The sequence below is a fragment of the Rana temporaria genome, chromosome 5 (genome assembly GCF_905171775.1).
Source record: "Rana temporaria chromosome 5, aRanTem1.1, whole genome shotgun sequence".
NCBI classification, from domain to species: Eukaryota; Metazoa; Chordata; class Amphibia; order Anura; family Ranidae; genus Rana; species Rana temporaria.
Window position 1 is genome coordinate 301899658 of NC_053493.1, and position 64464 is coordinate 301964121.

A 64464-nucleotide genomic window follows, 5' to 3' on the forward strand; every position below is an offset into this window, starting at 1 on the left:
TTAACAAGGGATGAATATAAAGCCCTTGCCGGGCAAGAAACCAAGAATTTCATAAACAGGGTAGAGAGTGAAAGATATGTCTGGGGAAATAAACCTAGTAAAAACTTGGCCAGAATGGTAAGAAAAAAGAAAACCAGAAATTTTATCGAAAAAATCAGGAATGGGGATGGGGACTTAGTATATGCGACAAATAAAATAGCAGAATCTTTTAGAAGCTATTATGAAAAACTATACAATGTCCAACAGAAGATTAGGGACCCTGCCGAAAAAAAGGATAAGATCAGGAAAGTATTACGGCAAACTAATTTACCGAAGATAGAAGAGTATGAGATAGAAAGAATGGAGGAAAGTATAACTGAACAGGAGATAAGTGAGGTCCTAAAAAATACTCCCAATGGGAAAAGCCCGGGACCAGATGGCTTCACGTCGGCCTATATACAAAGGTTTAGTACTATCTTAGTCCCTAGACTATGTCAATATTTCAATGGGTTGGGGCGAGACTATGAGATGAGCAGAGAGGCATTAACAGCTACGATCACTGTCATTAAAAAAGAGGGAAAGGACAATACGAATTGTTCAGGGTTCCGACCTATCTCACTCCTGAATGCAGATACCAAACTGTATGCAAAAATTTTGGCCGAACGAATGAAGGGGGCGATGACTGCCATTGTCCACCCAGACCAGGTTGGTTTCATACCTGGGAGGGAGGGAAAGGACAATGGGGTCAGGGCACTTCTTCTTATGGAGCAGATCAAAGAAAGAGGGACCCCCGGTCTATTCCTGTCAGTAGACGCTGAGAAAGCGTTTGACAGGGTAGACTGGGGGTTCCTGATACAAACACTCGAATGTATAGGAATTGGCCCAAGGTTGATTAAATGGATCAAAACGCTCTATTTCCACCCTTGCGCTAGGATCAAGATCAACGGATCTTTATCCGCACCCTTCGAGATGAGAAATGGAACCAGGCAGGGCTGTCCCCTGTCCCCTCTTCTTTTTGTTTTATCATTGGAACCCCTGCTGGCAATGGTCCGACAAAATCCAGAAATATATGGAATAGAGGTTGGAGAAGATGAGCACAAATTATCCGCCTTCGCAGACGACATTTTATTTTATATAAGTAGCCCAAGAGTCACTCTCCCGAATTTAATAACTACTTTAAAACAATATGGTGAGGTGTCAAACTTCAAAGTAAATACAGAAAAGACGGAGATCTTAAATATCAATATTCTTAAAGATGAAGAACAATATCTACGGAAGAAATATAATTTTAAATGGCAAAAAGAAATAAAATACTTGGGAATAAAACTGGCAAATTCCATCAAGAAAATATATAGAATAAATTTTATCCCCCTGCTCAACGAAATAAAAAGGGAAATTAAAAACATATTCAATAGACCTATTTCGTGGTTCGGGAGGATAAATGTAGTAAAAATGGTTCTCATCCCAAAAATCCTATATAAGTTTCAAATGGTCCCAATATACCTACCACCGTCATTCATTAAAATAATTAACTCCCTCATAATGAACTATATTTGGAATAATAAAAAACATAGGGTGTCTGCTCAAATTCTAAAACGGGCCAAGAAAAAGGGAGGCTTAGCTGTACCCGACATCAGATTGTATTATAATGCTTCGGTTCTCTCACGGGTTATAGAATGGGCTAAAGAATCCCAGGACAAAAGATGGATAAATATTGAATGCACATTAGCAAGGGCACAGTTAGGGAGATTAATTTGGAATCCACCACAACACAGATCCTTACACACTTCAACACACACAATTACTCATAATGCATGGAGGATCTGGGATAGACTTCACAAACAATTAAAAACAGAATTCAACTCACCCTTTATTGATTTAAAAGAAAACGAATATTTTATTCCAGGGACAAAAGAAGTAGGGGGAAATTGGATCACAAATAGAACACAGTTAAAAGATATAACACTAGATGGTAAAATTAGGACACTTCACGATATTAAACATAGGATTGGAATCAGGGCGCTCGACGAGTGGAGATACTTGCAGTTAGTGTCATTCGTCAAGCGCCTACCACACCCTTTGAGGTCACAAGAGGATTACACCTTATTGGAACAATTGTGTAGCACCGAAAGCTCAAAAGGAAATATATCTAAAATCTATAATTACTTGCAGAAAATGGAAGAGTCGGACACGCTAAAATACATCCAAAATTGGGAAACGGACTTAGGGGTCCCAAGGGGGAAAACGACCATAGGAAGAATCCTGAAAATGACGCACACCTCGGCAGTAGATGTAAGAACTGCCGAGATGAACTTCAAATGTTTGACGAGGTGGTACGCCACCCCAGATAAAATGGCAAAATTCAGAGGGGGAGAGTCAGAGAAATGCTGGAGAGGTTGTGAGTCAAGGGGAACAATGGCACACCTATGGTGGGACTGCCTGAAAATTAAAGCTTATTGGAAAAAAATCTTGGCCCTGATAAAGGTAATAACAAAAAAAGAATTGGAAGATAACCCATGGGTAGTGCTCTTTCATGGGGGGGAGACTCCAGAGAAGGAATACAAGGATTCACTGATCCCTCATTTATTGAACGCAGCGAAAAGATTGATTCCCCTTAAATGGAGAGACGCGAAAAGTCCGCAAATGTGGGAGTGGATCGAGTCCGTAGAGGACACTTATAGGAGAGAGAAATTAAATTACGGAAGCTATAAACACAAAGTAGGGGAAAAGGATATATGGGTACCCTGGATGGAATTTAAAAAATCCTGGAGGTTCGCAGAAAACCTGAGAGAGGAATAGGAACGCATTTTTTCAATTAAGGGAAGGAATTCTTACAGTGGAGTCGTGGGATGGTCAAGGGAGGGGGTGGGTAGGGGGGGGAGGGGGCATTTAGTTGGGGAAGGAGGAGATGGGGTGCTGGGTTTTTCTTTGTCACGCAGATAAAACCTTTTAAATAGTTCCGTACTTACTATAAAAGAGTGAGTTCTAAACGGTGAAAAAAAAAAAAAAAAAAAAAAAAAAAAGAGATGAAAATATAAAAATAAACAAATAAATAAAAATAACAAGTATAAAAAATTGCAAGAGAAATGCACCACAAATGATGCTAAACCTGATGTAGAGACGGAATTATGAATAAAATCATGAGCAAGTCTCTTGCTGTGGTGAAGTCTGAAGTGGCAAAAAAAAAAAAAAAAAAAAAAGAAAAAAAAAAAAAAAAAAAAAAAAAAGGGCATGTCGTGACGTTTCTATCAAAGGTCATGCCGTTAAAGGCGGCTCCTGTGCGCATGCAACGTCACGTGACTCCGGCCAGTCACAGTGCAGGAGTTTGCAGCCCCGGAAGGAAGAGGGGTGAAGAATGACCGCTCGCTACTAGCACGGAAGACGGGGACATCGCGGGCTTCTCCTGCATGTAAGTGTCACATAATGCGATGCATAGTAGCCCATTATGCTTTACCTTTACAGGGAAACAAACAGGAAGTAACACCCATCAGGGTTTACTTCCTCTTTAAAGGGGTCCCTTCCTCCACAAAAAGTCACAGCTTGAAAGTGTAAGGCCTCGTACACACGACCGTTTTCCTCGACAGAATCCATCAAGAAACATGATGGCAGAGCTTTTTTGCCGAGGAAAACGGTCGTGTGTATGTTTTTCATCGAGGAAACTGTCGAGGAACTCGACAAGAAAAAAAGAGAACAAGTTCTCTTTTTCCTCGACGGGAGTCTAAATTTCCTCGTCGGCTGGTTTTCAACGAGAAACACGTTTGTGTGTATGCTTAGAAACCCGCGCATGCTCAGAATAAAGTATGAGACAGGAGCGCACCTTCGGTAAAAGTAGCGTTTGTAATGGAGATAGCACATTTGTCACGCTGTAACAGTCTGAAAAGTGCAAATTGTCTCTTACCAAACTTTTACTTAACACGGACTAACATGAGATTAGCAAAAGCAGCCCCAAGGGTTGTGCCAGTGGAATCGAACTTCCCCTGCCGTTGTATGTGTTGTACGTCACCGCGTTTGAGAACGAGGAGATTTGGTCTCCACAAGCCTGACAAGGAACTCGTTGAGGAAAACGATGTTTCATTTACAACGAGTTCCTCGGTCGTGTGTACGAGGCCTAAAACAAGAATCTGTGGGGAAAAAGGTAATATTTAGGCTCCATGCACACTAGCATTTTTTTAAGTTCCTAGAGCTTTTATTAGCATTTTTTCTGTTCCTAGAAACTAAATAGTGTTATACTTTGTGTCCATGCGCACTACTTTAGGCTATTAGCTTTTTTGCAGCTTCAGCATCTAGGAGCAGAAAAAAATAGTTTTTGTTAGTTTGGGTTAGTTGAGTTTTTTGGAGCATTTTTCCAGCAGAAAAAAACAATGAACTTGCCTAAACACTGTTAACCGCTGGTAAGCACCGGTTTCCAGCGTGTTTTTTTTTTCTTATCCAATGGCCGGAATGCTTAATAACCAGTGTGTACATGGTTGTTATGGATGCCGGTTAGCTTGTCAGCCACCATGTCCACCACTGACTAACCCCCAGCCAGAACAGCTTGGATGATGTGGGTAAGCTTACTGAGGAGAAACAGCAAGTGAAAAGAATTCAGACAAAGAACAAAAACATTTAAAAGGGAAATCGAAGGAAAAGGTTAGTGAACCAACAATGCACTAGCTTAAAGAAACCTATTTAGAAAATAAAAAACAAACCTTTACAACCCCTTTAACAACGGATGACCAAACCTCCCAACATTTTAAATTGGGAACGAGGGACAACTATCAGCAAAAGTATATAGGCATAGGACACACACCTTGCCATGCCCCCTTACAGTAGAATTATACAAAATAAAAGATTAACTAAACCTACAAGTTCTTTTTAACCACTACTTTTCCTTTATACTGGCTTTTGAAATTTAAAATGCAGCAATTTAGAAATTGGATGAAAGGTTTAGCACTGGGAAACACTTTTTGATAGATCATACCAAAATGAGGTACAAATAAGGAAAAAAGAGGGACAGAGGGACTATGTTCCAAATCAGGGACAGTCTCTTGAAATCAGGGCCAGTTGGGAGCTATAGATGACTAATCAGCTGTCAGCGGGGTTATGGACAGATTATGGACAAGCGGGACAAATGGTTAGCAAGAGGCAATAAAGAGGTTACCAACATTAAACTCCAACAACCATCCCTGAGGCCTCGTACACACGACCGAGGAACTCGTCGGAAAAGACACATCATTTTCCTCGACAGGTTCCTTGTTAGGCTTGTCGAGGAACTCGACAAGCTTTCTTTGCGTACACAAGGTCAAGACCAAATCTCCTCATTCTCAAAAGCGGTGACGTTCACCACGTACGATGGCACTATAAAGGGGAAGTTCGATTCCATTGGCGCCACCCTTGGGGCTGCTTTTGCTAATCTCATGTTACTGCGTGTTAAGTAAAAGTTTGGTAAGAGACGATTTGCACTTTTCAGACTGTTACAGCGTGACAAATGTGCTATCTCCATTAAGAACGCTACTTTTACCGAAGGTGCGCTCCCGTCTCATACTTTATTCTGAGCATGCGCGGGTTTCTTAGCATACACACGATCGTGTTTCTCATCGAAAACCAGCCCGACGAGGAACACGATGAGGAAATTGAGACTCCCGTCGAGGAAAAAGAGAACTTGTTCTCTTTTTTCCTCGTCGAGTGTCTCGACAGTTTTCTCGATGAAAAGCATACACACAACCATTTTCCTCTGCAAAAAAGCTCTGCCACCAAGTTTCTTGATGGATTCTGTCGAGGAAAATGGTCGTGTGTACGAGGCCTAAGCCCCTGTTCACACCAAAGCGAATTAGAATAGGTTGGTTACACAAACTTTAACACCCTTTATATGTTCTTGGACAGACAACATCTGCTTTGACACATTTCATGACACCATGTAACTAAATCAGGGTGAATAAGTTACCCATGTTGCTCTAAATGCTGGGAAATGTTCCTGACACATGTTAGAACTAAGGAAGCTACTTATATGAGTGATGAAATACCTTCAACATTACAGAGCAAGTCCAGTTGAATGTGGATAACCACTACTAGCAAGCACAGAGAGAGACAATGATAGATCCCATGAGATATTGAGCCCCATGTTCCCGTGTATCCTCCAATTACTACAGCTGAAATTGAAAAAGCAAACGTGCAACAGAGGACTGTAAGTTTACATAACCAGCATTACATGTACCATTTGGTAAAACATGATTAAATAAATAATTAATGATATGATATCAAGTATGTGTTTACAGTCAGTAAACACGTATGAAAATTCATATCAACCTTACCGCTGATTTTCATGTTGCAGACTTAATTAGAAATATAATCATTTAAATGTAATACCGGTAATCTAAAAGCAGAATAAAATGTACCTGATTTGAATTGCATACTCATTTCCAGACTTTACTGCCATGCTGGCCAAGGACAGTTAGGCCTTCTTTGTCATGCCACACACACCATAACATTTTACAAAACTTTACTTTTCTCAGACAGGAAAAAATTTGTATAGGATACGGAAATGTCCACTCAAGTATTACCCTCTTCACCGAACCATAGTTGAATGCGTCAAAACAGTGGAAGGCTGGCCTCTTCTTTTATGACCTGCAAAGCTTCAGCTACTGCTGATCTACTGCCCAACAGGTACAGTAAAGTTCCAGACTGACTTCAGTGGCGAGAGAGGAAGGAGTTTGTTTTGCTTCCAGCATCAGTGAATGGGGAAGTATATGGTAAGGCACTTTGTTTTTGTGCCACTGCCATCAATGATTTGGTAGTGTTTGATACTAATTAAGGGAGGGGGGTGTTAAAGGGGTGTTCCAGCTTTTTTTTAAGTTTATTAAAAGTCAGCAGCTACAAAAAGTGTAGCTGCTGGCTTTTAATAAACAGACGCTTACCTGCTCCACGGCTCCAGCGACGCGCCGGCCGGGGCTCCGCTCCTCGCCCCCCCTAGTTATTCCTAGTGTGGGCACCCGGCAGTGACAGCTTTCGGCTTCAGGGCCGGGCACCCACTGCGCATGCGCGAGCGGCACTGCGCATGCGCGAGCGGCGCGGCTCCGTCCGATTGGACAAGCGCTCGTCTACAGGGAGGGGCTGCAATAAGGCGATTAAGCTAATCGCCTTACGATCCCCTCGGCGGAAGGAGGAAGTAGGACAGGAAGTCCCCTTCTCCTGAAGCCCCCACTCCCCCCCCAAAAAATTACATGCCAAATGTGGCATGTGAGGGGGCGAGGAGTGGGTTAAGCGGAAGTTCCATTTTTAGGTAGAACTCCGCTTTAATATTGCATTACTACAAAATAGATTACAGCGTACACATACAAAAATGAAATTTAAATCCTGCAAAGCTATTTAAAAACACCGGAACATATTCAACAAATATGGGGATTTGGTCACACTATATGGTCATATAGTGCTAGTCCCACTAACTGCGTCAAAGTACCCCATTATCAGTGGGTCCTACACCAGTAATAGAATGAAAGATCCTGCTTCTCAACCATGGGAGACAAACTCCTCTTTGTGGGAGCACTGAAAGGACACCTCCTATAACACAGCAGCACTGACATTAAGGGAGGAGTTAAAGAGTAACTTCACTTTTGTTGAGAAACAAACATTGAAGTGGAGTTCCACCCATGCTTATACGTTTCCTCCCCCCTCCGGTGTCACATTTGGCACCTTTCAGGGGGGAACAGGGAACAGGGACCTGTTTTTGACAGATCCCGTTCGGCACTTCCAGGAGACCGGCCGCGGCCCGTGGCCTGATCTGAGGCCTACATACGCCTGGGCGGAGTGCCTTTGAGAAGGAGAGACATAACCTCTGACGGAGTGATCGGACGGGCTTCCAGTATTCCTGCAACCTGTTTGAGAACCAGAGGCTGCCGTCTAGCAGGACTGTGACTGGAGATAGTGGATGGAGTACCACAGAGGGGTAAGGCATGATCGGTTGGGTGAGACGGGCACCCGCCCAAGCGTACTGGCTGTCTTGCAGGAGGGCGGATTGTTGACATTCATCAATTGTGGTTCGACTGTTCAGGATGTTTTTACCAGATACTGTATTTTTTTCCTCTCTTCCCTTTGGATTAAAAATTTCGTTTTTTTCCTTCTTTGCGCGCCAACGCATACGTGCACGAACTGTTAAGATAAACTATATTAAGGTTTGACCTGGCCCGCCAAACCACATTGGTTAGCTATATTACTAAAAGTCTACCTATTTAGTGTTGCATATTGTTGATGTTCATTTTTATACTTGTTGATCGAGTAATTGGTCCTATTACATTGTACAGTACTGTAGAGAGACAGAGAGCTGGGTGAGGCTTGGCAAGGGGGTGCTTCAATGTGCATGTCTTGTGTCACATTTGGCACCTTTCAGGGGGGAACAGGGAACAGGGACCTGTTTTTGACAGATCCCGTTCGGCACTTCCAGGAGACCGGCCGCGGCCCGTGGCCTGATCTCCCAGGAGTTCGGCCCCCCTCCTCCTTCCCCCACCACCGGGCCATTTAGAAAGCACATCCCACTTTGCGCATGCGCAGTAGGGAACCAGCAGTGAAGCCGAAAGGCTTCATTGCCTGGTTCCCTTACCAGGAATGGCAGGAGCAGCAGCCGCAAGTTGATTCGAAGATCGGCTGGGGTTCCAACATCGCGGGCTCCCTGGACAGGCATATGCCCTAATATTAAAAGTCAGCAGCTGCAGTATTTGTGTTTCACCCAGACAGAACTCCTCTTTCACCTATGGGTGATCTATGTTCATTACAAGGATTTTGACAAACTTTGTTGCAGATTCCTACCTGCAAAACCCATGACCCATGTGCATAAGTGCGTCTAATAGGAGTGGTTTCTTAATGATCAACCAGCTGTTGCACCTGTATGGCTCTAATTGGGAAAATTGCAGGGTCTGCATTCCTTTAGATGTGATTTCCTATTAGGAGTATCTCACCAAAAATGAAATTTTTGTTGCAGGAGATGCCTGAAATCCGACTTCTATCTTAGTGCAGTACTCTGGGAAAATCAGTTAGCCAATCACACAAGCAGGAAATTACATATCTGTGAGTAGAGGAGAAGAGCAGAGAGAGACAAAGTTCTAGCCACTTGCAGAACTGTATGCATCCGCACAGAGCTGGAGGAAAGCCCAGCCCATCTCCCAGTAAAAACAGAGGAAGACAAGACTGAGCTGCAGTGAAATTTGGAAAATACAGAGCCTGCCGGGTGCAACTATGGATTGTGGGAAATGTAGTCCCCAGGGAGATAGAGCCTGTATTCCAGATTAGCTCTAGGACTACATATCCCAGCATTAACAGACTGTTCCAGGGCTTTGGACAGTCACAGAGAAGACATAGTGAAACACACACAGAGTAGCAGGCTGCCTTTGGGCCTTTTTGCCACAGTGTTAGGGACACAGAGGGGCTGTGTAGTGGACATCTCCTAATTTGTGGGAAATCTGCTGTCAAGCCTGGTGTTGCTGCCTGATGTACAGGATGTCACTAGCTTTTTCTACATGGTTATTGTTGTAATATATGCATTGGGGGTTATTTACTAAAGGCAAATCCACTTTACACTACAAGTGCAAACTACAAGTGCAAAGTACACTTGAAATTGCACTGAAAGTACACTTGGAAGTGCAGTCGCTGTAAATCTGAGGGGTAGTTCTGAAATGAGGGGAAGCTCTGCTGATTTTGTTATCCAATCATGTGCAAGCTAAAATGCTGTTTTTTATTTTCCTTCCATGTCCCCCTAGAATCTACTGTGACTGCACTTCCATGTGCACTTTCAGTGCAATTTCAAGTGCACTTTGCCCTTTTAGTTTTCACTTGTAGTGCAAAGTGGATTTGCCTTTAGTGAATAACCCCTATTGCTGAAGTAAATATCTCCTCTTCAGCCAGAGTGAGTCAGAGAGGTTGGTGCTTCTTACAGAGTCCTGGGTTTATGGAACAGGAGACCAGAGAAGACAGCAGCTCCTTTGGAGGTAAGTGCTACACTTGTAGACAAGAGGTGACAGCAAGGATGCTGCAGGAGATCACCAATGCAAAAAAAAATGTAAAAACAAGAATTTTATTTAAAAAATCAATAGTTTATGACATACATTCGATTATCGTTTACGTTACATTTTTCATTCAAAAATGTGAACCCTTCCTCCACTACCTTCTCATTGCACTTTATACAATTAGAAATAAGGAACTATTATATTATATTATATTACTATAATGTAACGAGAATTGTAAGAATATTGGAATCATAAGGCTGTTACATTTTTTATAAGGTTGTTTTTATAAATGAGCAGAAAATTTGTGTAGCGGGGTATCACCCTTTTTGATGTGATATAAAAGACTACCATTGCTGATCGTGAATGATTTCAGTTCCCCCCTGTGGCCGAGATGAGTTAGAGCCACCTGTTGTTTACATTTTGTTCTGGTACAGCAGAGAATGTTGGGGAATTGAGTACAGGGAGAGAAGAGACTCCATTTTCCCTGGCCTGTAATAGACTACATCCCACAGAGAGCAGCTGTACAACCCCAGGATGCTTTGCCTTCCGCGCAGCCTGCTAGGGGGAGGTAATTTAAGGCAGAGGACGTGTTTGGCACGCTTTCTCTGGACCACCTGTTCAACCCAGGAGGACACTGTCAGAAGTGTCTCCACGGGGAGTAGGCCGCAGCTGAGGCCTACATACGCCTGGGCGGAGCGCCTTTGAGAAGGAGAGACAGAACCTCTGACGGAGTGATCGGACGGGCTTCCAGTATCCCTGCAACCTGTTTGAGAACCAGAGGCTGCCGTCTAGCAGGACTGTGACTGGAGATAGTGGATGGAGTACCACAGAGGGGTAAGGCCTGATCGGTTGGGTGAGACGGGCACTCGCCCAAGCGTACTGACTGTCTTGCAGGAGGGCGGATTGTTGATATTCATCAATTGTGGTTCGACTGTTCAGGAAGTTTTTACCAGATACTGTATTTTTTTCCTCTCTTCCCTTTAGATTAAAAATTATGTTTTTTTCCTTGTTTGCGCGCCAACGCATACGTGCACGAACTGTTAAGATAAACTATATTAAGGTTTGACCTGGCCCGCCAAACAACATTGGTTAGCTATATTACTAAACGTCTACCTATTTAGTGATGCATATTGTTGATGTTCATTTTTATACTTGTTGATCGAGTAATTGGTCCTATTACATTGTACAGTACTGTAGAGAGACAGAGAGCTGGGTGAGGCTTGGCAAGGGGGTGCTTCAATGTGGATGTCTTGTTAAGGGAATTCCCTTGCTGTGTGCTTGCACAGGTCTGTATGATTTTATAGTTTAGCTTACACCTATGTGTTACTATTGTTGCTGATTCTGCAGGGCTCTGCAGATAGTTTGTCACTATTTTACCTTTGTTCCTTTGTTTTTATCTCACAAGTAAAGTACCACTTTGGTTACTCTGAGGTCTGTGCACAGTCTGTCTTTCATACTGAAGGATCCATTCCATTTAAGGTAACCTCTAATTTGCATAATCTGTTGCAGTGTAACGGGACATTGTGCTCCCCGACGAGTTACTGGGGCCCACAACTGCCATATTACCAGGTGTGTCAAGGGAGGGTTTTTGAGCCACTTTCAGGGGTTGATCACAGAGCGTAGACCCAAAACAAACCAGCAGCTCCTCCGGAGGCAGTGCTACATTAATAAAGAATATGAAAATTAAAAAAAGAAATAAGGAACTACAGTAGTTATGCAATATGGGCACCTCTACCCAGGGCAGCCATCACAAGTTTTGGGGCCCCTTACACAGCTTTAGGCAGGGCCCCCCGCGAGATAAGCGGGACGGGGAGGGTGCCGACAAACAAAACAAAGTCAAGTCTTCTGTTCTCTCTCTTGCCACGAGTTGCTAAAGTCAGACAAATACGGGGGGGGGGGGTGTCGGTTCCCTGCTACGAGTTGCTAAAGATGGGGGGGTCAGACAAAAAAAAAACGGGGGGGGAGACGACTTGGCCCCTTACAGGTCTACCCCCCTGATGGTGGCCCTGCCTCTACCGGCTCAATGTAGATATGTAACATCTTTCTTGTGTGTCCTCTTGTAAAGACAATGCACACTTTGGGCCAGATTCAGAAACAAGATACAACGGCGTATCTCCGAATACGCCGTCGTATCTCAGAGAATCAGTTACGCATAGATTTCCCTAAGATCCGTCTGGTGTAAGTGTTTATGGCATGCACACCCTGTATTTTACTACAAGCGAAATTCAGATTTTACCTGTGCCTGCAGAGTTTCTTCATGCATGTGGCTGTTATGTGGAAGTCTTTACAGATATGCTTGCATGATGGGGGAGATCTTTATATTGATGTGTTATGTGGCTCGATTAGGGGGAACTTTAACCCCAATCAAAATCAAATAAATACGCATTTTCAAGCTTCCAACAAAGTCTATGGGCCCAAAAACACGCAATTCTTCCCCAAAGACGCTCATGTACTTTATCAAGCTGCATGTGACAGGCGACACAGAACTCAGGTGTGAATGGGCCCATTTGGAAATCACACAGCAACAGATGTGAACGGGGGCTTTCAGAATTGCAGGCCAGATACAAACATCAAAGAAATAAAGATGGCAAAAACACTTTTCGAATTCACTTTAAAGCGGTAGTTCACCCGAAAAACAATTTTTAACATTAGATTGAGGCTCATTTTGTGAAGCAGAATCGGGTGTTTTTTTTAAAATCGAAGCAGTACTTACCGTTTTAGAGATAGATCTTCTCCGCCGCTTCCGGGTATGGTCTTCGGGACTGGGCGTTCCTATTTGATTGACAGGCTTCCGACGGTCGCATACATCGCGTCACGAGTAGCCGAAAGAAGCCGAACGTCGGTGCGGCTCTATACGGCGCCTACGCACCGACGTTCGGCTACTTTCGGAAAATCGTGACGCGCTGTATGCGATCGTCGGAAGCCTGTCGGAAGTCTGTCAATCAAATAGGAACGCCCAGTCCCGCAGCCCATTTCCCTGGAAGCGGCGGAGAAGATCTATCTCTAAAACGGTAAGTACTGCTTCGATTTAAAAAAAAACACCAGATTCTGCTTCCCAAAATGAGCCTCAATCTAATGTTAAAAATTTAGTTTTTGGGTGAACCTCCACTTTAAATACAGAAGAATAACTCTGGCAGTCAGAGCAGTTTTGGATCAGAGAAGCTATACTAGCATGCTATAGAGTCTAGGTGCTCTGCAAGAAACATTTTTTATTGTATTATTGTTATTATAATACTTGACAATTTCATTTCCTTTCTTCCTGCAGTGCCAACAAAGCATTACAATCTCTGGCCTCCGTGACACCGAACGAAACAGGCCAATCGGTCTACAGGGGATCCCTTCCGCCTATTAGAAACACAAGCAAATGCCAGGGAGACACACAGCCCCACCAATATGTGTCCTCAGCTTGACAGGACCTGGTCAATGTCCCACTGCTGAGGGTCGTGGTAATTTACGTCCACTCTGTGTACTTTAACTTATCTGTGCTCTAGCTGGCTGGTCTCTTTCAGTCAGTCTGTCTCCTTGCAGGCTGTGAGACTTTCCTGACTGAGGGACTAAGTGGGAACTGGCTGCTTTCCTCCTGCCAAGTTCCCTAGCCTCACCAATAACAACAAACACAGCAACCCCATTCCAAGGCCCAGCAGACACTGCACTACGATTTAGCTGCATGCCTCAGCTCTCCTAAATTTATTTCCAGCAGCTCCTTGCCTCATTTGGGCTCTTCTGAGCAGAGTAGAAGGCTAATTGTTAATTGCTCTTGGTGGATGTCTTTGATGTCACTTATGCAGTGTTACGCTACTAAGGCCTGGCAGAGCAGTCAGAGTTTGGTTTGTGGATTTTTATCCCACAATTCCTCAGGGATACATTAGTTCACCACTCTGCAAGTACACATCGATTTGTGTAACAACATAACTGCAACATGTTGTAATCTGCTTTCTTTCTCTCTGCTCCATGTCATCATTTATTAGTCTCTCTCCAAGCAAGCTTACAAGTGATTAAATGCACAAACAATACATTTTTTTTACAATTTCATTTGTGGCAAAACTACATGGAGACTGTGATTACAGGATGACATTCAAGACATTTCTTGATGAGGACACATGTATAAGACTGTAGTAAGGCAATAGCAGAAAAACTGAAATATAATGTAATAGAATTCATTTTCTCAAAGTGCCACAGTTTATTACCTAACTCTATTCATGTCAATGAACACAGGGATGACCTGTCCATTAAGGGCGCACGGGTGCCACCCACCCCCCATACATTGCGCCTCCACTATCCATGCATCCGGACACTTTCAGGGCACCAGCGCATGGATTCCAATGCTGTCCAGAGGCTCTAATAGGCTTCAATATAGAGTGGGCTCGGGTCGCAGAGAGTGCGTTCTGAGCCCATCCAGGTGTGTTACAATTACACTGTTGTAACACTGATCCTCCTCTGTGACAATCAGGAAGTGGGGTTTGACAGCTGTCAACCGATTGGCTGAAAGGACAGGCAATCCTATTAGATGCCTAGGAGGAGGAGTTGAAGCCACCAAGGAGGAGAGGACACTAGTAGCCGAGCCACTTTACCACGCTGCTTGACATCCACCACGATGGGGTAAGTGGCAAACAGCAAGGCGGGGTAGGTGCCGCTCTGGGGGGGATGGGCTCTTGTTCCCCCCCCCCCCCCCAAAAAAAAAACACCACCACTGAACACTACCATATGATCAGAAAAATTGTGTGGCCCCAAAATCTAGGATCCTCTCTAAATATCCCCCTACTTTAACCACTTGAGATCCGCGCTATAGACGAAATACGTCCGCAGCGCGGCTCTCAAGTGCCAAGTGGCCGTTTAAACACGGCCTTTTATGTGCATTACCCGGTGGCGCGCGGCGGGTAAAAACTGTCCCGGCGCATCGCCGAAGACCCGATGCGTGTACCTGGCGGCCGCGATGTCCGCCGGGTACACGCGATCGTCGGTGACACGGCGGTGACAGCAGGGACGTGGAGCTCTGTGTGTAAACACAGAGCTCCACGTCCTGTCAGGGAGAGAGGAGACCGATCTGTGTCTCTTGTACATAGAGACACAGCATCGGTCCCCTCCCCCAGTCACCCCCCTCCCCCCACACAGTTATAACACACCCAGGCTACACAGTTAACCCCTTCCTCACCCCCTAGTGTTAACCCCTTCACTGCCAGTCACATTTATACAGTAATTCGTGCATTTTTATAGCACTGATCGCTGTATAAATGTGAATGGCGCCAAATTTGTGTCAAAAGTGTCCGATACGTCCGCCGCAATATCCCAGTCCCAATAAAAATCGCCGCCATTACTAGTAAAAAAAAAAATAATAAAAAAAATCATAATTCTGTTCCCCATTTTGTAGGCGCTATAACTTTTGCGCAAACCAGTCGCTTATTGCGTTTTTTTTTTTTTTTTTACAAAAATACGTCGAAAAATACGTATCGGCCTTAACTGAGAAAAAAAATAGTTTTTTAAAAAAAAATTGGGATATTTATTATAGCAACAAGTAAAAAAAATATATATTTTTTTTAAATTGTTGCTCTTTTTTTGTTTATAGCGCAAAAAATAAAAACCGCAGAGGTGATCAAATACCACCAAAAGAAAGCTCTATTTGTGGGGAAAAAAGGACGCCAATTTTGTTTGGGAGCCACGTCGCACGACCGCGCAATTGTCAGTTAAAGCGACGCAGTGCCGGACGCTGAGATTTCGCCTGGGAACGAAGGGGGTTTATGTGCCCAGTAAGCAAGTGGTTAACCACTTCCCGCCCGGCCTATGGCCGATTTACGTCCGGGAAGTGGTTATGAAATCCTGACAGGACGTCCATGGACGTCCTGCAGGATTTCATGCCGCGCGCGCCCGTGGGGGCGCGCATCGCGGCGATCGGTGATGCGGGGTGTCAGTCTGACACCCTGCATCTCCGATCTCGGTAAAGAGCCTCCGGCGGAGACTCTTTACCACGTGATCAGCCGTGTCCAACCACGGCTGATCACGATGTAAACAGGAAGAGCCGCCGATGGCTCTTCCTCACTCGCGTCTGACAGACGCGAGTAGAGGATAGCCGATCGGCGGCTCTCCTGACAGGGGGGGTTCGCGCTGATTGTTTATCAGCGCAGCCCCCCCTCGGATCGCCACACTGGACCACCAGGGATGCCCACCCTGGAGCACCAGGGTGGGCAAAAAAAAAAAAAAAAACCAGCAAAAAAAAAAAAAAAAAAGTAAAAAAAATATATAAAAAAAAATCATTAAAAAAAAAGATGCCAGTCAGTGCCCACAAATGGGCACTGACTGGCAACCTGCCAAAAATCAGTGCTGCCACCCCAGTGTCCATCAGCGCCACCCCAGTGTCCATCAGCGCCACCCCAGTGTCCATCAGCGCCACCACAGTGTCCATCAGTGCCACCCCACAGTGCCCATCCATGCCCAGTGCCCACCTATCAGTGCCCATCTGTGCCACCCATCAGTGCCGCCTATGTGTGCCCATCAGTGCCGCCTATGTGTGCCCATCAGTGCCGCCTATGTGTGCCCATCAGTGCCGCCTATGTGTGCCCATCAGTGCCGCCTATGTGTGCCCATCAGTGCCGCCTATGAGTGCCCATCAGTGCCGCCTATGAGTGCCCATCAGTGTCGCATACCAGCGCCGCCAATCAGTGCCACCTCATCTGTGCCCGTCAGTACTACCTCATCGATGTCCATCAGTGCCATCTCATCGGTGCCCATTAGTGACGCCATATCAGTGCCCGTAATTGAAAGAGAAAACTTATTTACAAAAAAATTAACAGAAAAAAATAAAAATTTAATTTTTTTTCCGAATTTTCAGCCTTTTTTTAGTTGTTGCGCAAAAAAAAAAAATCGCAGAGGTGATCAAATACCACCAAAAGAAAGCTCTATTTGTGTGGAAAAAAGGACGCCAATTTTGTTTGGGTACAGTGTAGCATGACCGCGCAATTGCCATTCAAAGTGCGACAGTGCTGAAAGCTGAAAATTGGCTTGGGCGGGAAGCTGCGTAAGTACCTGGTATGGAAGTGGTTAATCTGTGCACAATACAACAAATGTAACCACTTCCATACTGGGCACTTATACACCTTCCTGCCCAGACCAATTTTCAGCTTGCACTTTGAATGACCATTGCGCGGTCATGCTACACTGTACCCAAACTAAATTTTTATCATTTTGTTCCCACAAATAGAGCTTTCTTTTGGTGGTATTTGATCACCTCTGGAATTTTTATTTTCAGTTAAAAAAATAAAAAAACAACCGAAAATGTTAAGAAAAAAAAACTTTTTTTTTGTTTCAGTTACAAAACATTGTAAATAAGTAAGTTTTCTCCTTCACTGATGGTACTGCACTGACGGGCACTGATAAGGTGGCACTGATGGGCACCGATGAGGTGGCACCAATGAGGTGGCACTGTTGAGGTGGCATTGATGGGCACTGATGATGGGCACTAATATGCGGCACTGATAGGAAGCACGGATGGGCACTGATAGGCAGCACGGATGGGCACTGATAGGTGACATGGATGGGTACAGATAGGCGGCATGGATGGACACAGATAGGCAGCATGGATGGGCACTGATAGGCGGCATGTATGGGCACTGATAGGTGGCACGGATGGGCATGGATGGGCACTGATAGGTGGCACGGATGAGCATAGATGGGCACTGATAAGTGGCACTAATGTACTGTAATGTACTAATGGATGCCAATCAGTGCCAAACAATACTGCCTGCAAATCAGTGATGCCCATTGTTGACACTGATTGGCATCCATTATTAATTTCTGATTGTCATCCCTGGTGGTCTAGGGTGGCATACCTGTGGTGGGCATCCCTGGTGGTCTAGTGGTCCAGTGTGGGCATCCTTGGGAGGCTGCGCTAATAATCGATCAGCACAGACCCCCCCTGTCAGAAGAGCAGCCTACATATAGGCTTACCTGTAGGTGCTTGCAATATCTCCTTAACCTACATGGTTAAGGAGATATTTGCAGAAAAGCGGTCACCGTTGTCTACGGCGCATGCGTGCCGTAGACAACGGCGCAGGCGCACTGAGCGCGGCGGCTCTTGAATGGGAGCCTGCTGGAAAGTGCCGAAAATGTGCGCATCCACGGGGATTGTGCCGTTACGCGCGGGTATCATGGCGGCGACGGAGGACGTGTCCAAGGACCGCTGCAGGGGCTTCGATCTAAGGTAAGTAATTGATAATGAGCTAGTATGCTAGTGTAGCGCTACCCCCTCAGGAGTCGCTGGATAGATTTGGGATGGCGTGTTACCTTTGTGAGCGTCTAGGGGTATGATGATGATGAGAGCAATAATAGAATGTCCAAACAGCAGGGTGTCGTTTTCTGTGAACTTGAGGTAGATAGAGAAAGATGGGTGAAGAGAGGTTGCAGATTCAGGCTTGGATAGAACAGGAGCAGTCCTGCTTCAAATAGCACTCACACTTTCGTCGCCCCTCAGCCGAGGGGGTATAGTATACCTGGACAGGCCTCCCACACTGACCTGGCAGTCAGGGTATCACTCGGGAACCTTGAGAAGGAACAAGTCTCTGCCACAGACTTGGCTGAAATGAGGATAGAAGTGGAACCTCTGCCACAGGCCCTTTTCTCTGGAACGTAGATAATAAAGCAAATCCTTCTCAGTAATGTAATTTGCCTGAATCTCCCTCAGGTAGTCTCTCAGACGGTCACCGACTGACAGGTTGCCATACGAACAAACTGTCAGTGTCCGATCACCTTGATCCCCGATGGATTGACTCCCCACCGAACAGCACAACTCGCTTGGGATCGTCTTCAGAAATCTGGGTACCCACCACAGCTTCAGTTGCTCCGGGCCATCATGGTCCCGGAACCAAGGACACCGCGTAGCACGTGCGCCCCGGCCTGGTAGGCCATATCGCCGGGGCCCGTGATGTGCGCACACCCTGAAGGTGTGACGAACGCTACAAAAGTACCAGAAGTACCCTCCCCCAGCATGCCCCGCGAGGGAGAAACTCATCTGATTGGCTGCTGGCAAGAGGTGCTTCAGACTGAACTCCACTGCTGCCACCTGGAAAGGTATCTCTGGAACAAAGAATGAACCGGCAGTACAGCCCAGCTAGAGTAGAGGCCTAATTTACATAAATTAGCTGGATGAGAGTAAACTGACTCTCTCATCCCCCCTCCAAATTTAAGATAGCACCTGAACTGAAATTACACAGGCGCTACACAAGTCATACTAGCTCATTATGCCTTTGCCTTGCAGGTTTAAAAAAAAAAATTGCAAGGTTGATTGAAATCACATTTCCCATTTATGGTGCATCATTGAAACTGCCACTTGGTGGTACCACTTGGTGGTACCATTTTTTTCTGATCGTGTTTGTATACACGATGATTGCATAACAATGCATGCATGGTCACCATAAAAGATTCACAGGAAAGGGTGTGTATAATTATACAACCAAGACTTATTAGCTTTTTGTTCATAAATAATTTGGAAATGGATGTTATTATTTTTTTCTACTTTAAGGCTGGGTTTACCTATATGTGAATTGGATATGTTTTTAACGGCATCTAATTCGTATAACATGTGAATGTGAACGTCTTTCAATGCAGCCAGTTCACACATGTGTGGGGCGGCTGCAGTGCGGTTTCAAAAAGGATTCTGTGTGTTTTTTGGTCCGGTTCAGGTGTGATTTCATGTAAAAATTTGCACCTGAATCGCACCTGAACCGGTGAACAGAAACACACTGGACACTGAAACCACGGTGTGAACAGCCTGGCTGTTTTGTGTAGACATCATTTGCACCTATGGCTGCCTAAATAACCAATCTGATAGGATATAGTCACTTGTCAGCAGATTATTTTCCACCTTGCTCTGTAAATTTTTAAATCTAATTTTTATCAAGTTGGCTGGTACTTGATTAGCTAAAACATGGCTCAAAATTCAAGCTGTGTTTGGCCGGATTTAGTCTAGCTACTCTTTAATTAGAAGCACTACATGTATTTGTTAGGGTTCTTTCACAATGGTGGCCCGGTGGACTCCGCTTTGCTGAGCGGGTGACAGGGCTGGACTGGGACAAAAATTTGGCCCTGGACTTCATCCAGACTGGCCCACTTTGACAGGTCTCTCCCATGGTGGCTGGACAACTCCCGCACCCCCCCCCCCCCTGGCCACCCAAGCCCCCTCTTCCCCTTCACTAGCCATTCTACTTTATTAGAGAAGAATGGCTGGTACTGGTACTCTCATAGGCAGTACCAGTGGGGAAGCTAGACATTATTTTACCTGGGGCAAAGAATCAGTTCGGTGCCCCCCGTTATGGGACAAGATTAGGCAGAAGTGAGAAACTCCCAGGCCATAGCTGTCAGCTGTCTGTCCCCCCATGCTCCTCTGCCATCCCCCCTGCTCCTCTGGTCCTCGCCCTGTTTCTCTGTTCCTCCCCAGGTGAGCGTTGCGTGGAGGGAGAGGAGGTGAGCGCTGCTGGAAAGTAAAAACGGAGGAGCAGAGGGGGGCGGCGGTCCGCTGTCACTGAAGCCGGCCCACTGAGCCATCGGCCCACCGGGAAACTCCCTGTAGTCCCAATGGCCAGTCCATCCCTGGCGGGTGATCGCTCTGCTGATCCCCGCTCATCAGGCAGATAATAGGTCTATCTCCGCTCAATGTGCAGAGACGGACCTGTCAGAGCCCTGCTCTCCTCTATGGGGAGATCGGATGGAAAGTAAGGTCACCATCCGTCTGGATTTCACAAACAGGATCAGATAGCAGCGGTTGTCAATGGACATGTCACTGCTGACATCCGCCACTCCATAAGAGTGAATGGAGGGTCCAATCAGGTCCACCTGAAAAACTGACAGGTGGACTTAATGGGAAAGCCTGTGTGAAAGGGGCATTACACTGTCATTCAAAGGTACTTGTACAGTTAAACATGTTGCTTGTGTAGCGCCTATGTACTTTATGGTACTGGTGCTATTTAAATTTAAGGGTGGATCAGAGTGTATTTAAACTCTGATCCAAAATTGTTGTAAGATAGGGTCTCTGGCTCAGCTTGGCTGTGCTGTAGGCTTATTCTGTTGTACTGGGGTGTTCTTCCAACCCCGGTGCTGCAGGTGGCAGCAGTGGAGTCAAGGTTAAGGTGCTCTTTCCCAGCAGCCAATCAGGGGGGGTTTAACCTCACTGTGCATGCTGGGGAGGGGTATTTATGAGGCAGACTCCATTGGTTCTGGGTCTTCTTCGTCCAGTGTGGCACCCACCTTTAGGGTGGCCACATCACGGGACCCCGGCGTTATGGCCTACTTGGCCGGGGCGTGCGTGCCACGCAGTATTCCTGGTATCGGAGCCATGCTGGCCCGGAGCATCTGAACAGCGACAGGGACCCAGTAAGTGACTGGGTTCCCACCTTTGAAGATCCCAAGCTGTACTGCTGTTCGGTGGGGAGTCAGTCTGAAGAGCGCCATTGAGAGGTTGGCGGTCCAAAAGGGCCTGGACAAACCACCGGGGATCGAGGTAACCAGACACTGAGGGATTGATCACCTGTCAGTCGGTACCTGGGCGACAAGTTGAAGGAGATCCAGACGTAACTCATCCAAGGAGGGATACCCCCGAGAATTCAATCCAGAAGGGGGCTTATGGCAGAAGTACCTTTCTGAGGCTCACCGAGGGGAGACTTTTTCCTCAAGTTCAAGTTCACCAAGGAGGGTCTGTGGCAGGGACTTTATCCTGAAATTGTCTGAGCGATACTCCGGCTGCCAGGTCAGTGAGAGAGGCCTGTCCGGGTACACTAAACCCACTCCGGCGGGAGTGGCGCAGAGAAGTGTTACGTTTGGGAACAGGACTGTTTCCTTATCATAAAGCCGGAATCTAGAGTTCTATCTTCTTCTTCAACTTTACTTTCCTCACCACAAGTTATTGTTTTTACCCGGCTGGGTAATAAAGAGCATAGCAAAGAGCACCTGTCGTGGACATTCCTTTACTTCCACTATATGCAATACGCATCATGACATTCACCCCTAGGAATTCAGAGGAGCCAAGAGGTAATACGCCGCCCAAACATCCAGTAGCTCCTCCGGGGCTAGTGCTACACTTGGTTACAAAATAATACATAGACAGTTGCATATTTATAAAACTGTAAATGTGACATTAGCCATTTATTCACTGTAGGAGATTCTTCCTGGTATGTATTTTAGGGACACCAAACATGTTACAATCTGATCTTTATACAATTAACTTTAGATTTACCAAAACAATGTAATATGAGGGCCTCCCTAATCTATCTTACCAATTTGTATCCCATCGGTCAGGCTTTTGCACTACATATTGTTAATAGATCCAAGGAAGATTGTATGTACAATCAGATTGTAAAGGAGAACTTAAAAAACAGTGACAGTGATAAATATTTAGTGAATACCACATTCACTGCTTTATAAATGTGTCATCATTGTTCTAGACAGATATTCCTCTTGTCCATGTAAAATGCTGAGCCATTTCTATAGTAAGGTCCACAGCCCAGTCAAACAGGCTGAAAGAGCTCCCGTACCTTTGAATTTGGCAGGACCATGGACTGCTCTTAAAGTGCCACCAAAAACCTTTAGCGACATGCTGTTTTAATTGTCAGATTCAGTGCAGAAACAGCTGACATCCCCCTAATAGAAAAGGTTATGAGTGTTCACAGACCTGTTGTAATATAGTCAAACCAAACCGAAATCTGCTGTTAAACTGAAGCAAACAGAACCACAATAGAAGATATTTATGATGTGATCAGAGACTTCATGCATGATTTCCCAGTTACATGCCACACCTGTGTATCTGTAACCCAAGACTGTTGGTATACTTTCATTCATTTTATTAAGCTTATGATCTGTATTTCCAGGGATATTCCCTAAGTTGTATTACATCTGTTGGGTTACCGGAACAAACATTTGTAACAGTGTAATTGTTCATTGACGTATGTGGAGTATACGTTTTTATTAAATACTGCATGGAATATGAACATACTGTATATTTATACATTAGCATGGTCAGTGACCTGTTTGGGACAAGTGTTAATGGATATTTTCTTGAAAAACATATTGCAAGCTAGTAAGACATTTTCGCAATGCAAATATTGCCCAGGTTCATCATATAGCTGGTCAGACCCTAACAAAACTTTTTGGTGATGTAGCACTTACCCCTTTAGGAGCCTCTGGATATGACTGTTTTTCTGTTCCCCACTGACACACCTGTGTAACTTAAATGTTAGTATACTTAACTTAAATGTGTACCCTAGTGATTGATTCTAACTGTAGGGAGAGGGGACTGACTGGGGAGGTGACCGATCTGTGTCCCTATGGGACACACCATCGGCCTCCTCTCCCTGACAGGACGTGGATCTCAGATCCACGGTCCTGCTCAGTTATTGGGAAATCGCGGGTGCCCGGCGGACATCGCAGATGCCAGGCATGCACATCAGGTTCCCAGTTATGCGGCGGGTGGGCGCACGCGCCCCCTAGTGGCTCGGGAAGGTGAGTACATCATATGACATCCTCCCAGAATGAGAGGCTTATCGTCCCACCGACCTTTTAAGGACGGGCGGTAGCCTAGTGGTTAAAGATGCTATACTAGATAATGTAAACACTGACCAATAAGATGGTTATCAACAGAACTGTAGGGATGCTAAATCAAATTATGACTGATGCAAACAGGGTTAATGGTATTGGCATTAATTATCACAAAAATAAAGGTCCTTGTTTCAAAATGCGTCCCTGACAAAGGGGGTGTGAGTGGAGGTGGCTGCAAAGTACCTGGCGCCTCAATATTAGCTGGCTACCATTGGGGCCCTTCTGTAAGTTGGTGCACGTAAAGCTGTTCCATTAATACTGTGCAATGGTTGGCTGATGAGCTGCTAAGTAAAGGGCAGTCTCTATTGTCATTCACTGTGTGTGGCAAGGGATTAAGCTAGGTAGTTCTGCTCACCACCCCTGGCTCACAACAGGTCCGGTCCAGATCACTTGGCGGTTTATCCAAGCCCTCACAAACAGGTCCGCCCAATCAGGTCCTCACTGATGTTGGCACACTTATTAACGGGTCTCCCCAGCTCTGGTATGGAATATGAATATGAGGTGTCAGCCACATTGAAAAAAGGGTCTGTTTGAGGGGGCAGGGAAAAATATGTGGAGAAAGCCCTGCCCAGTTTTTGTTTAATCCAGCTGTATTTACAACTTTTAACGTCCATCCTCAGCCCTTCTGATGGTGAAACGCATCAAGTGAAACTCCCGATGCATAATTTCCGGTCAAGGTGGAACGCAGTCAGACTGGCCGGTGGCTTCCTAACGGATCAGATAGATGGGGCATACATTGTATGTTTTATAGGCGTTATCCTTTTTTGTAAGCAGTTTTATCAAATAAATAGTAGATTTTTACACTATGTGGGGATCCCTATTATTTTAAAAAATGTTCCCTGCCCTCCGAGTCATTGGGATAATAATCCAATCACCAACAAGGAGATGATATCCACACAAGCTGTCAATCCAGTGGTATAATCTGGTCTCTGAGTGACCACAAAGTGCAGCTGTCTTTAGTTGTTGTATAACAAGAAGGTCAATGTAATCTGGTGAGTGTGGATTGTTTCATAAGAGCACGCAGTGATACGTTACAGCAAGGGGTGATCTTTGATGTCAAGACACAAGTACTATCCTTATTCTTACACTGACTGATATGAAATCCTGAAAACATGACCTGTTGGGGCGCCTTGAGGACTGGAGTTGAGAAACACTGGTCTAGAACATATTTTGTGTTATTTGTCATTCTGTTCACTATACTGTATGTAGGTACTCCCTAGGAAAGGTAACAGAAGAATTCCCAAATTTATTGCTTCTATCCTAAAGCCTCATACACACGATCGGACTTCCATCAGACTTTTCCGTGGATTTCTGTCCAAAGGGCGTTGTCTGTGAACTTGGTATGCATACACACGGCAGGACTTTTTCAGCCAACAAACACAAACGTAGTGACGTAATAGACGTACTACGTAGTTTTTCTGCTCTTTACCGCCACCCTTTGGGCAACTTCTGCTATTGTTGTCTGATCTTTAGCATTGGTTCTGAGCATGCGTGTTTGTACTTTGGACTTTAGTCCGATGGACTTGTGTACACACGATCGTATTAGCTGACGTAGGACATTTGTTGCCGGAAAGTTTGTCTGTTCTCACAGCGAACACTTGTCCGATGAAAAAGCGAAAAAGTTTGTCCGATGGAGCATACACACGGTCAGATTGTCTGCTAAAACAGGTCCGTCGAACAATTGTTGTCAAAAAGTCAGATCGTGTGTACGGGCCTTTACAGTGCCTTGAAAAAGTATTCATACCCCTTGAAATTTTCCACATTATGTCATGTTACAACCCAAAACGTAAATGTATTTTATTGGAATTATATGTGATAGATCAACACAAAGTGGCACATTTGTGAAGTGGAAAGGAAATGATAAATGGTTTTCAAAAATGTTGACAAAGAAATACCTAAAAAGTGGGACGTGCATTTGTATTCAGCCCCCGAGTCAATACTGTATAGAACTACCAATTACAGCTGAAAGTCTTTTTGGGTATGTCTCTATCAGCTTTGCACATCTATAGAGTGGCATTTTTGCCCAATCTTCTATGCAAAATAGCTCAAGCTCTGTCAGATTGGATGGAGAGTGTCTGTGAACAGCAGTTTTCAAGTCTTGCCACAGATTCTCAATTGGATTTAGGTCTGGGTTTTGACAGGGCCATTCTAACAGATGAATGAGCTTTGGTCTAAACCATTGCATTGTATCTCTGGCTGTATGTTTAGATTCATTGTCTTGCTGGAAGGTGAACCTCTGCCCCAGTCTCAAGTCTTTTGCAGACTCTAACAGGTTTTATTCTAAGATTGCCCTGTGTTTGGCTCCATCCATCTTCCCATCAACTCTGACCAGCTTCCCTGTCCCTGCTCAAGAAAAGCATCCCCACAACACGAAGCTGCCTTCACCATGTTTCACAGTGGGGATGGTGTGTTCAGGGTGACGCGCCGTGTTAGTTTTCCCCCACACATACCTTTTTTGGTCTCATCTGACCAAAACACCTTCTTCCACATATTTGTTGTGTCCCCCATATGGCTTCTCGCAAACTGCAAACTGGACTTCTTATGGCTTTTTTTCAACAATAGCTTTATTCTTCCCACTCCTATACAGTAAAGGCCAGATTTGCGGAGTGCACAACTAATAGTTATCCTGTGGACAGATTCTCCCACCTGAGCTGTGGATTCCTGAAGCTTCTCCAGAGTTACCATGGGCCTCTCTGCTGCTTCTCTGATTAATGCTCTCCTTGCATGGCCTGTCAGTTTAGGTGGATGGCCATGTCTTGGAAGGTTTGTAGTTGTGCCATGTCTCACAAGCCACACTGTAGCCTGGAATTTCAAAGCTGCTGGAGAGTCTTCTGTGTCCTTTGAGAAAACTGAATTTAGGACACCGGTGCTAGATGGCTGCTGTGCTAACTACAGACCGGTGGTGTAAATATTACATAGGTGAGCGCAGCCTATTGCATTAGGGTGTGCACACAAAAGCTCAAACCACATGACTTTCTCTGCAGCTTCAGCAGGACTGGACAGTGAATGAATGGGAAGTGCACTGTCTGAGAGGCTTCCTGTTCATTCAAAAAGCATAGTAAACACTTACTTAGTGAGTAAAACCCTTTACTATGCTTCAGCTATGAATAAAAACAGTGAGAGAGTGTGTTCACTTAGAAAAGGAAGGGCCTGGTAAATTACATATTGACTAGCCCCTTCCCCTGCTCTCCATATTGAAACAGAAGCCAAGGAGAGAGAAGAGGAGGGAAGCCAGCAGCACTGCAGGAGGCGCAACACAGAGGGAAACCTGGCACACCCCCTGCGCATACCTATGATGCCAGATAATATTCTACTGTTATATATGTAATCAATGGCAGTGAATATATTTTATTTTTCAGCTCTAAAATAACATTCTAACACCTGAAGTCACGGACAACAAAATCTGCTAGGTAAACTAAAGGAGCAGATGTTCAAGAGTTAAAATGTCCCTGTCCCCACTAGAACAGTTGAAAATAATTACATACCTGTAATAAAAGAGGCTCTATGCCTACCTTTCAAGCAGGTTCACTGGCTGCTACATATATCCCCATTTCCAATCTGGCATTTCAACAAATGGTCGCTGCACATGTCCCCCACTTCTGATGTGGCATTTCCTATGAAGATTGGTGGCCTGCTTCACTGGCCATCTACGTATATAAATGTGGAACTGCTTCACTAGCCACTGACAGAAATGGGAGGACCACTTCATTGAACATCAATAGAAATAAGAAGGATGCTCTCACTGGCCATCAAAGAAAATTGGGTGCTGCTTCACTGGCCACAAATATTAATAGGGGAGGGATGCTTCAGTGGCCACCAATGATAATTGAGGACTGCTTCACAGGCCACCCCATGAAAATAGGGGGGGGCACTTCACTGGCCACCAATGAAAATGTGGGGAAGTTGCTCTTCAGTGGCCACCAGTGTCATTCTGGGCTGTTTTAAAGACAAGGGTCTATTTCACTACCCACAGATAGAAACAGATAGGGCTGCTTTCTAAGCCGCAAACAAAAATATCTGCCACTTAACAGGCCACCAAAAGAAAATGAGGCCAGTTTCATGCCCAATAAATCCACGGGCGTTAACTTGAGAAGGCTGTTCCTAAATATTCAGTCACAGGTGGATAACATGGGCAGTAGGGCGCTACTATCGTTGGACGTCACAAAGGCGTTTGACAGTATAGACTGGAACTATCTATGGTCGATACTACAGAAGTTTGGGTTTGGCCCAAATTATATCTCATGGGTAAAACTTCTCTACGGTCAACCACAGGCCGCTATCCGGGCGTTCGGCTCCTTCTCTCAGGACTTCGAATTGAGTAGGGAATCTAGACAGGGATGCCCGTTATCTCCCTCCTCTTTGTGTTAGCTATTGAACCACTGGCAATTGAGATTACGGACAATCAGCACATCACAGGTTTAGGTTTCTGCTATGGCAATGTGCAGGAAAAAGTCATGTTATATGCTGATGACACGTTGCTTCTACTGGGAGACACAGACCTTTCCCTTTGGGAGGCCATGTCGACCATATCCAGAATCGGTGGGTTTTCTGGTTTACATATAAACTGGTCAAAATCTGCTCTACTCCCACTGGACGGGGATGGCACACAGACAGTGAATTCCTCCTGTCCTATATACAAAAGTGACCCTCCATTTCTGTCGGTGGCCAGTGAGGTGGCCTCTAATTTTTATCAATTGTCAGTGATGCAGCACCCATTTTTTGTGATTTTTCAGTGACGCGACCTCCCATTATCAATAATAGACAGTAAAGCAGCACTCCCACTTTTTTGCTAGCTAGTGAAATGGTCCGCCATTTCTGTCAGCAGTCAGTGGGGAAACCCCCCATTTTCGTTGCTGGCCATTGATGTAGTACCTCTATTTTTGTGGCTACATGGGGAATTGAAGAAAAAAAAGGGAGCTATTCTATTGATCACAGATGGAAATACAGGTCCACTTCACGGGCCACCAAATGAAATAGTTGGGGCAACTTCACTAGCTACTGAAAAAAATTTGGGGCCATGCAATGGCCAACGGTGGAAATAGAGGGATGCTGCTTTACTAGCAACCAATGGAAATGGGGTTTCCACTACACTGGCCACCAATGGAAATGTATCGCTTCACTTGCCACCTAAGTAAACGGGGTGCCACTGACATAAATGGGAACCGCTTTACTTGCATTTAATGGAAATAGGGCAGGTCACTTCATTGGCCACTTGCCACCTATTGAAATTGATGTCTATTTAACTAGCCACTGATGGAAATGGGGTCTGCTTATGTGGCCACCAACAGAAATAGTATGCCAATGCCATCTGAAAGGGCCGCTAACAGAAAATCGTATTCTCTAGTCACAGTCATATTTCTTCATTTTTAAGGAAATTAAGAATGTGGGTTAGTATCAGCTCTGTTAAACTTCCAGTGTCATGATTTTATACAGTTCAACTGCTACAGTACAGCACCAAAACATCACCCATCCATGCGTTGCAGCCTTGGCTTGTGTGATCAAACGATTAGTAAACAATCAATATCATTTACATGTATTCATAGCCTTTGCTTTGACCCTCATCCAAGACAGTAAAGCATACAATTGTTTACAAATTCCCAAACAATTTGAAGAATACAAGACACGTTGGATAGCCTTCATAAACAGCTCAGGTCAGATGGACCCGACTCACTTACAAAGGATATACTTGAGTTTCAAGGACACTGCTTGCAATCGTTCTTCCCTGAGATTAAGCTGGCCAGATGCCATTGTCAACACTAAATCTCACTTACATGCTCGAAAGATTAAATATCTGATTCAAATTTCTGGCTGCTAATTTGTTGTACTTGGCCACACGAATCACTCTGAGCAATGAACGGCCTTTAATTGTATCTGTTGTTGTTTCACATGACGGAAAAGAGAGCACATTTCGGCTAGAACCATTTTTAATGGTGTTTCTCCTATTTTTATTGTAACTTAACCCCTTTAATGCATGCTCTAAACATGCTTATAAACAATATTTAATTGTCACTCCAAAAGCCTGCATTTTACAAAAGCACCTCTTTAACGGTTGACTTCACAAGCCAGGAAGTGCAATCATCCAACAAAGCCAATCAATCCAAAGGGTTCAGCTCATAGCTAGAGTAGCTGATTTTGTCAGATCCTCCAATCTCTCTCAGACAGTACGTAGAATAAAGGAAAAAAAAGTATATATATATATATATAGAATTCTATTACTTTTGGTTTGCCAAAAAAAAACCTGTTCTGAAGAAGAATTTGCATCAATGGCCTTTTGTTGGATTCAGGACTGCTTTTGAGAAGTCTATGTGAATGCAATAGCATCTTGAAGCAGGTTGATGCTGATTAGAAATTCAACTGCAGCTCAAATTCACCTGTCAATGAACTCTGAATAATATCAGAAGCATCTCTAACTGATCTCCACTGTAAGCTGCATTTGCCCATTGACACAAGACTGAAGTTGTCAGTCTAGCATTACTGACCTCTCTTTCTGTAACTGCTAAATCCTATGGCAGTACTTTCTGTGTCACTAACTTCAAACAATGATGCAAATCAGGAGTTGTACCTTTTCCTTTTTCCAATCCAGATCTGAAAGATTTCTCCAGGTCTAAGAAAATATTGAAGACATTAATTTAGCATGAAAGCTAGACAACTATTATTTGTCAGAAGGAGGTCGGCAATAGTCGTCTCTATATTTCTCTCTGCACAAGTTTCCTTTCACCAGACATTAGTTAAGGTGTAGGTAAAGCTAAACTTTTTTTTAGATTACATAGAACAAAAAAGGGTCAAAACACAATCAGGCAGTGGCGGCTGGTGCTCCAATTTTTTTGGGGCGGAGCAAACAAGCTGAAAAAAAAAAACATTGATTGCAGCCACTGTGCCCATCAAACGCAGCTACTGTCCATCAATTGCCACCAATGTGCCATCAAACGCAGCCACTGTGCCATTACACGCAGCCACTGTGCCCATCAAACGCAGCCACTGTGCCATCAATTGCCGCCACTATGCCCATCAAACACAGTTACTGTGCCCATCAAACGCAGCCACTGTACCCATAAATTGCTGCCACTGTGCCATCAAACACAGCTACTGTACCCATCAATTGCTGCCAGTGTGCCCATCAATTACCACTGTGCCCATAAATTGCTGTCAGTGTGCCCATCAATTGCTGCCAGTGTGCTCATCAATTTCCGCTACTGTGCCCATCAATTGCTGCCATTGTGCCCATCAATTGCTGCCACTGTGCCCATCAATTGCTGCCAGAGTGCTTATCAATTGCCGCTACTGTGCCTATCAATTGCTGCCAGTGTGCCCGTTAATTGCTGACAGTGTGCCCATTAATTGGCGCTACTGTGCCCATCAATTGCCGACAGTGTGCCTATCAATTGCCGCTACTGTGCTCATCAAATGCTGCCAGTGTGCATGACACCCTCCCGGCACTTACCTATCTCGGTGGGGCAGCGGGTCACGCTCCATGATGTCTTCTCCCACTCTCTCTTCCTGTCCTCTGCTATGATTGGACACCTGATAGGCATCTAATCGTAGCGCCTGTGACAGGTAACAGCCCCGAGCACCTGATTGGCTGAGAGGTGGTTCAGTGTTAAGAAAGCAAATATGTATTCACTTTCCTAACACAACGCTGAGTGAACTGCGAGCGCCCAGCATGGCGCTCGCTGTTTACCTTTTGGACGCCTATTAGAGCCCGTGGCTCTAATCAGGTGTTTTCAAAAAATACCCTGCCGCTGTACTTCAGGTGCCCGAAAAGGGTCCAGGCACCTGAATAGAGGGTGGGAGTGGTGGCCACAGATAGATTCATGCAATGCATGAATCTATCTATGGTGATAGACAGGTGGCAGGAGAGAGGTGGCAGCGCTTGTGCGCCCTTTATAGACGCACCGCCACTGCAATCAGGTCATTAGTTGCTGCCTGTGTCCTGCTGCAGAGATTTCTCTTCACTTCCTGTCCTAGAGACACAAGAAATGAAAAAAGCAATCTTTCCAAAGTGAATGGAATTCCAATCTTTGAGAGTTGTAAAGGAATAGATGTCCCCGTTGGAACAATTTTACACAGTTCTGTGGACAACACTAAAATGTTGAACTCCACATCACTTGTTGTCTTAGTGACAATAGTTACCAGAACAAACAGAGAAGTGAATCTCCCCAGTGGAGATGCAAATGGCAATAACAATTGTACAGGTACTCTGTCATTTGTATCTAAAACCTGAAAAAAATGCTTTTACATGCATTTTAGGCTCAACTGATTAAGCTATAATGATAGTTGTTTGCCATTACAACCATTATTTTTAGCAATGACAGCCAAAATAATGAGCATTAGGAGGAATAATTTACAGTATGCATTAAAGTGTAGTGATTTAAGACTTCTGTGTACTTTGATATCATTGCCGAATTTAATATACTTCTCTAGTTACTGGCAGATAAGGCAGTCGATATGTAATATGTATACATAATAGCCAGTTTTTCCAGCTTGTTTTAACATTTCTCACTAAGATTAAAGCCAGTTTTCAGCCAAATATATTTAATATAATTTTTGGATAGGGTGGGGAAGGATATAATCTGTGTCAGGGTTTTATATTGTTCTGAATCTCTAATTGGAGAGATTCCCACTTACTTTTTGTCTACTGCATCAAAAAAAGTAGACTCCCCTTTCCAAATATGAACAGAGACAGCAGTGAAAATGTTAGAGGTTCCCCAGTCTGCACAAAACGTAAAAAGTCATTTGGCTGGACTTCCACTTTAAATAAAATAAGATATTAAGATGGAGAATGACAAATAATAAAGAAAAATTGACCTTGAATGCCCCAACTTTGAGGAGTGACAGAGCCTTGTAAGTGCTTGTTTCAATTACACACTTTTTTATACTTCCTCTTGGCTCCCTGCTTATGAAAAAAAAACATTATTTTGCTTGTTTGAAGAAACATATCAGTCTGGGACTGTGATTGAATTATATATTTATAACTAATAATAGATTGTATCACTTTGGTTAATTATTATTTACACTAAAATGCATATAAATACTCTCTTAAATGACTGGGTAATTTAAAAGAAAAGTATGGCTTTCTGTTTTATTGTAGAATCATACTTACCTAGGTGGATGCAGCATCTGTCTTACTCCGGTGTTCTAATGATATGGTTCCTCCTATCGATATGGTTCTCCCTTGACTGCACAGGCGCAATTCGAGCCGATGGAAATCTGCGAGCCTGAACAGCTGTTCGTCAGCTGTAGACACGCACGCTCCCGATGCTTGGTTATACATGCCGCCGATGCTTGGTAATACACGGCTCTCTATAGTACACGCCGCTCTATACAGCAAGGGGCAGCAAGGGGCGGATGTGATATTGAGCAGTGCTTTTTTGCTTGGTTATACACGCCACTCTATACAGCAAGGGGCGGATGTGATATTGAGCAGTGCTTTTTTGCTTGGTTATACAGACCGCTCTATACAGCAAGGGGCAGATGTGAGACGTGTATTTTATTGAGAAAACCATCCCCCAAAAAAGCACTTCTCAATATCACATCCGTCCCTTGCTGGCCCTTGCTGTATAGAGAGCGGCGTGTACTATAGAGTGGCGTGTATAACCAAGCATCAAAGCACTGGTCAATATCACATCAGCCTCAGCCCCTTTTTCCTCTCCTTGCTGCGGCGTGTAGTATAGAGCGGCGTGTCAATATCATATCAGTCTCCGCCCCTTTTTTGGCCCCTTGCTGCGCGGCGTGTATCATTGGGAGCGTGTATCAACAGGAGTTCAGGCTCGGAGATTTCTGTGGCATGCGCAGTCGAGGCCGGACTCTATCCGATAGGGGAGCCAGCTCGACAAGACACCGGCTCTAAGACTGAAAACCAACTGATCAAACATCACTGATCGCTTGGTTCTCAGAGCTCCCCGAGCAGAGAGCTGGTGACTGCAAGGGGGTGGGAGCGGCTGGCTCAGGCTCTAAATGGCTCGCTGAGCTGGGTGCCGGTCCAGGCATGTGGGCGGATCCCGACTTCAATGTCACAATCTTGCCCGACTATGTGATGTCAGCAGACAGCGGGCTTCAGCCTGCTGTCTGCTGAAAACACATCACAGGAGTGCAGAACAAACTGCACACCTGTGATCCATAGGAGCCTAATGAACTTTGGCTGTACTTCTTCTTTAAGTTAGCAAAGTGAAAAGTGTACTCTTTCATTAAATCAGTCCCTCCATTTCAAATTTTACAATAATCTCATTGTTGCCAGAACTTTTTTTATTTTTATAAAGTGCACATTTTTGGGCTTAAAAAATACATAAAACTACCAAAACATTATATATTTTTGGAAAGCAAGGGACATTAAAAAGATGGTAGTTGCACATTTTTGGTTGCATGATATTTTTGTAACTCTCATATTGAAATATTTTCAGTGAATATTGCACTTAGGTTAACTTTAGTGCACACAAATACAAAAAAAAAAACAATTTTTTTTTCTCTAAAATGTAAAAGGTGAGACTGTGTCATGTAAGTAGATACCAAATATGTCAAAACATTAAATTGCATGTACAGAAAGGTAAAAAAAAATGCAAAACTCAAAATTGTCAATAGGCGACGGTTAAAACCTTTTGCAGCTCATGTGAAATATCAAAGAACCTAAAGGAGATGCCATCTATTTGCAAGCCTATGAGGGGATGACGTTAACATCATTCAGTGAATCTGCTACACACCTTGCCTCATCACCTCAGTAAAAAGGACTAGAACTTCCCCAATTGGTGTAGGCTGTACTAATTGGGGAAGCTTGCCAATTGATCTAGATGGGGTATATAATGGAAGCAGGGCAGGACTTAGGGTGGTGGGGGCTCCTGGGCTTGAGTCACTTTCGGGCCCTACCTTCTATACATTACTTTAAATAGAACAAAATGATACATACATAAGCTATGTATTAGAGCTACACAATTTTGGATAAACTGAGAATAAAAAGAGAGGTCACAATTCTGAAGTAAACCCCAGCCGAATTTTGCAGTTTTTCAATTGTTAAGTTATAACAGCTCATTGTAATGCAATACATATATATATCCCCCAAAAAAGAGGCCTGCAAATACCTTTGTTAGGATGGTTTCGTTCTCCGTATTTCCAGGAATTTTTTTTTTTTTTTTTTTTTTTTTTGATATTTGGAATAATTTATTAATTGACACCAAACATAAAATATGGCCAGTTAAAATAGTATACAATGCCCTGACATTGACTGTTAAAAAGTAAGTGATTAGGCACATACATGTCTATAAATCATATTTCTATAAAGCTACTTCTTCAATTTCATCCTCAAAGGAATCAATAGCTTTTACTATTGGCCTTCCGGGTGGGTGCTGTGTGCGATGTCTCATAGCTTTGCCATCACTAGTGAAGGGCGTGTCACTTTTTCCTTTAAGTTTGTGGTTTTGCTCCCAGGTCAGAGCGTTGTTAGTGTCATTGTCAGTCAATCTATTACTGCTGGAAGAAAAAACTGTTTGATCAATGCCTTTTGAAACAGAAGGAAGTACAGTAGTGGAGCTACCGCCAAAGAGCTGTTCCATTAAATTTGATTTATTTTCCTTCTTTAAATCCAGCTTGGTGGTGCTTATCATAGGCTCTGCAGATGCATTTTTCTTTTGGCTGTTACCAGGCGATCTTCCTTTCCCAAAAGATGGGGTATAGCTCCCAAATGTAATATCGCTTGTGCTGTCAACTGGAATTTCACTTCTACGACTTCCATTGACTGGAAGTCCATTAAAAAGATTCTCAGTTGGCTCAGAGAACTTGAATGTTTTTTGTTTGGTATCTAACATGTCAGTTTTACCTGCAGCATCCCCAAGAGGTATGGCAGAAATAGGTTTAGTGGAATCAGAGTAAAATGGGTCCTGGTTCCCTCTGTCAATTTCAAACATTTTTGCAAGCAAAAGTTCCTTTATAAGTTTGTCTTCTTCAGGTTTGTTTATAGTTTCTTTCTGTAGAAGCTTATCTTGCTCTTCTCTCCTTTTTCTTTCCAACTCTTCTTTTTCCCATTCTTCACGCAGCTTTCTTGCTTTGTCCTCCAAAATCTTTTGCTCTTTATCTCTGTTGCGCTTTTCTTCTAGATCACGTTTTCTTTCTGCTTGCTCTTTTCCTTTTTTCAGCTTTTCTGCTTCCTCTTTGATCTGCTTTGCAAGACTATCTTTCTCCATTTCCGGAATCTCTTGCTGGTTCTCCATTGTTTCATCCATGAAAATAGGGGGTGGAGGTTCTGGAAAAGTTGAGTCTGGGCTAGACAAAGATTCAGTTGTTTGGACACCAGCATTGAGGCAAAGGTTTGTCCCTTTCTTCCTAGGCGTTAATTCGGTCTCTTTTTTTGGTGAAGGCTTGGAAAGACGATAAGCATATATATTTTTTGCATCAAGTTCCCTTTCTTTCTCCTTTAACTTTTGAACCAAGCGTTGGAGCTCTTCCCGTAATAACTTGTTTTCTTCTTGTGCATCATGGGCTTTCTTTTTCTCAGTTAGCAACTGTCTCTGGAAGCTGCTTTGAGTCAGTTCAATATTCTTCTCTAGATCCTTTACTCGCCTTTCTCGTTCATCCAGTCTGCTTTCTATCATTTCTACTTTTCTAGTCAGCTCATCCCGTTCTGCAAGATGCCTATTTTCTGAAAGCTGCTTTAACTTTTTTAGGGCAACATTTGTCCTGTATAGCTCATCCTCCGTTTCCTTTAGTTTCTTTTCCATATTCCTTTCCCTTTCCTGAGATTTGCGCAGGCGCTCCCTCAAAATTCGAACCTCGTTATTATGTCGCGATAAAAGCTGCGAAATCTCATTTTCTGTATCTTCAAACTTATTCAAGGCCTTTTCTTGCCTGAACTGCAGCCTTTTTAAAGTCTTATTTTCTTTTTGATATTCTTCTAGCTTCATTTGAAGTTCTACAACCTCATTTCTTAGTTCATTTCATTTTCAAAAGTCGAGCTGAGAGAACTCTTTTGGTAACCATATCAATGTCCTTTGGAGGAGGCTCCTTGCCTCTGAGAGCGAAATCCCCGTTTGGTTCCCCATTTACTTGATGGAAACTTGGAGTTTATTTTCCTAATTCCACGGTTAAGTACCGGTGTAACAGATCTTACTTTATAGTCTGCTTTCTTGGCACGAGGAGATATAGACTTTGAGCTAGGTGTTGGGGATTCTTCAGACCCATAAGTTGTGTTGTCATAGTCATCAGAATAATAAGAGTCGCTATTCTTGTCGTTGTCAGGACTTCTATCCCGGTTGCTCCTTGTAGCTCCCCATTCTTCCTTAGCCATATCCTGATCGCCCTTCATCTTGCTTTGTTTGTTTTTCTTCTTAGTGTCAGTCTTTGAACTGGTAGATTCCAGTGGAGGAGAAGGACTATTTCTTGTCTGTCTGTCAGTTTCATCATACTGAGAGTAGGGACTCCTGTTGTTCATGTCAATGGCCTACTCATTTCCTATTGCACTCCGTTAGTTGGTCCCCTCAGCTCGTCTGTAACGGTCTCCAGCAGCCACCAGATCCTCCGATATTTCCAGGAATTTCAAGCGCCATTCGTACTGCTGTTATGTGATTCAAATTATGACGTTGCTTCCGCCCTTACTGTGTCCCTGTCGGTAATCTTCCGCATGCGCCGTTGTGCCGTAACCATTCGTTGCTGTGTCTGCGGCTGCTGTTTTCTTTCACTCCCCTTTTGTGATGTCTTCTTTAGTCAAACGGGGGAGTGTCAGGAAGAGTTGAAGGAGCTAAACTTTTCCTCTGTTCCGGACAGAGGGGAAGTTCTCACAGACTGAATTCCGGCAAGCTTTAAATGCCGGTTTAGAGGGGCTAATGTGTGCAAGCGCAGTGACGTCATACAAATGAAAAATATACGATTTTGAAGGAAAATAAAGCGGTGAGTACACTTAAAGGAGTTGTAAAGGAAAACATTTTTTCACCTTAATGCAATCTATGCATTAAAGTGAAAAAACATCTGATGATACCGGCCCACCCGAGCCCCCGTTTTACTTACCTGACCCGTCGAAAGTCCCGCGCTCGGTCCCGAGATCCTTTTCACCGCTCAGCCTGGCCGCTGATTGGCTAGAGCGGATGGATTGAGAGCAGCGCAGCCATTGGCTGGCGCTGCTGTCAATCACATTCTGTGATGCGGCACGCCGAGGGGCGGGGCCGAGTGATACAGCGAGCGGCTATGGCCCGCAAGGACTCATCATCATGCAAGCTCTCTCGCATGAATGTGGTGAGTTCTTGCGGGGAGGACCAGAGACAGTCACCGAGGGACCCCAGAAGACGTGGATCGGGGCCACTCTGTGCAAAACGAACTGCACAGTGGAGGTAAGTATGACATGATTGTTATTTTAAAGAAAACTTTTTTTTTCCTTTAGTAACCCTTTAACTTTTTTTAAGACAATGTTGTGAATGAGGGTTTACATTTCAACCACTTTAAATGACTAGCATATTATTGAAAAAACTTAAACGTAAGGGGCCCCCTATTGGGCGGGGCCCATGGGCTTGATCCAGGTCAAGCCCAATGGTAAGTCTGGCCCTGACTGGAAGGTTAAGGTTTGCAGCTGGAGCAGATTTAAGTAAAAGTGCAGTTGTCATTTAACTAACATCGTATTAATGGTTTTCAGAAGTTCTACAGTTAATTTAAATACTTACTGTGTACATTCTTTCATGCAGTTTGCTCTGTAACACATTTTTGAGGTCATGGGCAGATAGTCCAGTTTCATTAGAACTAAAATAAATACATATACAGAAAATATTTTAACCTGAGTAATGTGTTAGGAAGTGACAATTCTTTTGAAAACGCTGCACATACCACTGTCATATATCTTGAAAAGACAATGCTATAAAATACAAAATCCCCAGTTTTATCTGGAGTAAAGATCAGTGGACATGCAGAGGTCACTGACATTCCAAGTGAATGCTATCACCTCCTTATACTGAATGGAGTATAACTAACTATAAGCTCTAGATATCTTATCTTAATAGAAATTAGTGATGAATTTTACATGTTTTCTAAAATTGCCTAAGTTGTTTATAGATCTAAACAGATTTGTGAGCTTCCAAAAGGTACTCCAAAAAGTAATTTCTATTGGCCCCTGCATGGGCATACTTGTTGCTTTCTGGCTTTTCTTTGCTATGAAAAAATAATTAAAATTGAAAAACATTTTCCCAGATAAGAAAAATTAACCTTAGAAAAATTAACCTAAGACCAGGGGTCTCAAACTGGTGGCCCTTTAGCTTTTTGCGAAACTACAAGTCCCATGAGGCATTGCAAGGCTTAGGCCTCGTACACACGACCGAGGAACTTGTCGGAAAAGACACATCGTTTCCCTCGACGAGTTCCTTGTTAGGCTTGTCGAGGAACTCGACAAGCTTGCTTTGCGTACACACGGTCAAGACAAAATCTCCTCGTTCTCAAACGCGGTGACGTACAACACATACAATGGCAGGGGAAGTTCGATTACACTGGCACAACCCTTGGGGCTGCTTTTGCTAATCTCAAGTTACTGCGTGTTAAGTAAAAGTTTGGTAAGAGACAATTTGCACATTTCAGACTGTTACAGCGTGACAAATGTGCTATCTCCATTACAAACGCTACTTTTACCGAAGGTGCGCTCCCGTCTCATACTTTATTCTGAGCATGCGTGGGTTTCTAAGCATACACGCTTGCGTTTCTCATCAAAAACCAGCCCGACGAGGAACACGACGAGGAAATTGAGACTCCCGTTGAGGCCTTGGGGCTTCATAGCCGATTCCCTACTGCACATGCAGGAAGTGCGCTGCTCTTTCTGAATGGCCCGGGGAAGGAGGAAGGGGGGCCGAACTTCTGACGTACCTGACCTCGGCGAGGTCAGACGAAAGTGGTGACAGGAATAAGCTCCAACCTGTCCCTGATTTCGAGGGACTGCCCCTGATTTAGAACAAAGTCCCTCTGTCCCTCATTCCTCCTCATTTGTACCTCATTTTGGTCTGATTTATATAGTTAAAATAAACTTTTTATCTTTCAAAAACTAATAATAATATAATTCTCCTTTAAGGGGGCATGGCAGGGGGCTGTGTCCTATGCCTACATACTTTTTCTAATATGTGTCCCTCATTTCCATCTCAAAAAATTGGGGAGGTATGGGACTGTGATATAAAGGCGGTCTTTAGATGGGGACCCTGATGTTAGAAGGGACTCTGATTGGGACTTTGATATAAGCTGCGCCCGCCGCAGGTCACTCTCTCCCCAGAATGTCCCTTATTCTTAAATTCAAATATTGGGAGGTATGGAAAGGTACCTCAAAAAAGAGGTGCCAAATGTGGAACGGGAGGGGGGAGGAGACAGATAAGTGGAGCTTCCACTTTTGGGTGGAACTCTGCTTTTTACTTTGAAGCGGGGGTGCATTTGTTGTAGTTTAATTTTATTCTAAACAACAATTCGTTTCTCTTACATTACAATCCTTTAAAATATTGTCTTTTTTGTTGGCAGTTCACACTGGCATTGAAAGCAGGCATTTCAGGGGCATTTTTAACGCTCCTCGAATGCCTATACCAGGGTTTCTCAACTCCAGTCCTCAAGGCGCCCCAACAGGTCATGTTTTCAGGCTTTCCACAGGTGATTTAATCAGTTTCACTTCCTTGTAATTACCACAGCTGTTTCATCGGTGGGAAATACTGAAAACATGACCTGTTGGGGCGCCTTGAGGACTGGAGTTGAGAAACACTGGCCTATACAAATCATACTATGGACAGCACACAGTGATGTTAACAATATTAACGATGTCAAAACACGAAAATTTAGCGTTGCGTCACTTCGCTTAGGCAATTCTAGTCAAGATTAAAAGGATTTGAAGCATTTCAACGCCTTCTATTCAAGTCTAAGGTAACACGCCACAACTGTGCCGGCATGCAGTTGCGGCGCGGTAGTACATTACAGTTAATAATAGATGTTTATGGTACAGTTTTAACGTGCCAAAAACATGTCAACTGTGCCGCAAACACGCATCGGTAATTTGGGGGAGCATTTTTAATGCTTATCAAACACACCTTATTAACGCGCATTAAGGCTATAGGCGCATTTGATAAGCGTCAGCATCTTGAGCAAGTGTGAACAAGCCCTTATGGGGTACTGAAATGATGGCCAGCTTCAGTCCTAGTTAAGCTATGTTTTGCTTGAGTTACCAAGAACGACGTTATAGTATGTAGAAATAACCTATTCGGGGTGTACCTGGCCCTATTTTCTGAATACATAGACACAAATATTATCACTTGGAATAGGTCTGCAAACTTGTTTTGTTAATGTATAACTTTATTTAAGATGAATTTGCAATACGGTATATCATAGATTCGTGATATGGCATTATGGCATGTAAAAAAAATTAACAGTGTAATTCATGTAAAGTAAACCAATATCTGAATAATTTTTCATACATATATTGTACATCTAAAATTGAACAAATCATCCTATTTGGTCTGCTTTGGGAAATTCCACAAGTTTGAACTATATTTAATAAGTTTCACTGTGAAAAAATGCTAAAGAGAGGCTTGGAACAGTTCCATGATTCAGGAAAGATTTATTTATTGTTTGGAGGAATCCAAATATGATGCAGGATCCTATGCATTCAGCAAAATGCAATATCAATGAGGTTTAAAGTGTTGGGCTTTATATATAGACAAATTGAAGGCCCATAATTAAACTATAATTCAACAAAGATGCTTTTAAGGAGGATTGTTGAAGAGATTTCCAACATCTCCATGATTTTGGGAAGTGCATAACACTAAATGTTTCATTGCACCTGGTATTATTTAGGCAACAATGAGACCCTCTATGGTGCCCCTATGTGAGGAAGCTTTATGTTGTACATATACAGTCCAAAAGAATAGTATTTCTCTCAAAATGAAAAAAATAATATTTTTGTATGCAATCAAAGCGTACAATTGTCTTTCAAGTTTTTGCTTGCAGTTGAGATCTCTTTTCATGGCAGGACCATAGGTCCAATGAGAATATATTTTTGGAACACAAAATAAATACTTTAAAATGCTGTGAGAATCATATTTCTGAGGAAACTTTTGCACTGTTATAAAAAGGTGATAAAATATGCCACTATCCTTGGTACAGACAGTAATTCCAGGTTTCCGATTGATGGAAAGTTTCAAGTTCCCCAGTGTGACAGCAAAATTTTAGATTTTTGGGTCTGAGGCCTCGTACACACGACCGAGGAACTCGTCGTAAATGAAACATCATTTTCCTCGACGAGTTCCTTGTCAGGCTTGTCGAGAATCTTGACAAGCTTTCTTTGCGTACACGCTGTCAAGACAAAATCTCGTCGTTCTCAAATGCGGTGACGTTCAACACGTACAACGGCACTATAAAGGGGAAGTTCGATTCCACTGGTGCCACCCTTGGGGCTGCTTTTACTAATCTCATGTTACTGCGTGTTAAGTAAAAGTTTGGTGAGAGACGATTCACGCTTTTCAGTCTGTAACAGCGTGACGGATTACTTATGACTTGATGTTCCTCTGTTCTGAGTTATACTGAGTTAAAATTCTAGAGCACTTCATACTTCCTTCTGCTGACCAGCTTTATGAAGATGCAAATTACATTTTCCAGCAGCACTTGGCACCTGCCCACATTGCCAAAAGTACCAGTACCTAGTTGATCTTGGTATCACTGTGCTTGATTGGCCATCAAACGCGCCTGACCTAAACCCCATAGAGAATCTGTGGGGTATTGTCAAGAGGAAGATGAGAGACACCAGACCCAACAATGCAGATGAGCTGAAGGCTGCGATCAAAGCAACCTGTGCTTCCATAATACCTCAGCAGTGCCACAGGATGATCGACTCCATGCTATGCCACACTGATGCAGTAATTCATGCATAAAGAGCCCTGACCAACTATTGAGTGCATACCAGGGGCGGACTGACCATTCGGGCACTGCCCGAGGGCCCCATGCCACTAGGTGGCCCATCAGGGTTGCCAGCCTCAGTAAAACCAGGGACAGTATGTAAAAATCTGTGTTTTTTTACACCTGTCCCTAAATGTCCCTTATAGACATACTTTTGTTCTAAAAATCCCAAGATTATAGCTGCCTCTCCAGTAACATTTCAGTGTGTGTTTGTGTATTCTGTGTGTATGTATACTGTGTGTGTATATTGTGTGTGTTTACTGTATGTGTGTATACTGTGTGGCCCCATAATCTCCTATTGTCTGGGGGCCCCATAATCTCCTATTGCCTGGGGGCCCCGCGATCAGTCACAGGAGCTGAAGAACGGGGAGAGGTGTGTGTAAACCCCCTACAGTAAGAATCACTCCCTTAGGGCACACTTAACCCCTTAGCGCCCTCTAGTGGTTAACCCCTTCACTGCCATTGTTATTTTCACAGTAATCAGTGCATTTTTTTTAGCACTTTTCGCTGTGAAAATCACAATGGTCCCAAAAATGTGTCAAAAGTGTCCGATGTGTCCGCCATAATGTCGCAGTCATGAAAAAAAATGCTGATCGCCGCCATTACTAGTAAAAAATAAAATATTAATAAAAATGCCATAAAACTATCCCCTATTTTGTAAACACTTTAACTTTTGCACAAACCAATCAATAAACGCTGATTACGATTTTTTTTACCAAAAATATGTAGAAGAATACGTATTGGCCTAAACTGAGGAAAAAAACGTTTTTTTATATATTTTTGGGGGATATTTATTATAGCTCTATTTTTGTTTATAGTGCAAAAAATGAAAACCGCAGAGGTGATCAAATACCACCAAAAGAAAGCTCTATTTGTGGGAAAAAAAGGACGCCATTTTTTTTTGGGAGCCACGTCGCACGACCGCGCAATTGTCAGTTAAAGGGACGCGGTGCCAAATCGCAAAAACTGACCAGGTCCTTTACCTGCATAATGGTTCGGATCGTAAGTGGTTAAAATAGAAAATTCTTTTTTTTTACGCATTTTTGCTAAAATGTAATACAAAACGTATGTAACATCTAAAGCTACCTTTTTGCAATAACCTGGCCATAGTATTACATCCATTAGCATGGTATCCATTAGGAGTTAAATAAATTACATCTGCGTGATTTGATGTATTGGTCAAATAGTTATAAGTCTCACGAAATAGAACATTTATTGGAAAAATCCCCTATTTACACACCAGCCACCTCAATAGCTAAGCAGGAGTGTTGTATTATTACATTATCTCATCCCTTGCTCCAAATAAACCATGCTCAGCCGCAAAGAACAGTCACCCATACTTGGCACAAGTGTGTATGGGAAACTTTAAAACAAAAACAAATGTGTTTGTGTGCTGGGACTGTGCTGCAAAGTACAGCGCAGCACAACATTGTAAAGCAGTTCGAGAACGCCCCCAGCAGTCATATGTGGTCTATATATTCAGCACATATGTTGCCATACAACACATAAACTAGCCGTGTTTTATGTACAGTTTTCTTTATTCATTCAGAAGGGCGTTTGCATTACCAATTCTTTTAAAGAGCAAGTAGGGACATACAGTATGTAAACTATTGAGGCTCTTGGTGATGACCATCCTAGATCTGCCAAAAAATGTCCCTTACAATTAGTCCCTTACAATGTGCCTTACAATTAGGGGCAGTTAGAACTGTTCCCCGTTCTCTCCGTAGGGACTACAGAACACAGATACAGTGGGGTGAGGGGTTGTTGCCACCTTTGTAGTGTGTTATTGGCAGGATCACCAAGTGAAAAGAAAGGAAAAAAAAGCCTAAAAAATATATATATATATTCTAACATCACATCTAAGAACTGATAAGATGCAAAGGAATACATTTGTATTATTGGGCTTAAATATACTTTAACCGCTTGCCGACTGCCACACATAGGAGTATGATGGCAGAACGGCTATCCTGCGCTGGACCACATATCTAGTGCATGGTTTAGTACTTCTGGGTCACAGCACATGTGATTAGTCACAGCACAAGCTGATAAGCGGGTCACTGACAATGATTGACCTGCTGATCGGCCGTCAGGTGAACAGGACAGAGCTGTATTAATGTAAACAATACAGAGCTCTGTCCTGTCAGCGGGGATGAGTCGGTTGTTGTTACCCTGCAAAGCAGGGAATAAAAACCAGCACATCCCTTAGTAAAAACAGCACACAGTGACTGCACCAAGCACTGTTATTCACACATTTAACCTCGCCTTAAAAGTTAACTTGATCGCCTTAAATGTTTATCCAACCAGTGTCATTAGTACAGCGACAGAGTATATTTTTAGCACTGATCACTGTATTAGTGTCACTCGTTCCCCCAAGGTGTGAAAAGTGTCAGTCAGTGTCAGATTGCCGTCATACTATCACAATCCTTACTATCATAAGTCACTGATCACCGCCAGGGGCAGACTGACCATTCGGGGACTGCCCGAGGGCCCTATGCCACTGGAGGGCCCCATCAGGGTTGACAGCCTCAGTAAAACCAGGGACAGTGTGTGTATATGTATTCTGTGTGTATGTATACTGTGTGTCTGTGTGTGTATACTGTGTATGTATACTGTATGTGTGTGTATACTGTGTGGCCCCATAATCTATTGCCTGGGGGCCCCATAATCTCCTATTTCCCGGGGGGCCCCATGAGTTATCAGTCCGCCCCTGATCACCGCCATTACAAGTATAAAAAATAACTAAATAAGTGTATAGTTCATAGTTTGTAGACACTAGAAACTTTCGCGCAAACCAATCAATATACTCTTATTGGGATTTTTATGTAGCAGAATGCATATTGGCCTAAATTCATGAAGAAATTCGATTTTTCTTCATTATTGGATATGTTTTATTGCAGAAAGTATTTTTTTTTTAATTTTAGGTCTTTTTTTATTTAGAAAATAAAAATAAAATAAAAAATACAGTTGCGATCAAATACCACCAAAAGAAAGCTTTATTTGTGGGGGGAAAAAATTATGGCGCTGTATGACAGGCAATTGTTAGGTAAATTAATGCAGTGCCAAAAAGCAAAAAATGGCCTGGCCATGGAAAGGGGTAAATCCAGAGCTCAAGTGGTTATAGTGAACATGTGAACAGGCTGTGGACATTTTGGTATCTATATATTCATTTTTTAAACCTTTAATTTACAAATAACATTTAGTACAGCATATTGGGCCTAGCACAACAGGAAAGCCTAGCACAGTCTGTTTGCTTTTTGGCTGTTTTAGAGGATCATACAATCCTATCCAGATTGGACAATTCACTTATGTATATACAGTGCCCTGAAAAAGTATGCATACCCCATTTCCACATTTTGTTATGTTACAAGCAAAAATTTATTTTTGGGGGATTTTATGTGATAGACCAACACAAAGTGGCACATAATTATGAAGTGGAAGGAAAATGTTTTTTAAAGTGTTTTATAAATAAATGTCTGAAAAGTGTGACATGCATTTGTATTCAGCCCCCTTTACTCTGATATCCCTAACTAAAATCAAGTGGAACCAATTGCCTTCAGAAGTCACCTAATTAGTAAATATAGTCCACCTGTGTGTAATTTAATCTCAGTATAAATACAGCTGTTCTGTGAAGCCATCAGAGGTTTGTTAGAGAACCTTAGTGAACAAACACCATCATGAAGTCCAGGGAACACACCAGACAGGTCAGGGATAAATGTGTGGAGAAGTTTAAAGCAGGGTTGGGTTATAAAAATATCCCAAGCTTTGAACATCTCATGTAGCACTGTTGAATCAATCCATCATCCGTAAATGAAAAGATTATGGCACAACTTCAAACCTACAAACACATAGCTGTCCACCTAAACTGACAGGGTGAGCAAAGAGAGCTTAAATCAGAGAAGCAGCCAAGAGGCCCACTGTAATTCTAGAGGAGCTGCAAAGATGCACATCTCAGGTGGGAGAATCTGTCCACAGGACATCTATTAGTCGTGCACTCCACAAATCTGGCCTTTATGGAAGAGTGACAAGAAGAAAGCCATGAGAAGTCCTGTTTGTAGTCTGTGAAAAGTCACGTGGGGGACACAGCAAACATGTGGAAGAAGGTGCTCTGGTTCGATTTTACCAGATTTGAACATTTTGGCATAAAAGCAAAACGCTGTGGCCCAGATTCACAAAGGAGATACGACGGCGTATCTCCAGATACGCCGTCTTATCTCTGAGTTGTGCCGTCGTATCTATGCGCCTGATTCTTAGAATCAGTTACGCGTAGATTTCTATCAGATCCGACAGGCGTAAGTCTCTTACACCGTCGGATCGTAACTGCATATTTACGCTGGCCGCTAGGGGCGTGTACGCTGATTTACACTTAGAAATATGTAAATCAGCTAGATATGCAAATTCACGAACGTACGCCCGGCCAACGCAGTACAGATACGCTGTTTACGTTAGGCTTTTCCTGGCGTAAAGGTACCCCTGCTATATGAGGCGTATATGCGGCGTACCAATGTTAAGTATGGCCGTTGTTCCCGCAACGAAATTTGAAAATTTTACATCGTTTGCGTAAGTCGTCCGTGAATGGGGCTGGACGTAATTTACGTTCACGTCGAAACCAATACGTTCTTTGCGGCGTATTTGGAGCAATGCACACTGGGATATATTCCAAATTTGAATTAGGCGGGCTTACGCCGGCCGATTTACGCTACGCCACCGCAAGTGCTTTGAGAATACAGCACTTGCCCCTCTAAGTTGCGGAGGCGTAACGTAAATCGGATACGTTACGCCCGCGCAAAGATACGCCGCTGTACGAGAATCTGGCCCTGTGTGTGGCGGAAAACTAAAACTGCACATCACCCTGAAAACCTTCCCCACTATGAAACATGGTGGTGGCAGCATCATGTTGTGGGGATGCTTTTCATTAGCAGGGACAGGGAAGCTGGTCAGAGTTGATGGGAAGATGGAAGGAGCCAAATACAGGGCAACCTTAGAAAGAAAACCTGTTAGGCCTCGTACACACGATAGGATAGCCAGAGGACAACGGTCTGAAGGACCGTTTTCATTGGTCAAAACCGATCGTGTGTGGGCCCCATAGGTTATTTAACCTTCGGTTAAAAAAATAGGAACTTGCTTTAAAATTTAACCGATGGACGCCCAACCGATAGGTCAAAACCGATCGTTAGTATGCAAAAGCATCGGTTAAAAACCTGCGCATGCTCAGAATCAAGTCGACGCATGCTTAGAAGCATTGAACTTCATTTTTTTCAGCACGTCGTTGTGTTTTACGTCACCGAGTTCTGACACGATCGGTTATTTAACCTATGGTGTGTAGGCGTGACGGACCATCAGTCAGCTTCATCGGTTAACCTTAGACAACGGTCCTTCAGACCGTTGTCCTCTGGCTATCCTATCGTGTGTACGAGGCCTTAGAGTCTGTAAAAGACTTGAGACTGGGGCGGAGGTTCATCTTCCAGCAGGACAATGACCCTAAACATACAGCCAGAGCTACAATGTAATGGTTTAGATCAAAGCATATTCATGTGTTAGAATGGCCCAGTCAAAGTCCAGACCTAAATCCAATTAAAGCAGAGCTCCACTGTACAAAAAATATTAAAGCTACAAATACTGCAGCTGCTGACTTTTAATATTAGGACACTTACCTGTCCTCGAGTCCAGCTACGTCGGCAGCAGAAGACGAGCAATCGCTCGTCACTCTGCTGCCCCCACAGCCATTCCTCGGTGAGGGAACCAGGAAGTGAAGCATTGCGGCTTCATCTCCCGGTTCCCTACCTGACATGCGCGAATCGTGCTGCGCCGTGCTGACTGGTCCCCGCTGTGTTCTGGTAGACTAGTGTTTTCCAGAATACAACGGGGGGAGGGGATCTGACGTTCTGTCCGCAGTCTACAAGCAGACTGTGTGGCCGGAAGTGGGTGCAAATACCTGTCCTTAGACAGGTATCTGCACCCCCCTCCCCCCGAAAGGTGCCAATTGTGACACCGGAGTGGGGGGAGGGTTCCGATGAGCGGAAGTTTCACCTTAGGGTGGAGCTCCGCTTTAAGAATTTGTGGCCAGACTGGAAAATTGCTGTTCACAGACGCTCTCCATCCAATCTGACAGAGCTTGAGTAATTTGCAAAGAAGAACAGGCAAAAATTTCACTCCCTAGATGTGCAAAGCTGGTAGACATACCCAAAAAGACTTGCAGCTATAATTGCAGCAAAAGTTGATTCTACAAACTATTGACTCAGGGGGGCTGAATACAAATGCACGGCACACTTTTCACATATTTATTTGTAAAAAAAAATTGAAAACCTTTTATCATTTTCCTTCCACTTCACAAATTTGTGCGACTTTGTGTTGGTCTATCACATAAAATCACAATAAAATACATTTACGTTTTTGGTTGAAACATGACAAAATGTGGAAAATTTCAAGGGGTATAAATACTTTTTCAAGGCTCTGTAAATTATAGTCCATACATGACATCAAAAAGAAAACTGTTCATAAATATAAAAAGCCCAAAGTGTATCAAACTTCCATAGTGATAGAAGGTCTTTATATTCCAAAGATCACCACGGTGTTTAAGCTATCACCAGTATAAAGGTTCAAATGCGCTTACCGGATAGTGTGGACTATGTTATTAACATAAAGTCAGACGGGCATCAGGAGACTAAGCTCTCCCAGACTTTAACTGTGTAGCAGATCCAGCATCCGTTCCCACATCAGTCACGGTAAACTTCTCACTATGTAGGTCAATTGTCATAGAAGCAAAAAGAATCTCCACATAGTGTAAAACCATTTATATTGAATTGCACTTACATCCTAGAGGAAGAAAACAGGCAAATCCAATATTCATCGTAATCAAACGCAGTTGTTAGATGGACATCAACCCAACATGCTTTATAAGAATGTGTTTTAGAAGATGACTAATGCAGTACTTGGGGGTTTAATTCAAACGTAGAGCTTCTCAGTGAGTACAGTTTGGGACCACTTCTATTTAAAAGAAAAGTCCAAAAGTAACTTATAGCTTTATCCTTGCAGGGGTTTTCATCATCACTTCAAAACACAAAAGCAAACCATTATTAGGCCTCCTGTTTTTTTCCTTGCAGTATCGCTGCTTAGGCCTTGAAGCGGAATTCCACCCACGATTTTTTTTTTTTTTTTAAAGTCAGCAGCTACTAACAGTGTAGCTGCTGACTTTTAATAAGGACACTTACCTGTCCTAGCCGCCCGTGATGTCGGTCCCCCAACGGCGATCGCAGGTGATCCCTCGGTCCTGGCGCCTCCATCGTTACTAAGGGAAACAGTTAGTGACGCCTTACGGCTTCACTGCCCATTTCCTACTGCACATGCGCAACTCGCATGGCGCTTTGTGAATAGACGGCTGCCTCCTGGGATACACACAGTTCCCAGAAGGCAGCGCGGCTCATTCACAAGAAGACACAGCGACGGAGGACGAGCCTGAAGATCCTCCGCAGTGGAAGAAAAGGCAGAAGAGCAACTTCCGCATAGCAACCGCCCTTTCAGGTGAGTATAAAAAAAAATAAAACATTTATTTATTTTTTATGATTTTTAGGGGGGGGGGAAAGTGGGTGGAACTCCACTTTAAGCCCAGGCCTTGTGTCTGCTGCTCTATACCATCTCGCAGCACCACTGTGCTCACATGCATACTCTGCATAGCTCAGCTCCTTGCTGCACTGGCCCACACCATGCTCTCTTGGCAGTGATCTCCTGTCTTCCTGGTGGAACCCCAAACTACAGACATTATAATGCTGTGAAAACCTGCACACTCAGCCTGCTGGTCTCCTGTAAGTGGGTTAGAGCAGGGGTGCCCAACCAGTGGCCTGGGGGCCACATGTGGCCCGCGGAGCCCTCTGATGTGGCCCGCGACCTCCTGCTCTGGGATGGCTGGTTGGCAAGCCCAGATGGCAGGTTGCTGACCTGCCATCCAAGAGCATCAGTGTTGTAAATGAAGCCGGCAGGAGAGGAAGCAAGCGGCTTTTCAGAAAGTGAACCACTCCTGCAGGATATAATAGACGTCTATGGCAAAGTGTAGCTAACCGGCGGGAAAAGCACAGGTACATTTCGCCAAAATAGACCATCAGTGTACAAGCAGACTTATGCCCCTTTCACACGATCGGTCCGACCCAATTGGACCCTCCATTCACCTCTACGGAGCGATAGATGTAAACAGACTTTTGTCCGTTTACACCTGCTTATCTCCAATCCGATCTGCTAAAAAAAAAAAACAGACGTGGATCTGTCCCCTTCCATCTAATTGGATCAGAGGGCCCATAGAGTGGTTTGGGCTGTATCTGTGTCTGCTTTGCATATGCAGACTGGACACAGACCTGTCATTTGCCCACTCCGCTCATTGTGGCACGCGACTGGTTACTAAGTCACTTAAGTGATCCTCGGCCTTCAAAAGGTTGGGCACCCCTGGGTTAAAGGCTTCAATCCCTCCCAGGACTCTTTGAAGTCTCCAGACTCCAGAACACAATCCAGGTTTTACCAATCCAGGAGAAAAATTTACTATTTTCTCTGCTCAGAACTGACATTCTGTATGGTACGTGTATACCCAGCTTTGGACTTGATGTGAGATAAGAAAATGAACAAGACACAATCATTGTGTAGAACTGGTAAGCAGGAAACAGAACCTGTATTTATGTACGGAAGACTGACTTATAGTAAATCAGGCCCTGATCAGAAAAGACAACTGGAAAGAGCGTAGTGAGGTATTTTGTTAAATAATAAGTCTAAGTGGAGGGTATGCACCTCAAATGTCCTATTTTTGTAGTTTTTTTTTTTATATATTTCACTAAACTAAGATAGGTATATATATTTTAGATATGAAATGTGCTAGCAAGGGGTTAATTAAATGTAACCCAAACTGGAGAATGACATAACCACTATGATTACATACTGGGCTTTAAAACAGAGCTACTAATAAAATGCTCATACATGGATGGGAAGGATTCAGGAGCTTATCAGTTTCGAACATACTGTATTATAGATAAAGATGTGACTAAGAATAGATACTTTTCTGTTCACTGCAGCATTGTACATGGAAAGCCATGTGCTGTAATATTTCCAGGCATCAGGACCAGTATTACATATTCGTAGGTCCACAAATCCCTTATTTCAGTAACTACCTAGAACATGGACAGTCCTCTTTGGTTGCTAGTGTTATTCTGGAGAGCTGTGTGGTGTGAAGTTTCTCTGGCACCTATCTGACAGTTGGTATGCAGAAACATTTCGACATGCTGATGACTGCCCCATAGCAGAATATGCAGCTTGATATTTAACATGTAGCAGCAGAGATAGTTATTGAACGTTTACATGTAAATCTTTAATTACATTTTCCTGTTTTGTTGGTGCAAATTATATTAGGAAAATATTATATGATGGTAAAACAAGGGGCAGTCTTATGCTGCATGAGAATGAGTTGCCGTAAGCTTTTCAGTAGAGTTGGACCTTTGTAGTCAACCAGTTTAGGCAAGCATCGTACATGAGGACAAACTATACCAATAGCAAAAAAATGTTCCTGTACCCCCACCACCACAAATATCACAAATGCACGTGAGGATTTTTGTCCCACTGTACAAGCCCTTGTTCCTATCACACATACTACAAACATGAATCAGAATTACCCCTACTTCTTGTTAGGTCAAGAGGCTATATTCTCTCTCAGGCCCACCTTCCACCCTGGATCATAGAGATATTTATTTTCCTGAAGGATTTGAGACATTGACTGTGGTCAACAAAATTCATAGTGTATGGCTTATATTATGTCAATTTTCCCCTTTGCTTTGCTAAGGTTGAGATAGACTAGGGCCTGGGGCACTGCATAGATTGGGGGGCTAAAATGAGCCCCATTGTTGGTGTCAGTACCAGCAATGCTAATCCCCAGCATGTGTCAGGGCCCCCAAGAGCATCCCCCTTCCTAATTCACAAATCTGCCTCCAACACAAATCCCCCCAAAGTACAAATCTCCCTCTTGCATACATTTTCCTACTACATTCCCCACCCATAAAAAGGGAACAATTTTCCTCCAACACAATACCCCTAAAGGCCTCGTACACACGATAGGGTAAATAGAGAACAACGGTCTGATGGACCGTTTTCATCGGTCAAAACCGATCGTGTGTGGGCCCCATAGGTTATTTAACCATCGGTTAAAAAAAAGCCAACTTGCTTTAAATTTAACCAATGGATTCCTAACCGATGGTAAAAAAACGATCGTTAGTAGGCACAACCATTGGTTAAAATCCACGCATGCTCAGAATCAAGTCGACGCATGCTTGGAAGCATTGAAGTTCGTTTTTTTTCAGTACGTCGTTGTGTTTTACGTCACCGCGTTCTGACACGATCGTTTTTTTAACCGATGGTGTGTCGGCGCGACGGACCATCAGTCAGCTTCATCGGTTAACCTATGAAAACGTTCTATCGGTCCTTTCTCATCGGATGGACTGATCGTGTGTACGCGGCAAAAAGCACACATCTCCCTCCCTCCCTCCCTCCATCAGAAATACACACCCCTCCCGTGCAGATCATTATGCACTTAGATACAGGGCAATGCGCTATATACAGAGGCCCGGATTCACAAAGCACTTGCACGGACGTATCTCGAGATACGCCGCGTAAGTGTAAATATGCGCCGTCGTATCTGTACGCCGTGCCCACAAAACTAAGATACGCCTCAAAACAGGCTTCATTCCACCGGCGTAACTTGCCTACGCTGGCGTAGAGTGGGCGCATATTTACGCTGGACGCATGTGGCGCTCCCATTGATTTTCTATTCAAATATGCAAATGAGGGAGATACGCTGAATTACGTACTTGCGCCCGACGCAGGCTACAACTGGTGCGCGTAAGTTGTACGTACGGCGCAAAGTTATGCCCCATAAAGGAGGTGTAACTCAGCAAGAATCCATTCAAAGGGCTGCACCAGGGAACCCAAGCCGGCCTAGTTTACGTTGTACGTGAATATGGCTGGGCGTAGGTTACGTTCACGCCGTAGGCAGTGATCCGGCGTATCTTAGGCAGTTGTTCCAACGTATTTGTGAGCATGCGCACTGGGATGCACCCACGGGACGGCGCATGCGCAGTTGCCGATACGTATCTGTCTGGCGCTCGGCCCATCATTTGCATGGGGTCATGCCTCATTAGCATGGCTCACGTCCACTTCCACTTACGCCGGCTTACGCCTAGGAAACCCAGCGCAGTTTTGGGAGGAAGTGCTTTGTGAATTCCATGCTTGCCTCTCTGCGCTGCGTCGGCGTAGCGTAAAGGAGATACGCTACGGCGGCACAAATGTGCGCCAGTGTCTGTGAATCCGGGCCATTGAGTGGAAGTCCTAGGGTTCTGTTAACTTTCATGTTTCAGAGCTGCAGATGAGCCTAGTGACATTTCTCTGCCCTGAACCATGGTCTATCTGAACTTTCCAGATAACAGCAGCCCCCGTCATTACAGGGGCACCTACATACTGTACCCCTGGAAGAAGTCATTGGACGAAACGGCGTTGGGAAGAGCGGCGTGCTGACGTCACCACGATTTGCGCTGTCTATCCGGAAGGACGAGCGGACAGTACAGCCGGCCGGCTAAACAAACTACACGCACGATTTTTACTGCATAATTGTAAGTGCAACCTTTTTATTAATAAAAAACCCTTTTTATGGTAAAACACTATGTCTCTTTTGGGTTATACTATGGAGATTGAGTGGTCTGATTTGTGAAAGTGAAAAACGTACCCTGGAGATCCTGGAAACTGTCTCGGTGGTTTTACTTGGCTACATGCTTGATTATTTCAACTATCTGGTAAGCAGCTAGGATTTACTGGTGGAGGACACTATCATCTGTCTTACAGATTCACGGGATACTGCCAGGATACTTTTCACCCATTTGGAGAAGTTTCTGCCTTCTTTTTGATATTCTCTGCGTTTTCTCCATTCATATGGACTTTGCATTATTCATTTGTTTTCTTGGTTTTCTTAGAATTCACTAGTGATTTGTGCATGCAGCACCTTTTATATTTGAACGTCACGTTGATATTGTTTCATATTTCGCAGCGCAGATTTTTTCACAGCCATTTGTATTTATGTCCATCTAACATATGAGTTGCAGCAGCTTGTTTTTTTGTTTTTCATCTGGTTATTTTTATTTTGTTATTTTTATGTTTTTTATTCATTCGTGGCTGGTCTCATACCATTTATGATTGAATTGACCAGCGCAGTATTTATTTTTATATACTGTCACAATGAGGGTGGCACTTGTCCCAGGTTCCAGCAACGCCCCTGGCAATTGCTCTGGACGAATGTGTTGACCCCCATACCCCTCCTCTTGTATATGTCCCAGCTTCCACCCAAATTCATGCCTGAACCACGTAGAGGGCACTTTTCTCTTTTTTACACGCCTTGTATATATTGTGACAGTTATTGCAATTTTTTGGTGTATGGGGAAAATCATGTAAAAAGTATCTTACATGATTATTTGCATGAGTCTTAAGTATCCACTGCTTACCATATTAAATTAGTAGTGTATGTAAACCTAATCACCAAAACTTAACAAAAGCATTAATATGTTCATGTAATTTCAAAAGTCATTTCCAATATTCTTTAAAGAAAATAAGTTGTTTATGACACACAGTGCTTTAGAAAACTAAATGTAATCAAAGCAGATCTTCACCCGAACAATTTCCCCCCATAATCTTTCCCCACTTTCCCCCACCTTATTAAGAAATCACAGGATTTTTTTGGTGTTACTTGCTCCCACTTCCTCATTATATCACCTCAGCCGGCCCCTTTCCCGTCAGCCTCCCAAGAAAACGTCACACATTCCAAAAGGCTACAGGACCAGTCTCCCTGCAAGCTGCCATCTCGAGCTGGGGGCCAGCTATGAGTCATTAGGAAGTGACAGGCAGCTCCTTAAGCCAAGATGGCAGCAGCAGAAGGTCTGAAGCCCCGAGAATTAGTTGCGTGGAAGACTTTTTGGGCTGGTAAATATTTGTTTCTTGAAAGTCAACAATCTAAAGTTTTGTAGTAATAGTTGGGTTCACTTTTACTTTACCTCATGCTGCCCATTTAACTCATACGTGCGACGACAAACAGGGTAGGTTTTAATGCCCCACGCTGCATATATGCTTCCAAGGGCAGCAGAGTTTTTTTGTAATGAGTGCAAGAACATTCAATAAGTGAGCTCCTGGTCTCTAGAAATGATTGGGAGCTGGTGGGACTGGCTCCCAAACATGTGACCATTCTGGCACCCAATCACAGTGATCACATGATTTGGCAGTCATCTGTGCCCCCCATCGTAAATACCCAGTTAAAGGTACGCTGGGACTTGGCGGGAAGCTGGTAATTGTACCTCCTATACCCGGGGCACTTCCGAGTATCAATCCCATTTGCCTTTACAATTATTTTTATAAATTCTTAATTTTTCATAGAGTTCACTTTACAATTTCAAATATAACATTTATATTCCATTCCATTGGTTGTATACATTATATTACTTCCTGAGTTACTACTTAGCTTAATGTGAACTCCTCTTTTCCTTTGCCCTATAAAGGGACGGCAGGGGGGTCGTGGCGGACAGAGTGCGACTGGTGGATGCTGCGCAGTGTGAGGTGTACGTCTGCTACGAGGGCCCACTTGGTTCGCATTTGAAGGCAGAGGAGAGGGAGAGGATCTGGAAGGGGAAATATGTGGAGATCTTTTCACTGCTTATGCTGGAGAAGTTTAATCTGGACAAGATTAAGCCGGATGAGAGCAAAAAGGAGGAGGAAGAAAAGCATTGATATCGGCTTATCCCGAGAACGTATGTGAACTGGTCACAGGCGTTATACATTTTGGCAAGCGTCATTAGGGAGAAGGCTCTGGACAATTGTTCAGGGTTGTTCTGCTACTTTGATTCGATTAGTGAGGCTCAAAGGATTTATGGGGGCGTGGCTTGGCTCATGTACAATGAGCAGTTCGGGCAGCGTTGGCACCAAAAAGATATAGGATTGTGGGTGAAGCCCATGACACAAGCCAGGGCAGTGCTGCTGTACTTTCATGGCAGGGCCAGGGGTGTCACCATCTCGTCGCCATTGGCCACAAAGTGCAAGGGGTTCTGTTGGCAATTTAATGAGGGGAGCTGAATATTCGGGGGAGCCTGCTGTTTCTGACATGAGTGTTCGGGTTGCGGCGATGCCCACCCTTGGTCCAAGTGCTTCCGAAAGGGGAGGAAACCGGCCGACGCTGGAAAAAGGGAGGACTCCGGTGAGGGTGAAAAAAATGGCACCATATCTATGTAAGTATCCGAACAGGGGGCGGCCCGGGCGTTGTGGTTGGGTTTTTGGGATAGCTTCTCCATACCGAGCTCGTTGGATAGGGTCCCTCCTGTTTTGGCTAATTTTAGATCGGCGTATGAGCATCGGAAAGTGGTGGGGAGTAAGTTGAATAAGGAGGTGGCGTTGGGTAGGATGGCTGGACCAGCCAGTGAAGGACTTGGTTGTTTCCCCCTTGGGCGTGGTGCCGAAGAGGGAGCCGAATCAGTTCAGACTTATTCACCATTTGTCTCATCCGAAGGGGGGTTCAGTAAATGATATGATTGATCCGGAGCTCTGTGTCTTTTTCCCTTATTTGACAAAGCGTTGAAATGGGTGCAGAGATTCGGGAGGGAGGCGTTCTTGTCAAAGACCGATATTGAGTCAGCGTTTCGCCTGTTGCCGGTTCATCCGGACAGTGTTCGTTTGTTGGGCTGTTGCTGGGAGGGACAGTTTTTCGTGGATAGGTGCCTTCCTATGGGTTGCGCTATCTCTTGTTCTTACTTCGAGCTGTTCAGTTCCTTCTTGGAATGGGTCATCAAAGACTTGTCCGGCTTTTGGTCTGTTTTGCACTGGACGATTTTTTGGTGATAGGTCCGCCAGGGGAGCGGACTTGTCTCATTCTGTTGGCTACTTTGCAGCATATCTTTCAGGTTTTTGGGGTTCCCTGGCTCGGGACAAGACAGAGGGCCCGACCACGGAATTTAAGTTTTTGGGTATAATCATTGATACTATACTGATGGAATGCAGGTTACCCAGTGACAAACTGGAGGATCTTCGGGGGACTGTGGCCACGGTCATGTGTCGGTCAAAGGTTCAGCTGAGGGAGTTGCAGTCGTTGTTGGGGAAGCTGAACTTCGCAAACAGAATTATGCCAATGGGGAGGGTTTTTTTCAGGTGCTTTGCTGCCGTGTGGAATTCTTTCTTGGAACAGTATAATGGTAGGTCCTTTTGGTTGGGGCCGGCGATTCAGGCAGCTGAGCTGGAGTTGTTCAAGGATGCGGCGGGGTCGGTGGGATTTGCGGCTTATTTCAATTGGCGGTGGTGTGCAGAGCGGTGGCCTGGAAGAGCTGATGAAGTCGGCTCTCGTTCGTAACCTGATGTTATTGGAGCTGTTTCCAATAGTGCTCGCAGTAGAACTTTAGGGCGTGGAATTCATGAACCGGAGGGTTAGTTTCCACTGCTATAATCTGGGGGTGGTACAGGCCATCAATCCCCTGTCGGCATCCTCTTTGCGCTTTCTCGTTTACAGTGGGAGAGGTTTCGGCAATTGGCTCTGGGAGTAGAGCAGCTGGGCGTCCTGTACCCTAGGCGTCTGTGGGAACTCGTCTTGACACTGTGATGTCGTTGGTGCGTTGCTCGGTGGCGGACACTACGTGGCGGGCATATGAGTGCATATGGCAGGAATGGCTGGAGTTGGTGAGTAACGTTGGTGGTTGTTCAAGCGACGACTATAGACTTCAGGTACTGTTGTATTATTTGGGAAAGAACTGTGAAGAAGGGGTGTCTGTGGCCTCAGTTAATAGGAAGATGTCGGGTCTTGTGTTTTTGTTTCAGCTGAATGGGTGAGAGATGTTCGGAAGGCGTTCATAGTGCGTAAGACCTTGAGGGGTTACAGGAAGGGGCGAAGCAAGCCGGATTCTCAGTGGCCGGTGTTGTTTGGGGATGTTGGCCGTTTTGGTGAGGACACTGCCTCAGGTCTGTTTGTCTCCATTTGAGGCACAGTTGTTCAGGACTGCTTTTGTGTTGGCTTTTTGCGGGGCATTGCGGGTGGGTGAATTGGTTAGCCCATCGAAATCGTGGTTGGGGGTCTGGCGCGTACGGATGTGTCAGTAGGTGGCGTTGGTCATCCGTAGATCAAAAACGGATCAGTTGGGAAAAGGGACGAGGGGGGTGTTAGGGGCGGTAGCTGGGCTTGAGTTATGCCCGGTGTCGGTCCTTCGGGAGTGGCTGGGTGTACGGCCTTCCGGAGGGGTTTGCGCTTCCGGTACATGCCAATGGCTCACCAATGTCACGTTATCAATTTGTATCCGTTTTCAAGAAGTGTTTGGCGGTGGGGGGTTTCTCCTTGCAAGACTATTCCTCTCATTCCTTTAGAATTGGGGCGGCTACGGAGGCGGCAAGGTGGGGTGTTAGTGACAAGATTCTTCAACGGATTGGTCGCTGGGAATTTCAGCGGTTCAGGCTCTATGTTCGCCCTCATTTACTTTGATGGGGACTGGAGGAAGGGTATGGCGAAGGGGGGTAAAGGTGCCTGGGTAGGCGGGTCCTGTTTGATGTTGTCTGTTCTATGTTAGGTGGGGTTCTTGTATTGGGGTGAACTGTGTTAATATGGGGGGTGGGGTGTATGAGTTGGTGATGAGTGTCTATGTTTCCCTCTGTGTTTTCTGTCTTACAGGCCCGAAGTGCCTGATATGGATCCTGGGGCACTCGTATATCCATTGGGGGGCAAAAAGGGCCCTGGTCAGGAGGGAGGGTAGGCAGCTGGGTTTCCAACGGGAGGAGGCTTCAGTACAATGGAAAGGGATTCTGGGCATTATGGTCCTGTGTCCTTCCCGAAGTACAGCGGTATGCTAGGCTGGATAGGCCTCCGGACGTGCTGTTGTTGCACGTAGGGGGTAATGACCTGAGTCTCAGAGCCTCTAGAGATCTTATTCGAGATGTCAAATGGGATTTTCTGCGTTTGAGGTCTGCATTTCCAGAGATGGTGGTGGTATGGTCAGATATCATTGGCAGGACAGCCTGGAGGGGGGCCCAGTCTGTTGATCGTATAAACAAGACTAGGATAAATGTCAACAGAGCGGTGGCTAAGTTTGTGGTGCGTAATGGGGGACTGGTGGTCCGTCATTGTGAGCTAGAGGAGAACATCGGCCTATATTTAAGGGCTGATGGTGTGCATTTGTCAGCCATGGGGATTGACATGTGGTTCCTGGGGCTCCAGGATGGGCTGCAACGGGCCTGGTGTTTGTGGCGGGCCTCCCACGTGTGAGGTGGTCACTAGTGGGAGTCTGTGGCATGGGTCTCAGGTTCGTGGAGGTTGGAATGGTGAAGGTAAACAGGTTACGGTGTGGGGACGGGTTGGACCTATCTTGGTATGGGTACCCTCCCTAGCTGAAAATAATGGGCTACTGATCATCGGGCTGTAGTGACATGAAGGTGGCAACAGTTCGTCCCTGAGCTGATGGGATCACGGCTAGGGGCCAGGATGGTGAGGTGGTGGTGGTGCAGCCGATGCACTAGATATACATTCCTTTACAAACCTCAGTCAGACAGTAGTTTATAAAGTTGGGGTTATATATATGTGGTGTATATATATATATTTCTGTTATATATATATATATATATATATATATATATATATATATATAGTTTTATATTTAAATGGAGTTTATTTTTATAGAATTTGTTATTTGGTAATAAAGGGGTCGGTTGGCCATTTAACCAAGAAGGTGCTGTGTGATTATTTTAAGTAGTAAGAAAAAATAATTGGTGGGTCATGGTTTAGGTGAACTTGGAACATCAGCCATACACCAGTCAAGAACAGGTAACCTGGGTGAAGGGCCAACATGACTGGGGACAGCTGTGGGCAGAGCACAAGGAAATACTGTAGGAAGTGGTCTTAGGAGAAAAGGGGAGGGGCAGTGTTGGCCAGTGGGAATGAGGAGGAGTAGGAGTTAATTTTGACCCCAGGCAGAGGGAGGGGTTAGCTCATTCCCGGGCAGCAGAGGAAGAGAGAAGACATAGGCAGAGATTTTTCCCACCCACCCTCCCTGTTGTTTGGTTGTATGGGTTGTACAGTTGTGTGTAGTGGGGTCATGTGGGCATGGGTCTTGGCTTCGTGGAGGTTGGAATGGTGAAGGTAAACGGGGTATGGTGTGGGAACGGGTTGGACCTATCTTGGTATGGGTACCCTCCCTAGCTGAAAATAATGGGCTACCGATCTACCGAGTGGCATGAAGGTGGCAACAGTTCGTCCCTGAGCTGGTGGGATCACGGCTAGGGGCCAGGATGGTGAGGTGGTGGTGGTGCAGCCGATGCGATAGATATAAATTCCTTCACGACCCTCAGTCAGACAGTAGTTTATAAAGTTGGGGTTATATATATGTGGTGTATATATATTTTTTTGTTTTATATATATATATATATATATATATATATATATATATATATATATATATATATTTTTTTATATATATATATATATATATATATATATATATATATATATTTAAATGGAGTTTATTTTTATTTTTTTATAGAATTTGTTATTTGATAATAAAGAACCAAGAAGGTGTTGTGTGATTATTTTAAGTAGTAAGAAAAAATAATTGGTGGGTCATGGTTTAGGTGAACTCGGAACATCAGCCATACACCAGTCATGAACGCGATTTTAGGGCAGTCAGAAAACATCCTCTCAACTCCCCTGCTGCTAAACTGCTCAAAACATCCATGTGTGAATTGACACATAGGATAACATGAGGGGAATTCAAGGGCTGAAAGAAAAACGGCAGCAGTGTCCCTGAGGCCTTATAGATGAAAACAGGAAATAAACGCAGCAATGAGCATAGTATATGCAGTGCCTTGAAATGTGTTGTCCTAGGCATGCCCGCAGCGACACAGGGATTCAGTTTTTATTGGAAAAACACAAGCCAATCCGATGAACAGACTGAACTTTCCACCATCCAATGGGTTAGTGAAACTAGGAGCACGTTATCAGAGAAATCTATCAGTGTTATCGTAACATTTGACCTTTGCTCGCTAATGATTTGCGCTTTCCGTAGACAATCATTCCCGTCCACACTGCCATTTTCTAAGATTGACAGACGTATTTTCATAGGGTGTAAATGAGCCGACTTAAACGTGAATGCATTTTCTACCTGCCAAAGAGGAAGAAAGGGACAAAAAGAGGGAAGGAGATCTGCATGCCACCACCTGTTTGCAGTAGAAGGGGTGTTGTAATTCACTGTGTTTACCCTAACACACCGTTCCCAGCTCCGACAAAAAATAGTTTTATTATTTACAGTCTGCACTTAGCACAGTCATCAAGGTTGATTGTGGGTTTATTGTTGCTGGCCAACCTCCTTACACCAGCAGGTGCCAGGCACTCCGAATACACTCCCATGGAACATTGACCCTGGAATACGTGAACAAGCAGTGATGGATTCTGTTTACTTCGACTGTGAGCCTACTCCTCCCGTCCTGTGGAAACATCCCACTGACAATAAAATGTTAGTGGTGAGCCAGAACTCTTGCACAGCCTCTTTTTTTTCTCCTGACTCATTCATGACTTATACAATGCAGTATTTAACCTCTTCACTAGCAGAAACACATGACCGCCACTACTGATGTCAGCGTTCAATATTTATTCATACTGATACGTGTCTGAAAGGCAAATACTGTAATAGGTCTTGTGATAATGATTTTTTTTTCTTAGATAGTAAGGCTTTATGACAGTGGAGGATCAATGTCATAATGACGTTTTAAATTGTACTTACGGTCGAAATGTAAAACTATTATATTAATTTCCACATTGAATTCCAGTTGTTTCTAGCCTACTTCTAAAAATCTGAAGGGTCTTGAATTTTGTACTCTTAAGCCTCGTACACACGACCGAGAAACTCGACGGGCGAAACACATAGTTTTCCTGGTCGAGTTCCTTGTTAGGCTGCCGAGGAACTCGACAAGCCAATTTTCTCCATTCCCGTCAAGGAAATAGAGAACATGCTCTCTTTTTGGCTCGTCGAGTTTCTCGACAGTTTCCTCGACGAAAATGTACACACAACCGGTTTCCTCGGCAAAAAAATATCTCCCAGCAAGTTTCTTGCTGGTTTTTGCTGAGAAACTTGGTCGTGTGTACGAGGCCTTACTTTGCGAAGACCCCACACATTTACTTCTTTGAATTCTGTGACACGTATTCACTATGTAGTGCTACCCCTGTAGGAACCGCAGGATAGGATGGGTTTTCTTTTCTTTGCCTCAACCTTCTCAAGAACCTTAACCCCTCTGACACACCAGGTTGAGTGTACAAACAAACAATATCATAGGAATTCACTAAAAGTAATACTTAGTACCCAATAGTAGTGCTATATCAAAGAAAACAGGCACCAAACCAGGTAGTAAGGGAAAAACTTAATACGAGGTATATTGTCGCCCAATATGGTTGGTAACTAGGCAAGCATAAAATAGATTAACAATTTAGCATACAAAGTGAATAATAACAGTAAGGACTAGGCATAAACAGTAGCAAGGTCATCTCAAGTGCAGCACCGAGCATTAGTAGCTCTCAGAGGCTCAGTCCCTGCTTGCAGTGTCAGCAATAGGCCAATAGCCCTCTGACCAGTCCCCGGGATGCTGTAGTGATCTGTCACCGTAGAAAGGGGGTCCCCTCAGTCTCTCCCCAAAAACCTCTGGTGATAAGTGGTGGAAGGCAAAGGGTGAGTGGATGCTCCAGTCTGTGTGCTGTAATGTGGGTGGTGCTGTGCTGCCCTTGGGTGCCCTCACTGCCAGTCTCATGCTGGTATGGTCTCCCATTGGCAGACGAGTATCCAGATAGAGGTGTTCTCTCTCGCTAACTCCATTGGTGCCAAGACAAAGAATTTTCCAGAGCAGTTTAATAAAAATCATATCTCCATTCCTTCTAATTCACGGTGCTTATTGGGATCTGTAGTGTAATGAGTTTATTTGTCCCGTTATATGGCTGCTGTCTCAAACTACAACTCCCAGGATTCTCAGTGTTCGACATAGAAGTCTAGACAAAAAGAAAACGATTACCCCCAGATGGGACTTTGAAGGCCAGACTCCAGTAAGGATGTATAAATTAATTTATTAGATGTTTACACCAAAATGGGTTGACACTTGTTTACAGAATGATTCTGGATGTTAGATTACAAAAATCTTCTGGAACAGTCAAAGAAATAATAAAAATAAAAACATGTAGAGAATAGTGATAAAGTGACACCTGGGACACACGTCCCGTGTGTGGAACCCAGGAAAAACAAAAAATAATAAAAATTAAACCTCGTGACAACACAATACAAATAGATTAAAAAACACTCTGTAGAGAGCAGTGGAGAAATGCCCGACGCGTTTCTGGTCTATTGATGGAGCAACAGACCTTCATCAGGGGCCACAGGAGTGTATGGTTACAAGCTTTTTTTCTCTCTAAAAATAGAACACACATCATTATATTATGTCATATCATCAGGTGTATATAAATCCATTTTCTACAATTGTTATTGAGATGCCTCTATTGCAATATATATGATCAACATACCGTTTGTAGTAGACAAAGGTTTGAAAAATGACCCTCAAGTTTTGGGTTTTGGATGTCCCCAGAGCCGACTTATGGGGTCCTATGGGTAAAGAGAAAAGGGGAGGGATGGCTCCGACTGATCTCAGACACACGGTGTCCTGTTAGAATTTAAAGACACAAAAAACAGAAAAAAGAGAAAAGAAAGAAATGAAAGAAAAAGCATAATAACTGATCTAATGCATAAATGCCTTGTCATACTGCTCGTATTCATAGTAGAGATAGAGAGATCATATTTACCCAAGTATGGGGCTTATTGGGGGCAAGAGTGTAGCAGGTCAGTGGATTCACTGAGTCCAATGCGGACGATCCTCTTATCGTTGCTCGGGGGAATCCCGAGCTAAGTGTATGAGGGGGAACCTGATGCCAAATGCCTGGAGAGCAGACATATAAGAATTAAGGATAAGGTATGCATTATAGAGGAGAGGTGCATGCTGGAGTGAAGTCAGGTTAGTTACAAAAAATGTATGGATG

General features: G+C 44.0%; 1 protein-coding gene across 1 annotated transcript; it reads right to left on the reverse strand.

Moving 5' to 3' along the window:
• Window positions 1-34650: 34650 nt before the first annotated feature.
• Window positions 34651-37037, reverse strand: LOC120940919 (lebercilin-like). Its single transcript, XM_040354060.1, is given in 3 exon segments — window positions 34651-36439; window positions 36441-36513; window positions 36515-37037. Coding segments are annotated over 3 exon segments (2148 nt in total). The 5' UTR covers window positions 36934-37037; the 3' UTR covers window positions 34651-34783.
• Window positions 37038-64464: the final 27427 nt, after the last annotated feature.